This window comes from Pediculus humanus, genomic scaffold, assembly GCF_000006295.1.
Source record: "Pediculus humanus corporis 1103172108302 genomic scaffold, whole genome shotgun sequence".
Lineage (NCBI taxonomy): Eukaryota > Metazoa > Arthropoda > Insecta > Psocodea > Pediculidae > Pediculus > Pediculus humanus.
The window spans coordinates 355356-427444 of record NW_002987871.1 but is presented as its reverse complement, the minus strand read 5'-3'; the positions used below and the strand labels follow the sequence as shown (position 1 = coordinate 427444).

At 29.3% G+C, this 72089-nt stretch overlaps 6 protein-coding genes across 6 annotated transcripts in view; all 6 read right to left on the bottom strand.

The window, feature by feature from the left end:
• Positions 1 to 9871: 9871 nt before the first annotated feature.
• Positions 9872 to 11718, bottom strand: Phum_PHUM569790 (Vesicular acetylcholine transporter, putative; the record flags this gene model as incomplete). The annotated part of the gene is made up of 2 exons (XM_002432060.1): positions 9872 to 11675; positions 11708 to 11718. The coding sequence occupies 2 exons, from the start codon at positions 11716 to 11718 to the stop codon at positions 9872 to 9874; spliced, it is 1815 nt and encodes a 604-aa protein (XP_002432105.1).
• A 13987-nt stretch (positions 11719 to 25705) lies between these two features.
• On the bottom strand, positions 25706 to 29550 carry Phum_PHUM569780 (High-affinity choline transporter, putative; the record flags this gene model as incomplete). The annotated part of the gene is made up of 9 exons (XM_002432059.1): positions 25706 to 26066; positions 26168 to 26440; positions 26538 to 26641; positions 26721 to 26938; positions 27026 to 27155; positions 28556 to 28705; positions 28797 to 28945; positions 29032 to 29295; positions 29385 to 29550. 9 exons carry the CDS (start codon positions 29548 to 29550, stop codon positions 25706 to 25708), a joined length of 1815 nt encoding a protein of 604 aa, XP_002432104.1.
• Positions 29551 to 32709: 3159 nt separating this feature from the next.
• On the bottom strand, positions 32710 to 36904 carry Phum_PHUM569770 (uncharacterized protein; the record flags this gene model as incomplete). The annotated part of the gene is made up of 13 exons (XM_002432058.1): positions 32710 to 32724; positions 32944 to 33153; positions 33254 to 33488; positions 33585 to 33844; positions 33978 to 34152; positions 34241 to 34451; positions 34529 to 34712; positions 34807 to 35028; positions 35113 to 35319; positions 35412 to 35590; positions 35690 to 35836; positions 36673 to 36796; positions 36893 to 36904. 13 exons carry the CDS (start codon positions 36902 to 36904, stop codon positions 32710 to 32712), a joined length of 2181 nt encoding a protein of 726 aa, XP_002432103.1.
• A 6430-nt stretch (positions 36905 to 43334) lies between these two features.
• Positions 43335 to 46666, bottom strand: Phum_PHUM569760 (neural stem cell-derived dendrite regulator, putative; the record flags this gene model as incomplete). Its single annotated transcript, XM_002432057.1, has 12 exons — positions 43335 to 43503; positions 43592 to 43615; positions 43721 to 43953; positions 44038 to 44179; positions 44267 to 44490; positions 44567 to 44644; positions 44725 to 44959; positions 45085 to 45287; positions 45438 to 45657; positions 45936 to 46113; positions 46255 to 46356; positions 46534 to 46666. The coding sequence occupies 12 exons, from the start codon at positions 46664 to 46666 to the stop codon at positions 43335 to 43337; spliced, it is 1941 nt and encodes a 646-aa protein (XP_002432102.1).
• A 16481-nt stretch (positions 46667 to 63147) lies between these two features.
• On the bottom strand, positions 63148 to 64483 carry Phum_PHUM569750 (GDP-L-fucose synthetase, putative; the record flags this gene model as incomplete). The annotated part of the gene is made up of 6 exons (XM_002432056.1): positions 63148 to 63383; positions 63466 to 63594; positions 63676 to 63889; positions 63963 to 64091; positions 64166 to 64280; positions 64356 to 64483. The coding sequence occupies 6 exons, from the start codon at positions 64481 to 64483 to the stop codon at positions 63148 to 63150; spliced, it is 951 nt and encodes a 316-aa protein (XP_002432101.1).
• Positions 64484 to 65574: 1091 nt separating this feature from the next.
• Positions 65575 to 72089, bottom strand: part of Phum_PHUM569740 (uncharacterized protein) — a gene marked incomplete at both ends in the record, with an annotated part of 6981 nt that continues 466 nt past the window's right edge. Inside the window, 14 exons of the mRNA XM_002432055.1 lie at positions 65575 to 66642; positions 66722 to 66889; positions 67042 to 67217; positions 67311 to 67563; positions 67641 to 67957; positions 68039 to 68200; positions 68279 to 68520; positions 68600 to 68734; positions 68816 to 68974; positions 69284 to 69418; positions 69829 to 70030; positions 70403 to 70628; positions 71039 to 71295; positions 71413 to 71971. Coding sequence (XP_002432100.1) covers positions 65575 to 66642; positions 66722 to 66889; positions 67042 to 67217; positions 67311 to 67563; positions 67641 to 67957; positions 68039 to 68200; positions 68279 to 68520; positions 68600 to 68734; positions 68816 to 68974; positions 69284 to 69418; positions 69829 to 70030; positions 70403 to 70628; positions 71039 to 71295; positions 71413 to 71971 — 4059 coding nt within the window. The remainder of the gene's footprint in view (positions 66643 to 66721; positions 66890 to 67041; positions 67218 to 67310; positions 67564 to 67640; positions 67958 to 68038; positions 68201 to 68278; positions 68521 to 68599; positions 68735 to 68815; positions 68975 to 69283; positions 69419 to 69828; positions 70031 to 70402; positions 70629 to 71038; positions 71296 to 71412; positions 71972 to 72089) is intronic.

Sequence of the window (72089 nt, the reverse complement as noted above, 5' to 3'; positions counted from 1 at the left end):
TTAATTATTTTCGAAACGATTGATAAATTTTCAAACTCGTTTATTAATTCCCACCCTCCCCCCCCATTTTCCTCCACCTTCTCCCCTTTTTTTTTTAATTTTTATTTTTCCAGAACGATCTAAACCGAATACGACGGGGAGAGGGGGAAAAAAATAAAATAAAACACGTGAGAGAGAGAGAGAGAGAAAATATTTTTTTATATAAAAAAAAATTTGTTTCGTTTCTCTCGTATTTTCTTTGTTTATTTTTTTTTCCTGGAAAAATTTCTCCAAAAAAAAACAAAATTTTCTCTCCAGTTTTTTCCCTTTTTCTCCAAAAAGTTATTTAACATAATACATTTATTTCGTAACTTTTTATATTTTTTTAAACGAAAAAAAAAAAAAAAAAACGAGGAAAATTCTACGCGAGGAAAATAATCGATGGATTATATCTCACCCATTTTCCATTAACTATATATAACGTATAAACCAAATCTCAAGTTTATTTACTCTATGACTACGATATGAAATGATAAACATAATCAAATTAAGTTGGCAATACTCGTATTTGACGATTTCGTCACGATTGTTTTGTTTTGATTATTTCCGTTTGACCTATATAATAATACAAAATTGTTTTTTTTTTTCGGGAAAAAAAGCAGAAGACGGTTTTGGAATCATTGCAGATCGTTAAAAAATTACTTTTAAACTTAATATTTATATTTTACGTATGATAAAAACCTTTTTTAAACAGTTTAACGTTATTATTTCCACAAAAAATAAACGTATACGAATCGTTATTGTGAGAAAACCGTTATTTTCTTTATTTTCATATAACCTTTTGACTAAAAAAAAACAATATTATCCACCATTTATAAATGTTTACAGACAATCATTTACGGATAAGAAGAAGAACAACAACCGGATTGTTCCCTCTGTTTCTTTTTTTTTTTTTAAAAAAAATTTAAAAAAAAAATAACGAGTGTGAAAATCTCATGGGAAACCATTTGTAGCGTAACAACAAAGGGAAATACATTAATCGAATAAGAGTGAGAGAGAGAGAGAGAGAGTAGAATATCGATTATAAAACATGGATGGATAGAAGGAATCCCTCAACGTTTTTTTTTCTTAGTCTTTTGAGAATTCTTATTTATATACGAAGCTACTTTTCCCTTTTCCACCCTTCCCCCCATTTTTCGAACCTGATTAAACGTTTTTTTTTTTTTTTATACCCTTATAAATGTTTTTATTACGACAGTTTTGATATTTATTTAAACTTCTCTCTCTCTCTTTAATTTTTTTTTTTTTATGTAAAATTTCAGTTATGGGTGGAAGGTTGTTGGTCCTTTGATGTTTTTTTGAACGGTTTCATAGGTACGACGTATTTACTTCGTCTGCTTTTTAACAACAACAACAACAACAGCAAAAAAAAAGGCAAAAAGGATAATTATTTCATGAGAATAATTTTGTTTAATAATGATGACAATATTAAAATTGATGAAGCAGATAGAGAGAGAGAGAAAGGACAATGGTAAATGGTTAACCATGAATAATTCAGACAAGAATCCCTTCCGACAGCCACCACAAAGGGTGACAACCAAGGGTCGTTTCGTAATTAACTATAATCCAATCTCTATCCCTATTTTTACATTTAAATTTTTCTTTTTTCTTTTTCCCGATTAATTCCTAAAAAAATTTTTAATTTTTATAAATAAACTAACAAAAAAAATTCCAGACAATTTAAATGAAATGGAGAAAAATTTTTTTTTAAAAACAAATGTTAACGAAAAAAAAAAAAAAAAGAGAGAAACAATTGTAAAAGTTTATATATATATATAAAACAACGTAATAAATTATTTTTAACTGGTGAGAGAGAGAGAGAGAGAACCGCCTTTACAGTATTACCACCCTAACAATTTTAACATCCGGTTTTTAAAAATCTCGTTTTTTTTCTTTTATTGTTATTCGTTTCCGGTTTTTTAAAAACTTTCACTTCCTTTTTCCTTTCTACGTTTCAACAAACTGAATAAAGAGAGAGAAAAAGAAAATTTTTTTTTTGTGGAAAATCCCATTTGTTTGTCTGTTTGTTTATTCCAAAAGAGTCCAGAAATGTCCAGAAAAAAAAAAAAAATTTTTATTATTTGTAATACAATCTTATGATGACGATTCAATCGAGAGGGAAAACATAAAATTTATATCAAATATCGAAAACTCAAAAGAAAATGTGAAGAGTTTTGAGAAAAAGAAAATTCTTTTTCTTTTTTTTTTTATTATCAGGATGTCAAACATTTGAAAAATAAAATAAAAAAAAAAGAGGGTAAAGTTTAGAGGGGGAAAAAAAAGAAAACACGAGAGAATATCAAGTGTTCTTGACTAGTACTACTACTGATGACTGGAAAACTTTTTTTTTTTAGTTTTAAATTAAAATTTTCTTTTTTTTTCTTACCTGTTCGACATCTTCTGATTCGACGTTTAACGAAACTCCTGTCCATATTTTTTTCGAAAGGGATGTTAGCATCACTCGCCATCCTATAATTTAAAAAGAAAAAAAAATTATTTATTTATATGTGTCCGCCATTTTGTTTTTTTTTTTTTTAATTTACCCACAAACACACAACCGGAAACGATTTGAAAATTTTCTCTTTTAATTAAAATTTTTTTTTGTTGGAAGAAAATAAAAAGTTTTTCGGGGAGTCGTAGGAAGGGAAAAGAGGGGAAAAAAAAGAGGCAAAATCCGATAAGACGTACGATTTTTCTAATGGATATAACACATGAAATAAGAAAAAAAAAAGGAAAAAAAGGAAAATTTCGAAGTGAGATAAAATCTAAGAATTTTCTTCTCCCCAAAACCTTCTGTATACTTTTTTTAGGCGTCATCAAATAAAATTTTTATCTCGAGAAGAAGGAGGAGGGGGAGGAGAGTAGTTTGTAAGAAAAATTAGTCGTCTACCAGTTTGGTTGATTAAACTTTTGGATAAAAAAAAAATTTTTTTTTTTGAGGGAAAGAAAATTTAACGGTTTTTCTTTCTTTTATTTATTTCCCATATGATGACGTTTCACCTTTTTTTCTTTTTCCCTCTTTTTTTTTTTTTCGAAAAGGGGGAAAATGACGATAAGGCGTGAGGAGACACACGTTCAGAAAAATCATTTTGTCAACTTAGTAATCATTATTATTATTATACTCGATTCGATCAATAAAAAAAAAAAAAAATTTAAGGGGATGGGGAAAATATAATGACCCGAGTTATCAGATAAGATATTTAACATCGTTTTTCCCAATTTGACCCTTATAGAAAATTTTAACCGAAAATAATTCGTTTAATTATCCGAAAAACTAAAAATTTATTTTTTTTTCCGTCATAGGAAAATTGCATGGAAAATTTATAAATAATTGTTTGTTTATTATCGTACCGGAAATGAATTTTTTTTTATTCAACGGAAATAATAATTCCAGTCAGTTTTTGAATGTGTGTGTGTGTGAATGACTTAAAATCGATGAAAGGCGATTTCTGGAGCGAAAAATCAAATTGAGAAAATTCTCAAAGGAATTTAATACACGAAATACTGGAATGATTGATCCGTTTTTTAAATTTCGAAAAAAATTCTGGAACTATGAAATTTTTATACTGGAATACATTGTGGTGAATTATTATTATTATTATTTAAAAATAAATAAATAATGTCGTAGTTTCTACAAACAAAAAATTTTACTGGAGAATGTAAAAATTTTGTCGTTGATTTGGATGAAGACATTCCAAAAAAAAATTTTTTTTTCTTTTTTTTTACGGTTTTCTTTTCTTTTCCTTTTTTCCTTTTTTCCTTTTTTTTTTTTTTAATAAATTTTCCATTAAGTTTAATGGAATCGAGTAAAAGTAATTTAATTCTCCAGAAAGTTCTTTTTTTTTTTTTTTCATTATTTTGTTTCCCTCAGAATTTTTTCTTTCTTTTTTTTAGTTTCTTTTTGTACTTTTTGTTGTTTGTTTGTTTGTTAAATAATAATAATAATAATGGTTAAGATTATCAATAAAAAATTTAAAAAATTTACCGTGATAATAATAATAATAATTTCAGAATTTTCTTCAAAAATTTTAACAAAAAAAAAAAAAAAAATTCAAAAGGGGTAAAAAAAAAAGTAAATCTCGATAATGTCGAATAATAGGTCGAAGTTATAAATTTTCATATTTTCTTTCTCTCTCTTCCCTCCCCTTCCCTCTTCCCTCCTGTCTCTTACCCACCTCCACGCCCTCGATATTAAATATTCAAAAAAAAAAAAAAATCCGCCATTTTTCTCCAGACGAAGGTTGAAAAATATTATTTACGACGACGTTTTTCTTTTTTTAACCGATTTGTTTGATTTTACCTTCGTTTTTCACGTTTTTCTCGTTTTTTTTTTTTTTTTATTAAAATTTTAACTTTCTGGAAATTTCTGGAAATTTTTTTTTTCTAGAACACTTGACCTTGAAAATCCAGCGCGGGACGAAAAGAAAAAAAAAAAAAATTTTTTTTGAAACGATTTTTCAATTTTTTTTTTTTTTTATACAAATAAAACTTAAGTAAAATTTTCAAATATTTTTCATTATTATTATTATTGGAGCGCGTTTAATCAATCAAATATGGCGGTTTTGTGACGTAATAAATCGACAAATTATTATTATTATTATTGTTATCGCTTATTTTTTTCCGACTCACGATCGATATGTAATTTTAAAATTTTTAAAAAGTCTATTTTCAAAATTTTATCCAATTTTATTATTATTATTATTATTATGAATTTTTAACCGGAACTTTTGGATTTTTTATATTGATATCAACCGGAAGTTATTTGTTGGGATTTTCCCATTGTTTCCCTTACGAATTATTAATTTTCAAAGCAAAAACCGGTAAAAAAAAAAAAAACGATAATACTACGAACGTTTTTTTGTTTCTCCAGCAAATCACGAAAATATTTTTTTTTAAACGACCGATAAAAAACGTTATCAGAAAGATTAATAAAAACAAGAAGAAGAAGAAGAAAAAACTGGAAAGTTCTCCAGAGAAACCTAAAAAACATTTTCCAAAACGAAAAAAAAAAAAACAGAAAAATTTAAAACATTTTAAATAAGTCATAAAAAAAAAAATTTATTTATTTTGAAAATTTATTAATGCGACTCTTTCCCTGGAGTCTTATTATTATTAATATCATTATCATTATGACTACTACTGGAAACTTTTTTTCTTTGGAATAAAAAAAAAAAAAAAAACGTTCCCTTTTTTTTTTTAAATTAAACGATTTTATTTAACTTTTATCACTGTGGTAAAAAAAAATAAAAATAAAAAACCACGATAATTAAATTTTTCCATTTTTTTTTCTCCAGGAACCGCCGGCCCGTGTGCAAACAATTAAATTTATTATTATTATTATTATTATTATTATTATTATCATCATCGTAATCGTTTTATGCAACTATTAAATTAAATTTTCATTATGTTATTTTTAAATTTAATTTATAAAAAAAAAAAAAAAGGAAAAAAAAGTTTATATAAATCATTTTCTTTAATTAAGTAAAAAAAAAAAAAAAAATTTTCTCCAGCTCCAGAGTGTTAAAAGATTATATAAATCAAAATGGCGGATCGTCGTCTTAAACTTCGTCCTTTTTCTTTTTTTTTTTTGTTTAAATAAAATTAACCGAACGAATCGGATAACAAAGAAAAAAAACCGGAAAGAATTAAATCTTCGATAAAAATTCCAGATGAAAGAAAAATTCCAGAAAGAATAATAAAAAAAAAAAAAAGAAAAATTTCCAGTTTAAATTCCAGTTTGCTTAATTAAACTAATTTGCAAAGAAAAGGGGGGGAAAAAAAAATTACAAGAGATGGAAGGAAAAAAGAAAACTTCGAAGGGTAGTTATTACGTCACCCTAACATTCACTCACTCACAGCCTTCTAAAAAAAAATTTAAATTTTTAAAAACGTTCTGGAACGCGTAACCGTTGGCACGCACACACAAACGTAAATTTTAAATAAATAAATAAATTAATAATAATAATAATAATAATAATTAAATTTGATACGTTCAATTGAAAAATGAGTAAAACATTTTCCAGTCGAGTATTAAATTCCAGTCGAATTAAAACAACAAAAAAAGGTTTCCGTCGGTTTTCTCTCCCCCCTCCCCTTTTCTCAAAAGTTTTATATTACAAACGAAAATTTTCCTTTTATTATTATTATTATTATTATTATTAAATTTCTTTAAATTGTCTAGAAAATTAAAAAAAATTTCCCACCTTCTCCCTTTCCCTCCCCCTCCCATCACATTAACTCCCTAATCATTACGTTTAATTAATAATAATAATAATCACTTTTTTTTTCTTTTCTATTAAATTTATACGTACTGGAAAATGCAAAAAAAAAAAAAATTATTTATTTATTTTCTCTCTCTCTCTCTCTCTCTCCCCTCCTGTCTATCCTTTTTCAAATAATAATAATGATAATAAAAAGAAAGGAAAATTAAATTCCATAATTTTTTAATTGTTTTGTTTTTTTTTTGTTTAGTCTTTTCCAGACGTCGTCATCACCCTTTCCTCAATTTAATTTTTTTTTTTTATTCCCTTTAATCATTGAAAATGATAATAATAATAATAATAATGATAATAATTTGGCTTTTATTCCAGTTTTTTTATCCATAAATTTCTCATTTTTCGCTCAATTAAACATTTTATTATAATGAAAAAAAAGAGGGAAAACAAAATTACGACGATAAACTGGAGAAGAAAAATTTTTCTTTTGTATTGTTTACCTTACACGTGAGAAAAAGAAAAGAAAAGTTTTCCAATGGATCGATAAAATCATTATTATTAATTTTTTTTTTTTGGAAAAATTTCTCCAGGTTACACAAAAATCATTTCCAAAAAACAAAACAAAACGAACATTGGAAAAATGTTTAAATACAAAACAACACCTAGAGCATTTCTATAAATTTCCCTCCCCATCTTCCCTCCCCCCAGTTCCACCCGTCCCACCCCTCCCCTCTCATCCCCCCGCCATCAAATCGAAATAAAAAGATCAAAGGGCACATTCGTGAAGGTAAAAATTAAAAGGATGGAAATGATAAGACGGAGCGACAAAAATTTTCCGTCCCGCGTATCCGATTCGGAGGAAAGGAAGGATTCGGATACGTTTTGAAAATCGGTCACACACACTTCCGGTCGAACGATATATCGCGTTTGAATTTTTTTTTTTAAATAATAAGAATCGTTTTATTAAATTTTATCGAATTAATTTTTGTTTATATTTTTTTTGTTTATATTTTTTTTTTTTTTGTTAAATGAAACACATCAACAATTTTACATTTAAATAATAATAACATTTTTTTATATTTAACATATGCAAAAGCATATGAAAAAACACTCATCATTATCATTATTATTATTATTATTATTAAAATACACGAGTTAATTATTTATATATTTATATTTATTTCATTCGTCTTAATAACAATTAATAATAATAATAATAATAATACATAAAATTTTTTCAAATAAATAAATAAAAATAAAAATAAAAATGGAGGAGAAAACATCTAGAAAGTTTTTTTTTTTTTTTTTTTTTTACATAAGTGAGCAATTTATTTAGCATCTAAATTATTACAAATAATAATAATAATAATAATAATGATGATGATAAATTAAAACGTACAAAAATTGCAAACGATTACCTAATTATTACCCTAACTACCTAACTACCGTCGATCGTTTAAAAAATGGCGGAAAATAAAAATTTTCCCTGTGGAAAAATGGGCATAAGGCATGATTAAAAAAAAAAAAAAAAAAAAAACGATAACAACTCATAATAACTGATAATTTTTTTGACTTTTCTTTCTCGTTTTCCTTTTATTTACTTATCATTATTATTATTATTATTATTAATAACAATTTTCCTACCGCTTAATCTAAAAAATTTCGACGGGTAAAGTTTTATTTTTACTTTTTTAAATAATTTTTCACCTACGTTAATTATTATTTAATTAATTTATTGATTGATTGATTTAATCGATCCATCGATCCATCGATCGATCGATTTATTATCATCATTATTATTTTCCTTTTTTTTTAAATTCGCGATTTCCAACCCGGTACTCATTTATTACTATCATCACGTGCGCTTTCCAAAAAAAAAAAAATTAAAAATATTATTATTATTATTATTATTTCATGCCTTGCCTACACCGACTCCGATGATAATATTAATAATAATAATAATAATAATAATAATAATAATTAAACATAATAATAATAATAATTTATTTTATTCGTTTTCAATTTAATTACGTAATTAAATTAACGGAAATGAAAAAAAGTAAAAAAAAAAAAAAGGAAAATTTATTATCACCTTTACAATTTTTTCACTTTCATTCTTTTTTTTTTGTGTATTTTCTTTTATTCGATTGTAAAAGGAAACGATATCGAAAATATTATTATTATTATTATTATTATTATCATTATTATTATTATTATTAATTAATTAAATTAAATTTTTCATTTTCCGATTCAATTTTCTTTCTTTTTATTACAACCCCGGGTAAAGAAAAGAAAAAAAAAAATTCATTCCCGTTTAACAAACATTTTTATTTATTTATTTATTATTATTAATAATACGCACGAATGCTAATCACCGATGATGATAATAATAATAATAATAATAATAATAATAATAATAATAATAATAATAATAATAATAAACAACAACAACAACAACAACAACAAACGCGATTCGTCATAACAAAAAAAAAAAAAAAACGAAAAAAACGAATAACGATCATAAACGAAAAAAAAGAAAATTATTATTATTATTTCCCATTACGTAATTATCAATATTATTATTATTATTATTACTTATTGAATCACGTGATAAATAAATAAATAAATAATAATAATAATAATAATTATAAGCGATGCTATTTAATTTAAAAAAAAAAAAAAAGCAAAAAAAAAATTGAAAAAATAAAAGCACTATTATTATATCCCCTTATAATCCGAATCCATTTTTTTAATTTTTTTTAGTAAATTATATTTATTTATTTATTTAATTATGTATAATGTTATTAACTAATATAATATCATATTTAATAAATATACAATTTTTATATAATAATAATAATAATATATATGTATATATGCGAGAGCGTGAAAGCATCTCTTTTTTAATATCACATTTTAGGTTACAAGTAATGAATATGCATCAATGATATGTATATGTTCCTTGGTTGGCCAAAATTTTGACTTTAACCTTAAAGCTAATTAATTAATTAATTAATCATATTGGTTGTCTTTGTTTGTTTTAATAACTTCTCCCATACGCAAGAGAGAGAGAGTGAGAGAGAGAGAGAGAGATAAATTCATTAACCGTAACAAACATTTACGATTCCGAATAATAAACAAAAAATAAAAAACGTTTATTAACGTTTTATATGTTTAGCAAATGGGAGGAAAATTAAAAATAATAAAAAAAAATTTTCTTTGCAATGTTGCGACAAAATTCTCATAAAAATAAATAATTTTTTTTTTTTATTTCGGTGGTTTTTAATAAATAATTAATTAATTAATTATCGTTAATAATTTAATAATAATTATTTATTTATTTATTTATTTTATCGTAATTGACTTTTCCGTTATGATAATAATAATAATAATTATTATTATTATTTATTGCTTTTTTTTTAATAATTGATTTTTAAATTTTCTCGTCGTGGCTTTTCCGACTTTTCCGGATTTTTTTTTTTTTTTTTTTTTTTTAGTAAACCACCGGATAATTAAAATAATAATTTATGTATGTATTCGTTTAAATGATGAAATAAACAAAATGGCGACGGGAAATCAAAAAAAGAAAAAGAGAAAATATAGAATGAATAATCATTTTAATATCCCGTTCCTCCTCTAAAGGGATTTTTATTTTCGTTACTCCCGGCGGCGTTTGATATCCCTTCGGTTTGCCTAAAGGGATTTACTGGACCCCTTGCAGAGGGTGCTTGAGAATCTTGTTGGTAGTATTGCTGATAAGATTGATATTGATTTTGACCCTCTTGGGTCGAAAGTTGCGATGAGTAATTTTGTTGTTGTTGTTGTTGATAACCGGTTTGATGTTGGTAGCCTTGAGAATATTGGGAATTGTAGGATCCCTCATCGTATCCCCCGGTATGTTCACCATCGAGTGTCGTTTCCGCATAATTCCCTTCCGTGTCTTGCATTCTACCATAGTCTAAATGATTTTTATAATTTTGATCGAGCGGTTTTTGATCTTGCATGGAATACGTTTGATATTCTTTCGCCGGAGGATCCGACATGAGTATGTTGGCTTCGTTTTGAAACGGTTTGAAATCGTAGATGTTTTTTATATACATTAAAACCGGAGCGTAGAGCAAATTTGAGAAGGCTATGAGAAAATTTAACGCCGTGAACCCGATGGCTTCGACAACGCCTCCGGCTATTATGGGCCCCACGGCATAGGCTATGGAATATGATATATCAGCGATTGCGTAAATGCTTCCGTACACGGAAACGTATCTAACGTCGACGAGGTATCCGAGAGTAGGCAAAAGTGCGGTATCTATAAGTGCTATCCCGAAACAAATTCCGCATATTGGTAACATGAGCATTTTGTACGAACCCGAAAATGGTATTATGAAGCAACACATTCCTTCGAAGGCTAAACCGCCAGCAGCCATCGCCCATTGCCATTGAGGATATTTTTTTGCCATTTTAACCGTCACAACGACACCTATGACGTGTGGGAAAAATGCCGGAAGCCAAATCATTCCAATTTTCCAATTATCCGTCGTCAAATTATCTTCCATCCACAGGGATATGGTCGGTTCTAAAAATGCCAACGCCACGTTCGACATCATCAATGCTCCCGCGCACACGGCTATATACGGATCCATCAATAGTCTCCATATTGGTATCGTATCCGGCGATTCGGCTTTGGCTTCTTTTATGATCGTTTTCAACGGTTTCATCACGAGCAAAAGCATGAAACCATCCGCTAGGGAAATGAATGCCAAAATTAAAAACGGTACTTCTTTTCCGGCAAACTGATATAACGCTCCGCCGAAAGGAGGTGCCACCAGACAACCGAACGATATGAAAGCAAGTGCTATTCCCAAAGCCTTCGATCTTTCTGCTTCTTCTGTGAATCTATCGGCTATCATAGCCAAACCGCTCGTGTCGGCAAATGCGCTTCCCACTCCTTGCAAACTCCTTGCAAAAAACAACAGGCCGTAACTTCTACCGCATGCGAAAACGGCCGTGCTTAAAAACATTATCGTCAAACCTATCATCATGGGTATATCGTATCCGATTCTATCGATTAATGCTCCGCTAAATGGATTTATCATTAGTTGAACGATGGCTTTGGAAGCGAATAAAACTCCCGTCGACGTATCCTGACCGTGATGATCGTGTTTGACGGGTCCTTGGGTACCGTTCGGCGGTAGAATGACATCGATTTGTTCGTATGCTCCTATGTACCTCAAATAATCCGGTATTATGGGTACGATGACCATATACAACATGTTATCCAATAGCAGGGCAATGGATACGATGATCAAAACGAGCCTTCTTTGATAGTGTGGCTCCTGTAGTTTTGCCCATATTATATCCTTGAGTTCGCCAACCTCAAGGTTGATAACCGGTATATTAAATGTCATTTTTTCTTTTTTTTCCCTTCGTATAAAATATATATATATTCAGGTTACCTTTTTTTCATCGCGATTTTCTACTACAAAATGATATGTTTGAAGCAAAAAAAAAGGCATTAATATGATATGTTATCTTCATAATAATTTTCTTCGACTGTCATCAAAGGTCACTTTATCACACGTTGTTTGTTGTTGTTGTTGTTGTTGTTTGTCGAGTGGTTTTTTCCGACACTCTCTTAGAATCCCAAAGTAGCCGTGCGGGTTGGACAGGTCACAAGGCAACCTTGAACAACAGAGATAAGAAACCAATTAGTATTATGATGATAACATTGATATAACAATGGATGAAGAATAGTAAGAAGGAAAGGAGGCTACTTTGAGACACTATAAGTTTCACTCGACCTACAAAATAAATTTAATATACAAACCAAAATAGAAACACGCAAAAAAAAAAAAAGCAACCGAGAACAGGAGCGGTACTAGGAAAATCAAAATATAAAAGGAAATAGAGAGTGAAAAGTTTTATAATGACAACTGGACAAAAATCTACAACTGGATAAAAATTTAACAAACGTTTCTCCAGTTTATATTTTTAAACATTTTACGCGATTGTTCATAATACAAACAAACAAACAAACAAAAAAAAAAAACGGAAAAAAATCCTGGAGAAAAAAAAAAAAAAATGAAAAATTACGAGACGTTACGAGAGCCCACTTGACTTTAAAAAAAAAAATATTTACAACGTTTTAAAACGACATATTTTACACGTAAGATAAACATAAGTTACACGTAATTTATTAATAAAACGTAATTCCAAAAACAAAAATGGCGATTTCTCATAGAAAATGTAAATGGCACAAAAAACAAAAAAAAAAAACAAAAATAAATAAATAATAAAAATAAAAAAAATTAAACGAGATCGTTAAGAATCTTTCTCTCTCTCTCTCTCTCTCTCTCTCTCTCTCTTTCTCTTTAAAAATAAAAAATTTTCATTTTAATAACAGCGGGGGGTGGGGGCGGGAGTGGGGAAGCTTTCGTTTTGAATGCGTGAGGGTGCGCGGGGGGGGGAGGGGGGAGGAAAGGAAAGAATAAGAAAATTTCTTTAAGGAAAAATGTGGTGGTGGTGGTTAAAAATTAAAAAGAAAAATGTGCATTTTTTTTTTTTTTTTTTTTTTTGAAAAATTACAATTTAAAATTATTTTTTTTATTAAAAACTTTTCTTTTCTTTTCTTTTCCAGCAACAGCAAACACTATATAAAACTTTTTACAAAAAAGTTTCGAAACAAAAAAATTTCCCAAACGCCCGCCCCCCGCCCAAACTTTATTATTTTGTTTCTAAAAAAAAAATTTTTCCTTCTCTCTCCTTATAATTTCAAGGTTGTTAAAAATAAAAAAAAATTTTGTCATCGATTTTTTTTTATAGAGCAAAATATAGCTTATAGAACAAAATTTTATAGTAGTTTATAGAGCGATATAATAATTGCTTCTGCCACTATAATAAAATTATAGTAAAAGAATTACGTAGAGAAAACCAAAAATCAATCAACGGAAAACTATAAACTTATTTTTATTTCACGTTCGAATTTTTTTATAGCGCTTTAATAGTCTTTACGTAAAACATTAATTTATCATCATCATCATCATCATCATCATCATCATCATCATCATCATCATCATTATCATTATCATTATTATTATTATTATTATTATTATTATTTGAAACGAAAATTTATAGACTATATTTTATTTAAATATAAACAACAACCCTACAACTTAATGTTTTTGAACTATATATATTATTAACTATAAAAATTATTTATTGTTCAAAATAATATCATCGAATGATTTATAGCGCGCTATTTTTATACGAGAGAGAGAGAGAGAGAGAGAGAGAGATTGAGAGAAAGGGGGGAGAGAGAGAGAGAGAGAGAGAATATAAATGATAATTAAGAAAAAATACCATCGCTATATTAAGACAACAAAACTCGTTTTTTTTTTTAATGAGTAAAAATTATAAACTATATAAAATAGTTTTATAGTTTATTATAGCTTTCGTAACGCCGAGGGAAAATGGCGGTCGGAAGTTGGGGGGGAGGGAGGGAAACGGAATGGGGGAGGGGAAAAGTTTTTTTTTTTTTTTTTTTACGGTATATAAAAAAAGGAAAAATTAAACCATTTATTCGTATAAACTAAAGGTTTTAGTGACGTCGAAACCTTTTGAGACTTGATGGAAATGTTTGTTCGTGGCGATGACGATAATGATGATGAAATTGTTATGCATTTGGTCCTTGTTAAATTCTCTAGGGGGAAGGGGGGGGAGAAAGTTTGACGTATGACGTCACGTCAGTACGGTTGATTTTACGCATTAATCTTTTAACGTGTATTTTAATATTAAAAAAAAAAAAAAATGTTACTCGTAGAATCCCTTTCGATCCCCTTCCCTTCCCTCCCCCCCCAAAAAAAAAAGGATAACGGTTTTATTCCCGGGAGATTTAAAAGTTTTCAAAAAGGGGAAAACAAACGGAGGGAGGGAGGGCAGAAGAATAAGGGTTGACAAAGAAAAAAAAAAGAAAATTTTACTAGTTGTTGAAAAAAACGTGCCAGGGCGGGGGGGGGAGAAGAAAACAAATTAATTTTTTTTAGTTTTTACAAAATAATAATAATATTATTATTATTATTTTTTCTCCAAACGATTCCAGCGGTTTAAACTGGAGAAAAAAAAATATTCACACGTGTATCGGATATTTTTTATATGATACGTCAAAAATAAAAGAAAAGCTTTCGCATTTTTTTTTCCCATTGATTTCCCTTTTAATGATTCTTCCCCGCTCGCCCCTCCCCCGTTCCCCAATCTTCCAGTATTATTTCCAGTAAAAAAAAAAAAAAACTGGAAAATTAAACGTTTGTGTCCTTTTTTTTTTTTTGCTTACGATGAATTTTCATAACAAAGCCTGTAATTTAACGTCGATTCATGTGAAAAAAATTAATTTTCTTTTTTTTTTCACTCCTCTCCCCTCTACCTTTCCTCCATCATTTTCCCTTTTCTCTCTCTCTCTCTACCCTCTCTTTCTCTCTCTTTTGTTTTCTACCTCACTCTCTCTCTCTCTCTCTCTCTCTTTATTTCTTTAGCTTCCTACCTCTCTCTCTTTCGTTTGCTCCCTACTTCCCTCCCTTTTACTTCCTATCTCTCTCTCGCTCTTTCTTTTACTTCCTACCTCTCTCCCTCTCTCTTTTGTCTCCTACCTCTCTCTCTCTTTCTCTCACACTTTCTTTAAAACTTTCCACGCTTTCGAAAATTATAAAAATCTTATTTGAAAATTACATTTTAAGTTAATAACACGTTCCAAAATTTTCTTATTATCATCATCATCATCATCATCATTATTATTATTATCATTATTATTATTATTATTATTATTATTATCGTAAATTCCAGAAAAAAAAAACAATTTTTTTCCAGAGTTGATATAAAGTTTACTTACAATTTTTTTTAATCATCAGAAAAAAAAAATGAAAAAAAGAAGACGTTAAAAATGTCAAAGGGATCCCTTTCCCGTTATCCTGCTTCCCTCCCTCTCTCCCCCTTCCTTCCCCGTCCCGTTTCCCTCCCGCAAAAAAAAATATTAAATTATTTTCACGATAACCCGATTTTTCCAGAAAATAAAAAAAAAAATTTATTTATATATATATATATTTTTCAGGTTTTTTTTTATTTTTTTATTTCATTTGATTTTTAATATTGAAAAAAAAAAAAACGATGACGTAATAAACGTCGATGATGATGATGATGATGATAATGATAACGTCAGCATCAATATCGTTAATGTTGTTATTTGTCGAGTTTTTCGTAAAGCTTCTAATAATATGAAAATAAAAGGTAATTTCCTGTTGCTATAGTAATAAATTTTTCTTTTTTTTTTTTTTTTTTTTTTTTTTCTGTCGTCAATGAGAACTTTTAGCCCACTTCCTTTTTTTTCTACGGGGGGAGGTGGAGGAGGAGGAGGAGGAAAAGAATGGAAAAAGAGGGAAAAACGAAAGGTAGGGTTTGAAAAAAAATTTTTTTTTCTTTTGCGAGGGGGGGGTGGTTTACGGGCACGTACGAGGTATGAATTTTTTTTTTAAAGAAATAATTAATTTGTGCGGTACGTGTGGGGAGGGGGATGACGGAGGGATAGGATAGGGAAGAAGAACAAGGAGAGGGGAGAAGGAGTGAGAAAAAGAGGGGAAAAAAAAGTTGTAAAATCAAAATTTTCCGTGACGAGAAAAAATTAAAACGAAAAAAAAAAAAATTTTTTTTTTAGGAGGCAGGAGGGGGAGGACAAACGGTTTCGGGGGTGTGACAAACGTGAGAGAAATGCTGGTGAGGGAGGAGGGGGAGTGGAGAGATCGAAAAATTTCAAGTGACGGAAAATTATTATTATTTTTTTATTTGATGAAAGAAACGAGAAAATTTTTTTTTAAATTTCTTACAAAAAGGAGAAAAGGTTCAAAGGTCACGGAGGGGGGAACACGAGGGGGCGGAGAGGGGGAGGGCAGAAAAGAAAATACGAAAAGAAAATTTCAAAGTTAATAAATTTTAAATTTTTTTATAGAAAAATTCATTAAATATTTATTCGATCCTCGCCTATCAAAAAAAATTTCTTTTTTTTTTTTTTTTTTAATATTTGCACGTAATTAACGTTAACCCGAACGCGTCATTTTCTCCAGGGAGGGAGGGAGGGGAGAGGGGAGCTGGAGAGCTGGAGGGGAGAATCGATTTTTTCCAAAAACGTACCAGACGACCAGAAAACAAAAAAGAAAATTTTTTTTTTTGTTTCACTTCTTCCACGTTCATTGATAAATGTGCGTATCTATCGTTTGTTAAACCAGGTGTAGACGCATCCAACATTTCGCACGTTTATTTAAATAATTCATTTTATTTTCAAACTTGTAAATTATTTTCTCTCTTTCTCTCTCTCCCTCCCTCTCTCTCCCTGTCTCTCTCTCTCTCTCTTTCTCTTTCTCTCTCACTCGCACACTTTTCCTTCTGCTTTTCTCTTTTATCGATCGTTTTACAAAAATAACTGTTTTGTTTTGTTTGAATATATATATTTTCCAGTTGCGGTTTGTGCGGACGGACTCTTTCTTTTCTTTTTTACAAAATCATCGATTGTTTATTATTATTATTATTTTTTTTTTTAATTGTATATTTTCAACGAATCACAATAAAGATTTTCCCATTATTATTATTACAAAAATTCCTGGAGAAACTTTATAATTTTTCTTTTTTTTATTCCCTTCCCCAACTCTCTCTCTCTCTCTCTCTCTCTCTTTTCTCCCGGTTATATAAAACGAGTTTCGTATACGGTGATAATAATAATACTAATAATAAATATTATGACGTCATAAGGTATAAAATTTACCGCTGGAGAAAAGAAAAAAAAAATTTTTTTTTAAAAGAAACGCGTATGACGACGACGAAAAAAAAATATAAATGGAAACAAACAAACGAACAAACAGAAAACTTTTTTTTTTTTTTTTTACTACAAAAGGGACTAATTCCAGGAGTGCGTAGTTAGTGTCTAGAAAAAAAGGAAAAAGAAAGAAAAAGGGGGAGAAAAAAAAAGGAAAACAAATCCAGGGAAACTGTAAAAAAAAAAAAAAAAACATTAATTGAGTTTCTGGAAACGAGTCATCATACAAACGGGAATGAACACAAACAACCTCGGACTCTCCCTCATCGTTTTCCATCACATTAACATTTTAAAAGACGTGTTAGTTCATATTCCAGGATTTGTGTGTCGGGAGGGGGGGTGTGCGCGTGCAAAAGACTTTTTGAAAATGTGCGTATATGTATGCGTACGTGCGTTCGTGTTTGGATTATTTATTAAAGTCTTTTTAAATAAATAATATTATTATAATGGAGGAAAGAAAAGAGAGAGAGAGAGAGAGAAAGAGGAAGGATGATGAAAAAGAAAAGGAGGGAAGAAAATTTTTTTGAAAATTAAAGATGGCGGCGAGGGATGACCCAATTTTCAATAAAAATTTAAATGTTGTTTCCTTAATCGAACAATGACAACCCCCTCGACATATATTTATTTATTTTTAATTATCTTTATAACGCGTGTGTTTCACTACCCCCTCGACCCCATCACCAACAACCACCACCACCACCACCATCCCCATTTCTCTCTCCCTCCCTCCCTCCTACCCCGATGAGTTCATCAATTAAATTACCATCCTCCCCTTTTGTTTGCATTTTGATTAGATGGGAGTGGAAGAGAGAGAGCACAAAAAAAAACATGGATGCAATTATGTTTTATGTTTTAAACTTACCGGTATCCGGTATCACGTTTTCTAACTTGGTAGCAAAATAACCTTTTATGTTGTTTGCCACCTTGTGGGGCGAAGGGGGTGCTACACTTGTAAGTGCTTCAAGGCGCGGTAACCGACCCAGCAATCCACGTGATTCCCCTTCCGACGGATTTTTTTCCGTCGGTGATTCTTTTTCGGTATCCGTGATTGTTCCGGTACTTCCGAGATGACGAGGAACGCTAATGCTACGACAAAAAACAAAAAAAAAAACGTTAAAATCAAATTGAAAGGAAATTATAAAACGAAAATGGGAAAAAAAAAAAAAATGAAAAAATTTTGGAAATCGATAAACTAACGGAAACCTCCCCCACCCTGACCCTCTTCCTCCTCCTCCTCCCCCCCGATTTTGCGACACAATCATAATAATCACCTGAGAAAATATTATCGGTTTTACACAGAAAAAAACAAAAAAATTCGATTTCCGGTACGTGTATCAAAAAAAAAAAAAAAAAAAATCGTGGTATTAGATTCGAAAAGAAAATTTCCTTTAAAAAAAAAAAAAAAAAAATTTTCCAGGAAAATTGGTAAGAAACTTACCTTTTTATTAGAACGGTAAAGCTGGAACCGTCCAGTTATAGTTAGAGACCCACTGTGTGTGTGTAAAACTCAAAATTTTTGGAGGGGAAATTTTTTTTTTTTTTTTTTTTTCCAAACAAATTTCAGGGAATGAAAATTAAAATAGGAGAAATGATGAGAAGTGGGGAGAGGGGAGGGGAGGGGAGGGATACGAAATTCAAAAAAGTAAAATTCAACCGGAAAAACCTAAGCTAAACGTGAGAAAGTTTTATTAATCCTGGAGAAAGCTTTCTCCAGGCGAATATTACTGAGTTTGCGCTCAACATCCACGTTATTTGATTCGATAAAATTTCTATTACGTCATCAATATCAGTTTTATACTTTACAATTTTCCTTTTTTTTTTTCCTTTTTTTTCCTTTTTTCCTTTTTTTTTTCCTTTTTTTTTTGGCATAATTTCTTTTTAGTTTTTCATTTTGACATTTGAATTCTTTTTTTTTTTTTTTTTTTTATTTCTTTCCAAAAAAAAAAAAAAAAAAGAAATTTTCTCCATGACGATATTGATGGAAAGCCAAAAAGGAAAAAAAAAAAGAAAAACCCTTAAAACCAATAAAAAATAAAAAAGTTATAACATCTATTCGATTATTATTATTATTATTTGACGCGTATTTTTTTTCCCCCAAATAAATTTTAGCAGACGAAATCACATTACGTTCGAATACGTTTTATTAATAAATAAATAAATAATAATAATAATAATTTTTAAAAGAAAAAAATAAATTTTTTTTTTTTCATCACCAACACCAACACCGGTACGACTTTGGTCGTTATGGTAACCATTTTACCCATTTTTAACCTTCCTTCCTTCCCCTCCGAAAAAGAAAAAGGGTCCCCCCCCCTTTTTTTGCATGTTTGTTATAATAACATTTACCGACGTAAGTGAGGTCACAGGTAAAAAGAAACGACGGCAACGTAAATGTTTCCCTTTTTTCCCTTTTTTCCCTTTTTTTTTTGAATATTTATCAAATTAAAATCGTTTTTAATTTTAATTACTTTAATTGATAAATTCGATAACGACGTATCTCTCTTCTTTCACCCCCCCCCCTTTAACCAAGGGGTTAAATAAAAAAAAAAAATTTTATTTTTCTAACGCCACGACAATAAAGAAAAAATTTCCGTCGTTAACCCTCCCTCCTGTTCGAATATTATAACGGACGTATATTATCAGGTTTCGAATTTATAGATCGTCATAGAGTAAATAAACAAAAATTAAATTTTTTTTTTTTTTTTCAAAAGTTTTCAACCCTGTCTGATTTGATTATTTTTAAATTTGTAAATAGAACGTTAAAATAATCGTCAATTCGTTCTCACGTCATTTTTTTAATCATTTTCTAACCCCGATTTTCCCGCGTTTTTAAATTTTCCACGACAACGAAAAAAAATTAATAATAATAATAATAATAATAATAATTAATTACGTCATATAAAAAAATTTCGGGCGGGGAAAATAATTATTTAAAAAAATTCGATTTTTTAAAATAAAATTCGTTACAAAACATTTACGTCATCATTTTTTTTTTTTTTAAACGGATTTTTAATTTGCGGTTTTCGGGTTTATTTTTTTGACGTATTTTAAAAAAAAAAAAAAAAAAAAAAAATTATTTATAAACCAGACTAAAAAAAAAAAAAAAACGGAAGAAAATAATAATAATAATAATAATAATAATAATAATAATAATAATAATAATAATAATAATAATAATAATAAAACGAATTCGCACGATTTATGTATAAAAACATGCAATTATTATTATTATTATTATTATTATTATTATTACTTGCCTTATAATAATAATAAATTCGTTTTAAAAACGTTTTCCTTCGTTTAGCTTATCGAAAATACAAAAAAAAAAAAAAAAAATTTTTTTTCATTTTGACATTTAAAAACAAAATCTCACTGGAATTTTCTTTCTTATCATGAAAATTGTTATCAGTACTACTCCTTATTTGACAAGAATAAATAATAATAATAATAATAATAATAATAATAAAAGTAATAATAATAATAATTTTTGCAAGAAAAAAGGGTAAAAAAAAATTTTTTTTTTGTGTTTTTTTCTCGCGTTTTTCATTCTCGCCGACATTTTTGTTTTCTCTCTCTCTCTCTCTCTCTCTCTCTCTCTCTCTCTCTCTCTCTCTCTTTCTCTCTCATCATAAATATTAAAATGTCGGAACGTAATGTAAATATAATTTTACAAAAATAGTTTTGTTTTCGTTTTGTTTGTACATGGAAAAAAATGGAAAAAAATAGAGAAAAAAGAAAACCATTAACCATTAATTAAACCGTCGTCGTCGTCGTCGTTACGTTTAAAAAAAAAAAAGAAAAACCATGAAAAGAATTTATTTATTTATTTGTCCTGGAAAAACTATATATATATATGACAATGGAAAATGATAATAATAATAATAATAATAATAATAATAATAATAATTTTTCTTTCCCCCCCTAACAACAACAACAAAGAGCTGTCGGATTTCGGTTAATTTTTTTTTTTCTTTCCACCTTTGTATCGTTTAACATTCAAGTAGGGTATTGCATTAGGTTATCATCTGTTATTTCCCTCGAGGTTTCTTTCCTTTTTTTTTTTTTTTTTTTTTTTTTTTTTTTTTATTTTACTCCATTTACCTTACATCCTTTTAAAATTATCCATTGTCACTTTTATCTTTCTTTTTAACCCCCCTCACCCTCTCACCACTCAACCTTTCACCCGATTCTTTTGTCATTTTTTTTTTTTTTTTTTTTTGTAACAAAAGGAAAAAGATACTAAAAAAATTAACAATGTAATGTATTAAAAAAATAATTGTAAAAAAAAAAAAAAATTTTTATCGAAATTGGGTTGGCAAAACTGGGAATGGGGGAAAGTTGGCAAAACTGAAGTGTTGGGTGATCGATGAAACGTTAACTTACGAAAACGAAAAATTTCAGAGAATTTTAATTTTTCAAAATGTTAAACGCCCCAAAAAAAAAAAAATTTTTTTAAATTTAAAAAGTTTGACCTTCGACCTATCGAAACATTGATGCCAACATTTAAAAAAAAAAAAAAAAAAAAAAAAAACAACGGTTTTTTTTTAACATTATTAATTTTTCTTCTTCTTCTTCTTTGTTTTTGAAAACTTTCGAGTGTCTAATTAGAAAAGTTTTTCCCGTCCCCTCCCCCCACAATTCCCACCCCTTTTTGTCTTGTTACCCTTGTTAAATTTTAATTCAAAACAAAACAAAACAAAAAAATTAAAAATTAAAAATATTTTTTACGTCAGACAAAATAATTTTTTTACGTCTTTTAACATTTCATAAGATTTTCCTTCCTTTATCATCATCGTCATCATTATTATTATTATTATTATTATTATTAGTAGTAGTAGTGGTAGTAGTACTATTATTATTATCATTGGGCTTATATTTTCTTTAAACATGAGATTTTTTAAAAAGTATTCGAAATGAAAAAAAAATTTTTTTTTTTTTTTTGAAATTTATGAAATCAAAATGAAAAATGATGATTTTGTTGTTGTTTGTTGTATCGAAAAATCCTTTTTAGTATATTTGGGGGGCACGTATTTATAGAATCGAAAATTTTATATCGAAAAAAATAAAACAAAAAAGTAGCCCGAAGGGAACAGTTTTCAATATATATATATATATATAGATATTCACTCACGCCCGGGGAATAGAAACACGCCCTATGCACCGCCTCGGACACTTTTCCATTTCCCCTACGTCTGTTCGATAAAAACAAAAAAAGCGCGGTTCGGTTTTCATTTAAAATTTTCCCTTTTCCGGATTTTCCAAAAAAAAAAAAAATTAACATTTGCGAATTAATTAATCGCCATTGATAATTACGTGGAAAAACAACAACAAACAACAAACAACAAGAAGAAAAATAAAATAAATAATAATAATTATTTTGACTTACCCCTCTCTCTCTCTACTGTCTTGTATCCTTTTCCATCCCCCCCTCTCTATCGTCTTGTATCCTTTTCCATCCCTCTCTCTCTCTCTTTAACGTCTTCGTGTTTTTATATCCCTCTCTCTCTCTCTTTAACGTCTTCGTGTTTTTATATCCCTCTCTCTCTCTCTCTACTGCCTTCGTATCCCTTTGCATCCTTCCCTCTCTCTCTAGTGTATTTGCATTACTTCTAATATCTGCCCCCTCTGTTTCTTTCTCTCTCTCTCTCCCTCTCTCCTTGCATTTCTTCTTATTTCTGTCCCCTTCTCTCTCTCTCTCTCTTTTTCTTCTCCTATTATAAAAACTCATCAATTAATTTACTACACAAATTTTGATCACATCATCAAACATCGTAAACCTTACGCACACACACACACACACACACATTTAATTTTCTTTTTTTTAACGATTTTAATTTAGAAATTTTCAAAATGACGTCAATATCAGAAAAAGGGAAAAGAAAAAAAAATGTCAAAAGGCAAACAAAATCAAAGGGGGCGAAAAAAAAAAAAAATCGTTAAATTCTTTATTCGCGTTTGTTATTCGTCCCTTGGCAACCTTAAATTTTTTTTTTTTTTTTTTTTTTTTTAGAAAAATACGCCCCGTTGATATTTATAATCGATTTTATTATTAACCTTAAAAAAAGCGTTCGAATCCGAACGGATTAAAATTTATTTATATAAAAAGAAAAAAGAATAGAATAGAAAAGGATAGAAATAGAATAGAATAGAATATAATAGAAAAAAAAAACGCGTATTTAAATTTTTATATTTACCATGTAAATGATTTTTTTCTCCCTCTCTCTCCCTTTCTCTCTATCCCTATCCCTTTCTCTATCTCTATCCTTTTCTTATTTTTTCAACCCTTGGTTTTTTTTCTAACAAGCAGAAGACAAAAATTTTTCTTTATTTAAAATGTCGTCGTCGTCGTCGTCGTAGTACGGATTTTCAAAGTTACTAAAAAAAAAAAAATAAATAATTTTATTAATATTTTTAAAATAAAATAATTATATTTTATTTATTTATTTATTTATATTATTTTAATAATTTATTAATTGATAACGGTTCGTAAAAACTCTCAAATTTTAGAATTTACACACACATAAATTTTTATTTATTTATTTATTTTTAATAAAATTAATCAATCATGGTATTTTATCACGGAGAAATTTTTTCTTTTTTTTATTTATTTATCTTCCGCCACGTTTTTTCCTTTTTTTTTATTAAATTACTGCCACGTTATTTTCTTTACTATTTATAAAAAAAAAAAAAAACGTGGGGAGCTAAAAAAAAAAAATAAAAAATAAATTTATTTATTTATTGCGTGAAATTTCATCTGTGTTTTCCCTTCCCTCCCACCGCCCTCTTCTTACTTTCTCCCCGCCCCCGCCCCCGCCTCTTCCCTCCCACTAATTCTCGTACATCATCTTCATTTCCACGCACACGCACGCACTCACCCACTCACAATCCATTTACATAAATATAGATATATATATTTATTAAATAAATAATTAATAACTCTTTCCTAATAATAATAATAATAATTATTATTATTCGTCGTGTGCGTCCGTTAACAATTAAAAAAAAAAAAATAATAATAATAATAATAATAATAATAATAATTTTCAATTTTTTTTTTTCTTAACACGATGAAAATTTTCCGGAAAATAATTAATTTGAGCAAAAATTTTTCCCTCTCCGAAAATAAACTACCATGATATACAAATATATATATATAGACGATATAACAACACACATTTATTTATTAATAAAATTTTATGTATGCATTTTATATTTTTTATTATTTATACTCCGCCTCTCCCCCCCCCTTCGACCCCTCCTCCCCTCCCCCCGAAAAAAAATAAATAAATAAATAAATTCAAATTAAAAAAAAAATAAATAAATAAATAATTTTCAAACATACTCTCTTCTTTCAATCTTACATAAATATTTTACATAAATAAATAAAAAAATAACAATAATAATAATAATAATAATAATAATAATAATAATAATAATAATAATAATAAAGCAAACAAACGATTCGATTCCAATAATATTTTAAATGATATGCATACGAATTTATTATTATTATTATTATCATTATTACTTTTTTTTTTTTTTTGCTCGATAAACATATAAATTTATTAACATTAAATTTTATTAATATTTGACATCTATCTATAAAGCCCAACAAGTGATTATTATTATCATCATTATTATTATCATTATTAATAATTTTTTATGTATCCACGTTATATATATTTATGTTTAAGTACACTAAAATTCTAATAAACACATTAATAATAGTAATAATAATAATTTCTACGCCTGCGCATCGTACATAAATATTTATTTATTTATTTATTAACAACGAATTATAACGGTGATAATAATAATAATAATAATTTTCTTCTTTTTTTCCTTTTTATTTAAACAACACATATAAATATACATATGTAAATTTATCTCCCGCGGATTTATTATTATTATTATTATTATTATTATTATTATTATTATTATTATTAATTAATTGATTAATTAATTAATTAATTAATTAATTAATTTCTTCTTCCTCTTCCCCCCTTTTTTAATTTTTTGAACAGAACGATATTGTTTTTAGACAAAAAAAAAAAGGATTTAAGGTGAGTCAGTTAAGTATAAGGATAGTTAAAAAAAAAAAAATAGGGAAAGTGGTAGCAGAATGAAGGGGGGTAGCAGAAGAAAAAATGGCGGGAATCTAACGTTTTTTAACGGTTTTACATACGTTTACGATTATTGTTGGTAAAAGGGTTAACCGTTTTAAATTGAATTCTACGCTCTACAATATTTACTACATAATTACAAGTCGCTACAATTTATTTACTCTATGCATTGATATGTATTTAATTGCTTATTATTTATCCGTTACATTTTTTTAAATTCCTTTCGATTAATCCCCGATTTTATTTTATTATTATTATTATTAATAATTTAAAAAATGGTGGCCACGACACGATATGTAATTATTTTTATATCCGAGTGTGTATACCCTGAATAATTTTTTTTATTTTTTTTATTTTAAATAAATTTTTGAATATTATCGATTTAATTGACGAGTATTTAAATTTTGATGACGTCATAAAATTATTACGAAAGGTATGACCCGACGGGGGAAAAAAAAAAAAAAAAAAAAAAAAAAAATTTAAAAAGCCGTATTGCATTCTTTTGCATTTGACGTTTCCGTGACGTTGTCGGGAAACGTGTTCATTCTTATCCCCGTACCTGATGAATCATTTTTATTACTTCCTATATCCGCTTTTAATTTTTCAACTTCGGCCGGATCTAAATCGTCGTCTGGTTCCAAACCCGGATTTATCCTTCCGTTCATTTCGTCTTTTCCAACGAGTCCCGTCGCACCGTATAATTTTCCCATCGCACCGGATGTCATCATTGATAATTCCCCTTCTATCGGTTCATCCACGCGTAAAACATCTTCTGGGATGTTGACGACGCAACGGAAGAAATCATAACCGGGAGCTAATTTTCCGCTTTCGAATATGTATCTAAAAAGAGAAAAAGTTTTGAATTTTTAATCGTGACGTCATTGTTTTTTTTTTTTTTTTTTTTTCATTCTAATAAATATATGTAATTGGATGATGCGTACTTCGTGAACCAAGACACGCCAATTAGAGTGCATAAACTCATGACCATGGCTAATGTTCGAAATGGAAACAATTGCATTTCGTTTTCTTCATCGTATCCTGGATATTTGATTAACGTGGGAAGTCCTAAAAGGGGTTCGCCACCGCTCAAACGTATGAAAAAAGCCATAATGTACGCTGCTAAACTTCCATAAGTGTTGCAATGATCTTTAAAGTGAACAACCATCAAAAGTTGCGGGAAAAGAATGCAGTAAACCAAATCCGAACACATTGACCTGTTTAAAAAAAAAAAAAAAAAAAAAACAAAAACCAAAAATTACAATAGCCAACAAAAAAGGAAAAAAGGAAAAATTCCATTTCCTTTGTACTCACCACAAACCGTATATAGAAGGTATCGTAAGAGCCATAACGGTGGATAGTATACCAACCACGATGATGGACACTCTCATGACCCAAATGATTTCCATTTCCGAAGCCTGACATATATTTATTTATATTATTATTAAATATATATTTAACATAATTTGATGTTAATAAAAACGGTTTAAAACTCACGTTTTGCCTGAATATCAATTTGTAAACGTTTCTTGCAAACATGGAACTTGCCGATAAAACGCTGGAATCGGCCGAAGACATGACGGCTGCGGACACGGCACCCAAACCGAAGAAGGATACGAAATCGGGAGTTAAGTATTGTAAAACCATCGGTAATATCATGCTCGTTTCTTGCACGGTTAAAGGATATGGACCCTTGTAATCCGTTTCGTTCCAGGCTTTAAATGAAAACGTCATTAAATCCTAATATAAACGAATAGGATTCAAAAAGTAAAAAAAAAAAAAAAAAAAAAAAAACAACTCACGGGTTGCTTTGGCTATGGCTCCAATCAAAACAGGTGGTATCGCCATTAATATACAACCGGCTGCGGCAACATACGATAGTACTTGAGCTCTACCTGCCGTTTTACTTGAAAGTACCCGTTGAAAATACACCTGTTAACAAAAATTTAAATAAACGTCATTAAAAACTTTTCCACACTTTAAAGCAGACGAACACGTTCCTAACGTCCATTTAAAAAAAAATTTCTTTATATATTTAAAAATAATAATAATAATAATAGAAAAAACAAAAACAATAATGTAAACAATGTTAAAGTAAATAGTAGTTTCATGTAATGTACAAAATTTTTACGTGATATATTAATTAGTATAATAATACGTTGATCAAAATCATTAGTGATGAGGAAAGACATAAAAAGGCGACTGGAAAAAGCGTTAATTAATTTACAAGAACCAGGTGGGTCGACGATACGTTCGATAATTAAAGTTATTAACAAAGAGTCTCCCATATTGAGTTTGAGAAAGGTTTTGGAAGCTTTGCAAGAAGGTATTAGCGAAGGTTTCCTATGCATGTACAACGGACGATTTAAATTAAGACAACATTTAGCATCTAGAAAAGATTTCCGGGAAACGCATTATTACGACGAAGATGATCGTTTGGCACGTGCAATCGACGAAGAGGATCGTCTCCGAAATTTTTCCGAAAAAAATTTCCACGACGACGACAGTCTCGGATCGGGAAGTAGGGATGATATGAATAGCGCGGAAGAAGAACTCATTGATGAGGATTTGAATGGGAATCGAGGTGAAGAATTTACTAGGAGAAAAAAAAAAATAAATAATAATAATAATAATAATAATAATAATAATCGTAAAAAATATAAAAGTTCGTTAGATTACGATATCGAATCGAATACTAATTTCGAGTGTTACGACCACGTTTTCGATGGGAAAAAAAAACGTTTTAATTTTAAAACTCATCGTTGCTCGTACGAACCTGATAAAAATAGTAGCGTCGATTCTTTTCTGGACGCGGATGGTAATCACGAGAATGCTCAACCCCCTCACAGACCCGGACCCGATGCTAAAAAACAAAGGGGTCCCAGGTGCACGAGTATGAAAAAAGATGTTAAAATGCCTAGCAAAGTACAAATACCGTTCATACCTCCTACGATACCTCAAAAGAGCAACACGTTTAACGACCTCCTAAGGCGAAGTCCGGAACCTGTTAACGGCCCACTTTACGACGGTTACAACGATTTTTCATTTACACCTGATAAGTTAGAATTTTTCGGTGCTTATTCTTAATCGTTTTCTTCTTTTTCTTTTTTTTATAATTATTAATACGTCTCTCTCAAAATTAGTCATCGTCTACGCAATTTTAAAATGTTACAATAATAAATGTAAAAAAAAAAGTGTTTTTCATTTCATTTTTTCTTTTCATTTTTTTGCCGTTAAGAATATTAATAATAATATTTTTACAATGTAACGATTCGAAATGAAAAAAATATAAGAATTTTGATGATGGAGAGAAAACAAATGAAATCACTTACCTGCCAAGGTATTCCGCCTAAAATAAGTAACAATCCGTAATCGATGTAGTAAAATATTTGCGATGATGGTACGACACCGATCCAATCGACGTCCTGGGAAGACAATGGTTGAACTTTTTCATTCAACCACGCAAACGGAATGCACATCCACTAAAAACCACATGATATTATTATTATTATTATTATAATTATTATTTATTAATTAACGTGATCCGATACAGAGAGAGAAATTTTTATTTACCAGGCCCACGAATATGCAGAAAAGTTGTATGACGTCAGTGTAGGCAACACTGTAAAGACCTCCGAAAAGGGTGTAGAAAACAGCAATGCAAGAACTTAGTATGACGCTCGTTTGATGATCCATATCGATGATGACGCTCAACGTGGCACCTGATACCGGAGAAAATGGGAAAAACGTTTTTTTTTTTTAAAAAAATTAATTTTCCGACGCGTGATTTCCAACAGTTGAAACTTACCGAGTGCTGCTAATATTCCAGCTGCCCAAAACACTTCGCCGCATAAAGCGGGTAAAAATAATAGTCCTCCCATTCTCGAACCGAATAAATCTTGAAGGGGATCCAACATTGTTATGTATCCCTGTTTTCTCATGGGATTGGCGAAAAACACACCGCCGAAAACCAAACTCAATGCGTATCCGAAAGGTGCCTGACACCATATCAAACCGGATGTGTAAATTATTTCCGCTGTTCCGTTTATATAACCTCCACCGACCCAAGTTGCTGCAAAACAAAAAAATTATTATTATTATTATTATTATCACGTAAAATTGCTATTTTATTATTATTATTATCACATCGCATCCTATTACCCGTCATCGTGAATATTCCGACAAAGAGTCCGATATTCCTTCCGGCGAGCATGACTTCCTCTTCCGAATCATTTCCGCTTTCTTTTTTAGCACCTGCCCATATTCCGACGGCTAATATTAATACGTAAAATAATATGATTGATATGACTCCCGCTATGTTAATCATATTGATATGTATTTATTAATTAACAATAATAATAATAATAGTAATATTCACTCTTATTAATGATATGTATCTTTTAATATTATCAGACTTATTAACTGATATGTTATTTATTAATAATAATATTAATTAATTCTCGAATCTACTTTTTTTCCATTTCCATTTATATATATATGTATATATATATAAATATATAATTTTTTTTTCCTTTTCAATAAATAACAATTAATAAATAATAGGTAACATTAATTAATTAATAAATTTTCTTATTACATTTAGCACATTCATTCAAGTGTGTCGTCGTTGTTATCGTTTCCTTTTTTTAAATTTTATATTATTTTTCGCGCCTTTTTTTGTTTTAAATTCATAAAATTTTATATATATGTATTTCCGGTTTAACAGCAGTCGCCCCAGCGTAACGATGTCTTCTGAGACGGACTGTTCCTTGTTTTAAATCCTAATCCGCACATGTGAATTGTTTAAATTCATTCAATTAATTTTTTTTTTTTCTTTCTCCTTATTTATTTATTTAATTATTAAAAATAATTATTTATTTTTGTCATATTGGCATCATTGAAAACACGGCTTGTTTTTATGTGATCCTGAAAAATGGAAAAAAAAAAAAAAAACAATCGTAATATTATAAAATTCGTTAGTGACACGTAACAGTCCTACGGTTAAAAACCGGAAATGAAAATATTATTATTTGTTTTTATTATCATTATCATTATCATTATTTTTTAAATTTAACCTTTGACATGAAAATTAAAAAATTTCTTTTCATTTTTCGTCGGTTAAAATTAAATTGAATCAAATAAAAAAATTAAAAAAAAAAAAAAAAAAAAACGGACGTTAAATTAAATTTTTTTTTTGTTTTTTTTTTTGTTTTTTTTTTTAATTTAAGTTGGTAATATTGACTTTTAAACTAATTTTATTACGGGGTCGAAGTAATTAAATATTAATCAATTTTTTTTTTTTTTTTTTGTTTTCATTCGAATAACAACAGAACAGAAAAAACAGCAAAAAAAAAACAAAAAGGGGGGGGCGGGAAATTGTGGAAAATCACGTGACTTTTCCCCGTAAGGTAAAATCAATTTCGATATATATATATATATATATACATAAATAAATATTTCATTCGGGTTGAATAAATTCGTTACGAATGAGGAAATAATAATAATATTTTTCTAACCTTTTACCTTTAACGGTTTTACCCTTCAATCCTCATTTTTTTTTTAAAATTAATTTCACCCCTCCTCTTCCCTTCCCTCCCACCGCCTCCGCCGCACCCCAGCCTTATTCTTTATCCCGAAAAAAAAAAAATTTTTTTTTTTTGAATAAAAATATTATTATCGATTCCCGAAATGTTATGTGTGTGTACGTAAATGAATCAGGGGGGGAGAGGGAGGGGCAAAACCGGAACCGGAAAATAAACGAATTTAAAAAAAAATTCGATTTCGGTTTTTTTCATAGATTGAATTATAAATGGGAAAATTTTTTTTCATTTTCCCGTCGGAAAATCTGTTTATCCTACGACAAAAAGAGGAAATATACAATTTATGCGTGGAAGTAGTAACGGAAAACAAAATAAATAAATTATTGCGTGACATTGACATTAAATAATAATACACGATCGCAACTTTTTCCTTTTTTTCTTTCACGTATCCATTCCGAAAAGATAATTTTTTTTTTTTTTTTTTTTAAATTTAAATACTCGAAACGTACGATTTATCGATTTGTTCGATTAATTAATCATCGATTATCGATTTCGTTCGAGAATTTTTCATTTTATTTTTTCCCCCAAAACTTTTGTCAAAAATTGATTTTTTTACGCGGTTAACGTGCCTTAAATTACCCATCAATTCAACAAATTTTTTACTTTTTGTGCGTACGTGTGTGTGTGTGTGCGTGTGAGTGCGTGCGACCGAAAGTGCGTGTATTAAGCTTATCCAACAATTAAATGAATGAATAATTTACAAAATGAGAGAGAGAGAGAGAAGATTCTTTCGTGTGCCATTTTAACTAAACTAAGTGCAAAGATGAAGAATGAACGAATTTAATTTAAATAATAATAATAATAAAAATAATAAATAATGATAATGATGATGTTTGTGATGATGACGATTCGACGACTACGATAGTGATGATAATGATAATGATGATGATGATGATGATGATGATGACGTAAAACAAACAAATAAAAATAAATTTAAAAAAAAAAACAAAAAAAAAAAAAACATTTTAACTCGTTTTTTTTTTTTTTTTTAATTGACGGATACCTTTTTCTAATGCCACGACGCCGTTGAAAATCATCCAAAAAAAAAAAAAAAAATTATTTTTTTATTTATTTAAAAAATTTAAATTCACACGTTGTTTTGAATAATTACGAGTAATTTTTTTCAAATATACATTTTAAAAAAAAAAATTATTTAATTATTTTTTATTATTTATAATAATAATAATAATAATAAAAAATAAAAAAATGAAAATAAATAAAAAAAGAAAACCCCGTTTCGAACAAATTTGATTTCGTATTTAGAATTTATTTGTGAATTTTCCCAGTTTTCCAGGACTACTTTAAAAAAAAAATTTTTTATTGATTTTTTTTCTCTCCGCTAAAGAGAAAAATCAACGGCGGCGCTCTCTAAAAACCGTGACGTCAGATTCAGATATGAAACGTAAATCGGTCGCGAGACCCTATACGAATACAACGGAATGGATATGTCTTTTTAAATTGCGATCGCGTGGGAGAGAAAGAGTAGGGATGATTATTCAACGTACGGGGATGACATTTAATAAAGAGTGAGAAAAGTTCAAAATTTCTCCTTTGATGACCTTTTAAGAAATTTTAAATCCCTTTAAAGTTGCTCTCGTTTAACGTGAGCTTTCCCTTCCCTACGATATCATTTAATAATATTATTTAAATAACTACCAAGGTCTTATTAATAAATACCTGTATAAAATTTCGATGTGTTGACCAGCGCAATGAGCAATCCTCCCTTTGAAACTTTAAAATTTCCTTTCCTTGTCCTCTCAATTTCTCTTCCTTTCATTTCCTCTGCCTCCTACACATTTATGATTTTTCATAAGTTTAACAACAACAACAACAACAACTTTAATATCGACTTTTTTTACGATTTGTATACTCATAGTTTTATTGGCTTAACTATTCCAAGTCTAAAATTAAATTAAACTTAAATTAATTTAATAATAATAATAATAATAATAATAATCGAGAAAAAAAAATTGTGATTTAAAATATTTATTTACATTTTTTACTTATTTACACCAGACGAAATAATTGTACATATGTATATATTTTAGAATAAATATTTTTGATATATATATGTTAATTTCAATTGAAAATTTTTTCAGTTTTTTTTTTTTTTTTTATACGGGTTTCCTTTTTCGGTTCACTATTAATATTTCTAATGCTTTTAAAAATGCTCTGTAATCGACTTCGTCTCTTCTTCCCTTGTAATAACTGAAAGCTTTTGCGAGAGAATCAACCTCGGGTGTTGATAATAAATAAAGCATCTTACGAATTGATAAAACGCTTATAAGTTGAGTTTTCGTGATGGTTCCAAATTTTTGCTTGTCGTAATCCTAAAACGAAAAAAAAAAATTCCTTATTCAATGACTTTATCATTATTATTTTTAAAAAAAGGAGTTTGAAAAAAAAAAAATAAAAAAAGGAAAAGCTCACGGAAAAGAGCTCTTCGAGATTTCTATCTCCGACCGATGCGAGTTTTTCAAGAGCAACAGCAACTTTATGCCTTTCTTCAAAATTTAAGAAACTCCTAGGATTTGCTTCGCTTGGATAATGTGGAATTGGAATTATTAAAGGAGCTCTTTCCAATTCGGCTTGTGTAAATGCTTCGTCTATGGTTCTTACAAATGTAACATAATCGACGAAACCAGATCTCATGGGAGCTGCAAATCTGTTTTAAACAAACAAATATTACAATTACTTCGTTCGAAATCCATGTAACGTTGACATCATGACGTCATCATCACGCATATGATGAGTTATTTACGTGTTAGTAATCGTTTCCAGTTCCGTTGGCGTCAGGACAAAACCAGCAGTAGACAAACCGCGTATAAAATTTTCTTTCGATATAAATTTTTCATTGCACAAATCATATTCTTTCAAAAATGGATAAACGTCTAATCTTTCTCTCACGAGTTTTGCTTTTATTTTTCCAAGTACCATAACAATATCTCTTTCGCATATTGATACATCTTCTTTAACTTCTCCCTTATTGACTTTTACTAATTTTTTAACGTAATCGTTGTACTAAAGTAAAAATAATAATGTAAAAGTTATCCTTCAAGTCAAACGTAAAGAAAATTCAATTTACAAATGGCTCACATCCATCCATCAATTTCAAAAAAAAATTGAAAAAAAAAAAAAAAAAAAAAAAACTTACGAGAGGCTCTTCAATCATCGCGGATTCAACTTCCGACAAAAACCGGAAATAGTTAAAACCGTTTTCATCATTATATCTACATTCTAAAGACGTCATTTCTTCTTCGGCTAACAATATGTTATTCGACGAAAGAACTTGTCTGTATTGCGTACGTGTAACGTATCCTGTATTGAGCCTGAAAATTCAGGTAAAAATTTTGAGGTGATGACCACCCATAAAATTGTTTATTTTTCCAATTTTGATTTGATTACAACGTTACTTACTTATCATACATTCTAAATTCGGTTTTTAAATTTAATCGTCTTCTAGCAGCTCTGTTTCTTATTTTTTCAAGAGTTTCTTCGCAAAGATCTCGAAATTTAGAATCGACATTAATCCATTCTTCCTGTCCTCGTTGTCTTAATTCTTTAACGTCATACGGAAATGGTTCAACTATCAATTCGGGCCATTTTTCCAATTCTTTTGTCGTGAACACTGAAAATGATGATGATGATGATTATTTTAATAAACCGATAATATAAAAAATAGTAATTAAAAAGTTGAAACAAAACCTTGATCTACGTCATCGGCAAAAGTTCTCCAGCAAACTCTATCGCTATCGTTTGGATCTCTGTAACAGACAATTATTTGCCAAACTTCAAAATCGGAAAGGTACAAATGAGGGGTCGACAATAAATTAATTCCTCTTTGAAATTGATTAATGGTCACTTTTCCACTGTTCAATTGATCAAAACACTAATGAAAAAAATTAAATAAAATTTTTCAATTAAATGAAATTAACAGATTGTAAACGTTTGATTGTCTCACCTGAAAAATAAATTATAACAACCTGAAAAAAATCGGTCGTTCGTAGTCTGTTAACAAAAACGTGTCTTTGTATTCTTTTCATAACCGTTATTAAATCGTCCGGAGGTGGAGGTTTGTCCATGACCGGATGAAAATTCTTTTGCGCACCAAATATTTCTTTATTTGATTTGACGTTTATTTCCGGACGGGGTAATTTTGGTAATTCGGCATTTATTAATCTTCCAGGGAACTGTTGAAGGAGATCCTACAAAAATATTGTTTTTTATCATCTCTTATCTCGGTGGTAATCATTAAATTACAAATATAAATTCTTATTATCCCCCCTTACTCCTCCCATATCGGTGAATCCAAATTTTTCCCAATATCGCGTGATTTCATTTAATTTTGCAAGAAATGCATTGTAACTTAGGGTATAAGAATCTTTAACGTATTTTTTAACCAAAAGATTAAATTCATCAGCACAAAGATGAATTCCTAAAAAATAAAGAATCCTTCCAAAATGTGCAATCGTTATCGATCCGCAGCTTTTTGAAATCTAAAATTAATAAATTATCCACACGATTATATACATAAATGGAAATAATGAAATTGTAAATCGTCACGAACAGATTTATACGATTTATTTACCAATTCGTAATCTTGAAAATAAGGACGTAATATTAATTGTTTTACATTAACGAGTGATGCAATTTTCGCCATTATTATTTCAATTTTTCTCTCTTCAGCGGGCCCTAAAAAATTCTCGTGTAACGGATCTTCCCATTCTAATCCCGTTGTGAATGGTTGATTTTGTGAAAAATCAGGTACTGAAAATTATACAAAAAGAAAATATAGACTTTTCTGTTTCACATCATCGTCCCATATATATATATATATAAAAATCAATTAAATAATATGATAAAAACCGCTTTTGTGTATGACTTCACATAGTTGTGTGTAAAAAATTCGGCCATCTTGAACTCTAAAATAATCAGCCAATTCTGATATTTCTTGATCTGATAATCCTATTTGATTACGGATTTGTCTTCCCAAAACCGTTATAAATTGCCTTTCTAAAACAAACAACAACAAACAAAGGTTAATGGAAAACATAAAAATCAATATTTAAAATCAATACTTGCTAATGTAAAATGTTTTGTGCTAATGAACAAATTTTCTTATATTTCATTATGAAATAAATTTTTTGTATGATTTGTCACTTTTTATCAAGACACATAAATAAAATAATAATTTGCCACATCATTTTATTATCAAGACACACAAATAAAATCAAATTTTAAAAAAAAGTAATAAAATTTTAATTTGGCTTTTAACCAGGTGAAAAATTTCAAATCCAAAAAAAAGTTGGAAAAACTTAACTGTAAGATATTTAATTAAAAAAGAAAGAAAATATATGTATATAAATACTATTTCTCTCGCCATTTTTACAAAAAAAAGTAATTTAATTAATAATAAAAATGAATTCTCATGTTTTACTCTTTTCAATAATGGAAGCCATTAAAATTTTCAAGCGTTTCATTAATTAATACAAAAAAAAAAATTATTACGAATAAAATTATTTAAATGAAATTAATTATTATTATTATTATTACCGAATATTATTAATGTTACCGAAGAAAAAACGATGAGTTTATTCAATCATTTATAAATAAAATAAAATAAAAAATAAAACAAAGGTTTTCATTATTGTTCTAACTCGTTTAGTACCGAAAAAATTCAAAATGGCGGAGATAAAAGTAAGCGTTGGCTATAAAATGAGAGAGAGAGAGATAGATAGAGAAATATTTAATTTCATTCACAGCACAGCGTTTAATTTTTTTTTTTTTTTTTTTTCCCCCACGCAAGCAAAAGAAATATTTGATTAAATAAACAAAAAATAAAAACTCACCAGAGATTAATGAATTATTATTTGGATCCAACGGTTTGAAATAATCATAAAGATTTAATCCGGTACGAAAAATGGCAGCACGGATCTTATTACAAACTCTCCAAATGTCCGGTAATGCAACATGCTTGAAAAATTTTTTTTTTTTTTTGTTAAAATTTGTGATTATTAATTAAAAATTATTAGTTATTATTATTATTTAATCAAAAACCTATTATCGTACCTTTATCTTCATGGTGAACCTTTTAATTTAGATGAGTAAAATCAAAATTAAAATCTAACTTTAACGTATGTGTGTTTATACCTGAACTGTTTTATGTATGACTGACTATTGCATCATTATTTATTATTATTATTATTATTATTTTTGCGACAAAAATATTCGAAAGCAAATTTTTTTGCGTTCTCGAACGAAAATTCAAAAATTTTAACGGTCGAAAATTTCATTTTATTTTATTTGAAATTTAAAATTCGTTTTTTATCATTATTAAATAACGTAATTAGGTTTTTTTGTGCGCGTTTTAAACTGATAATAATAATAACTTTATTTTGATTATTGTTTGCGATTATAATAACCGTTGATATTCAAAAAAAAAAAAAAGAAAAAACTTGAGTGCGCCATTTTTATTTGTCTCCTATCTTTTTTAATGGAAGGAATAATGAATCAAATTAAAATTTCAAAAAAAATTAATGAAAAAACAATTTTATATATTTTTTAATTATTCATTACATTTAAAATAATATAAAAAATTTTAATTTCATTATTATCATCATTTTTTTTGCATTTCTAATAATAATAATAATAATAATCTAATAATTATTCTAACCGTTATATAATTTCTAACGTTTTAAATAATTTTTTTATTTTATTTTCAATCAATCAATCAAATAAATAAATTAAATTAAATTAAATTAATTGCACTCAACCCAAATAATAATAATAATAACAAAACATTTTCCACATAAATTAATAAATAATTAATTTTTATTAATTAATAAATGAATTTTATAATAATAATTGAGATCTTACGAAGCAAGGAAGGAAATGACGTAATTATAAAAATTTTCCTTTTTTATTTTATTTATTTACTCTATGAATATTAACATCATCGTCCATCATCAATTGTTGTCGTTATTAATTTTTTTTAAATAAATAAATAAATTTTCGTTGGCACGCATTAATTATTTAAAAAAAAAAAACGAACGAACGAACGATTGAATAAATAAATAAATAAATAAATAAATAAATAAATAATTAATTAATTAATTTATGTATTTTTTTTCTCTTGTCGTCGAAAATTTGAGGAAGACAAAAAAAATTTATTATTATTATTATTATTTTATTTTTTACTCATACATTATTAATAAAATTTAACAATTACGAATGATAACATAATTATATATATATATTTAATTATATATATTAAGTATTTATATAAATAATATTAATATTATTGATACATAAAAAAAAAGAAAAATCGTATCAAATAATAATAATAATAATAATAATAATATTTCGACGTGTAAAAAAAAAAAAAATTGAATGAAAATTAAATTAAAACGACTAGAATAATAAAGAACACATTATGGGCGGGGGGAGGGAGGGAGGGGGCGAGAATGGGGGGGAAGCCAAAAGGCGACAGCGTAATTAATTTAAGTTTTTTTTTTTTTTTTTTTTTTTTTCACCGGAACCCGTTTAATAAGTATTAATTATAAATATAATAATAATAATAATAATAATAAGTTAATCATTTTACTATCGGGTCAAAAGAAAATGCAATTTTTCTAGTGACACTGCAAAAAAAAAAAAAAAAAAAATCGATAAAATCTCATCGTTGTAAATGGAGCGACGAACGACGTTGTATTCTTAATAATGAAATTTTAAATTTATCGATCGAGATTCGTTAGGGGGGAAGGGGAGGGAAAGGGGAGGAGGAAATCGCAAAACCGGAAGTGAATACGATAGATCAATAAATTTTCGACGGTTTCGTTTGACGTAATAATACTGATTCGGCGAAAACGATTTATAATTTTCTTTTTTTTCCCAATTTCGCTTTGCTTTCGATATCTCGATCGTACGTACTCGCGACACAAATTAATAAAATAATAATATCGATAATAATAATAATAATAATAATGGGAGAGAAAGAGAAAGAGAGAGAGAGAGAGAGAGAAAAAAAAATTTCATTTTTAAAAATGAACGAACGAATGACTGAGATTAAAAAAAAAAATTTTTCGTGGCATTAGATTATCATTTGTCCCTCTCGCGAATAAACTTTGATTTTAATTTCGATTCGAAAATCAAACGATCGATTCGCCTTTGTTAATCGCGAGAAATGAAAAACTGTATTTTCTTTTTTTTTCGGGTTGACCTATGTTGGCGAGTAGGGGCAAAGCCTCGGCGGATTTCGAATTGTAAACGCTTAAATTTTTGCTGTCGTTCACCTTAAGTAAATCCTGACTAGATATCGTTTCATCACCATCACCATCATAGATACCTGATCGATCCTTTGAGATGACGTCATTTTTGGCAATTGTTGTATTACACGTCGTCGTGGAATCGATTAATCGAACGCTTTCCCTCGTTTCGACGTCGAATTCGTAGTCTTGAATCGATAATCTCGATTCGCTTTCGATATTTTCATCGAAATGTATTCTTCGATTTTTTTCCTTTAACGTTTTGCACACCGTCAAATCCGGATCCGACAGCGAGAAATCCGTTTCGAAATATGGATACCTCAACTGAGACGCGTTCCTGTCGGAAAACAAAGACGGAAAGTTTTCGTCCGTTGGAAATATCACGACCGTCGGCTTATGATAATTTATGTCTTCTTCTCCTTCCACGTCGTGTAATGATTTTCCACGACCGGAGTCTTTTTCGTTATTCGCGTCATAAAATATCGCATCATCTAAAACTTTTTCCGGAGTCGAATAACTTCGAAGTTTGGACGAGTCTCCGCAACTCGACATCGGCGTCATGTATAAATCCGTGCTCGATTTTTCCAATTCTTGACTTTTCGCCGACGTGTAACTATTCGTTTCGTTTTCTGTCGTCGACGTGCTGTCGTATCTATCGAAACGTAATTTCATCATTTCTTCGAATCTTTTATTGCTGTTGAAATCTTCGTAAGCCGTCGACAAATCTTTGGTTATTTTAAGCGTTCGTCTGAGCATTCTGGGAGATCTTTGCACGTTGATATGTGATGTTTGATGAACGTTCCGCTCTGGTGAACATATTCCGTAATTTAAAAAATTCGATTCTCCCGACGAACTTTTCCTGCTGTCGTCGATGGATTGTATCGTTTTCAAATGAGCAAAACCCCGATTTAAAGGCGGCGAATCCAAATAAGAATCGCTGCTGTCGGAATTTTCAAAATTTTTACATTTCGTTCCGAGTGGATTTCTAAGTGTTCTCTCTTGACTTTCGCAAACGTTTCGCATAAATCCGTTCGCATATTTTTTTTTATGACTCAATGACGACGAATGAATCCATCTATCTTTTTGTAAACTATTGACACGTTCGTGATGTATAATGACGCTGCTCGCTCTCGAACTTATGCTCGATACTTCGGAAAGACTTTCCGGAGTCGCGAGCGGAGCCAAACCGAACCAATCGTCGTGTAAAAGATCGACTTTTCCGTATTCGATTTCGTTTCGACATTTTCCGAGTCTATCGAAATTTTGATCGTCTAGCATGGATTGATATTCCCACGGTATTATGATTTTCGCGGACGGATAATTAACGTCTGTTTTCATATCTTTTAATAATATTCTACTATCGTTTTTCAATATCGAATTCGTTGTTATCGTGTTGTTTGTCGTGTTGTTCGACGAACTCTGACTGCAAAAACTCTGCAACGATATTTTACAATTCGATTTATCGTTCGGCGATATCAAACTCGTAAAACTCGTTTCCAATTGTATTCTGTGGGCCGGAGTCGTCGTTTTCGGCGAGTGACAGGGAAACGTTGACAAAAGACGACAACTTTCCGAATCTATTTGATATTGATATTCGGGTTCTATTGCGTTATTTGTAAAACCACCCGCGGACGTTCTTTGAGGTTTTCTCGGTCCGACCGTTGTTATCACCTGTAATAATAAAAATTTTCATTACGGTAAATTGAGCAATGGGGGAAGAAAGGAAGGGAGGGAGGGAGGAAAAGCTGTGAAACATTTTCCAAGGCACAATACTACAATAACGTAAAACAGCCAATTTACAAGCTTTTGTGATAAAAAAAAATCTTTAATGCAAATAAATAAATCTACATACAAAAAAAAAATCATTAACATATCATCATGCAAATAATAATAATAATAATTAACGTGGCACTTTTATTTATTTATTTATTTATTTTTTACGTGGTTGTAGTTTATTTTAAGTGGCGGTGCTGTTGTTAATACGAAAATAATTTTAATAATAATTAATTAAAGGTAATTAATTTTATTACTTTATCATTTCGGTTATATTATTTTAACAACAATAATTTATTACGTGTGAGAAAGAGAGAGAGCGAAAGAGAGAGAGAGAAGAGGAAAAAAAAAAAAAAAAGAAAGACCTGCCTTTTTTTTTTTTCTGAAATTGAATTTACAATTCGATATCTGTCGTGGTGGAGTCCTTTTGGGTCACACACGAATAAGACAGAGTACATTTCAAAGATAGACCTCTGGAAAAAATTTTAAAAATGGTCAAAAAGACAAAAAAAGGCCATCATCAATTTTTTTTTCTATTCCGAACCAGTTTTTTTTTCTTTCTGGAAATAAATTTACCTTTTATCATCAATTCCGACATTATTATTACCACCATTATTATTATTCCTAATTGGTGCACTAACATTTTTTTCTTCTCTTTCTTTTTCAATAAATATTTCATTTAAACGTTCTTTACTTTCTTCGTTGTCATCATCATCACCACCACCACCACCACCACCATCATCATCATTACCAACGTTCTCTTCGTTATTATTATGGCGAACATCATCATCATCATCATCCCTAATACCATCGACTAATGCATCCAATTCTTTGAAATTATATCTCACCATAATATTTGACGTTTGGCTAGAGGTCAATCCATTTTTCGACGACGGTTTGACGACGACGAGTTTCGTCGTCAACTCGTCGTTGAAAAATAATTTTTCGTATTCGATAACGTATTCGGGTATCTTGACGTTTCCACACGGTGGTCTTGTCGGGTTGACGGGTACCGCGACACCCATTTGCTTGTTATGATCCGTAGATCTTTCGTTATAGTATTCGACAACCTAATTATTGAAAAAAGAAGCAAACAAACGGGATTCAAGACAGTTTTATGCGTCGGGTTTTTTAAGGTTTTGTAAGGGTTAAAGGTCACAAATCTTATTCCACGATTATTACTATATTATATCGTAACATTACGTCACCTATTCGATCATTATAAAACCACTTCACTTCACTCCTCTACTAATCTACTAATTTTTTTTTTTTTTTTTTTTTTACTACTACTCACATATGTGCTAACGCTATTTTTTAACACAACAAGCTAATTTTTTTATTAATGAACTACTACTAAGCTTTTTTTCATTTTATTTTTTAATGACGTCATATTTTCTACCTTAACAGAAAAAAAAAATCCTATTGAAACGGTTACTAAAGTTGTTGTTGTTGTTTTTTTTAAAAAATAAAATAAAACCGACAAAAACCATAAAAAAAATAAATTTCATTCAACGTACAGTGGCAGCAGCAACAGCAGCAGCAAACTCCCACGCGCTTTCCTCCCCCCACCTCTCCCTTTCCCCCCCCAGTCATTAATTAACCTCTTTTATATAAATTAATTAAATTCACGTCGAGTTTTTTCCCTTTTCACTTTATTTTATTTTATTTTAATAAAGTTATTCAATTAAATTATTTAAAAAAAAAAAAAAAGTCTTTTGGTAAAAAACTTTATTTTTTTAAAAAACTACAGAGAAAATTTTCCATAGCGTCTTCTGCTGTTATAAAATATATATAAAATAAACATTTGTTTAAAAACCTCAAAGCAAACTTACTACGTAGACTCTTTTAAAAATTCTTCATTTAAAGTTTTACCAAATAAATAAATATTTATATTAATAATAATAATATTAATAATAATAATAATAATATCTTTCGTTTGCCGTTTAATTTACGGGGGTTTCAAGAAAATTAATAAATAGTCACGTGACTGACGTGTAAATCCACAAACATGTAAATATATGTGAAGTTTAAGAAAATCCATGATATTATTTTACCTTATTATTATTATTATTATTATTATTATTATTATTCGTCGGTTTTGTGAGCGTAAAAAGGGTGGAGGGAGGGGGGGTTAATTAAAAATTCGCGTCTGCTTTTTCCTTTTTAACGTCTTTTTTTTTTTTGTTTTAATTAATAAATTTTTCCGTTTTCAAACAACAACTTCAGTATCCGATTTCAATCGAAAAAAAAAACAAAAAATAAAATATTAATAATAATAAAAAGCTCAACTAAGCCCATCAAAAACATGCAAAAACGACTGAAAATGAAATGTGAGAGAGAGAGAGAGAGAGAAAAGCTAACTAATTGTACTACGATTCCTTTTCTTTCTTTTTCCTCTTTGTAATTATTTAATTTTTTTTTTTGTTGTTTTCATCCAGAATTTTATTATTTGAAATTATTATTAGCAAGAGAAATTAGGAGGAGACATTTTTTTTTTTTTTGTAATTTACCTTATTAAGAGCGTCCAAAACGTTTTCAGGCATGTGATCTTGTATCATGACGGGTGATATTAGAACCTCATCGAAATCTGTGTTGTTGGCCCAGAGTGCCTGATAAACAGGTTTTCGCTTACGAATAACTTGCCTAAAATATATATAAAAATAAATTTAATGAGACAATAAGTGGTCGTAAAAGCGCACAATAAAATCTCGATCCGAGTTCGTCAACGTACCGCCATTTTGTTTCGTATCTTTGCCTGGGAAAAGAATAAAAAAAAAAAAAAAACAACAAAAAATCACCAACTTTTCTTCTTTTTTACTTTTTTATTTTCAGATTTTTAAAAAATTCGTGACACACTTACTCTTGTCTCGTCGTGTGATGTCGAACGACGTGGATAATTCTACCGGGAGGATATAAAGGTTGATGACTTGTTAATGCCACGTTGCTCGTTTGTGAATGGTACACAAATTCCCGCGCTTTATTTTTTTCTTTCTTGTATTCCAATTGCATGGAATCATCGGCTTTGAGTTCTTGCGCGGACGTTGGTAATCCGGCACAACCGCAGCAAATGAAAGAACAAGAAATCGTTTTCCACTAAAAACAAAATAAAATTTAATTAATGGGGGGGGGTGGGGGGGGAAAAAAGAAAAAACCTACGGGGAATCCCCGTTCACTCACCTTGGGATCTTTGCTTCTTTTTATCGCGTGCATCAAATCGGCTCGGAGTGATTCCATTTGATGAAGACCTATTCTAGGCACGACATCTTTTCCAACCACGACGGAAGTTATGAATGATTTCGTATACTCGGCAGCTGGCATGCTGTGGAGACAATTAACACGTTCGTTTCAATCATCATTACAACCCCCTTATTTTCAAGCTAAAAAATTAATTTAAAAAAAAAAAAACCTTAAAGTGCCGCCGGGCGGTGAGTAACTAAAACAAATAACGTCGGGATAATGCTGACGAAGTAATATTGATAATATGGCGGCGGATCCGGCTCCTAAACTGTGTCCGACAATTACCAACTTAAAATCTTGTGTACCTCGTTGTATGTTGAAATTAAATGCTTGACTAAGAATAGATTCTTCAATAAGTTTTTTTTGAATATGTACAGCAACTTGAATCATACCCTAAAAATTATTATTATTATTAATAAATAAACTATTTTTTTTTTTTTTTAATAACAAAAAAAAAAAAAAAATCTACCTTATGTGCCAGCCAGTCTTCTTTGGGCGGATTGATTGGAATGGGCTCACCTTCTGCATTTAAATCCGTTATTACATCCTATCAATGAATAATTTTTTTTTTCGAAATTAAAAACGAACCTTTTATTTGAAAAAATAATAATGATAAATGTACGGTACCTGCAAACTGAGCGTTCCTCGAATGCTAACAATAATTTTTTTCCTAGAATAATCTACGGCTACGAAAAAAGGCGTTATGCCAACATCGACGTGAAACGTCGCATACACTATTTCCACGTCGTTTTTTTCAATCTGTTGTTTGAGTGCAACGTAATTACACTGACAACAATTATCTTTTATTATCGTGGCGGAATTATCATCGGAAGGCCGACGACAGCAGGGAAAACAAGAACACCTGAGGAATGAACGGAGAAAAAAAAACCATTCGGAAACGTTTATATGGCAACCTTCACGTTGGAAAGTTTAAAAAAAAAAAAAAAAAAATAATAATAATAATAATGATGAATGGAAGAAAAATACCTTAAACTAGTACAAAGTCGGCAAACTGTCGCCGATGGATTATTCATTACGTACATGGGCCAACCGTAGGCGCCCAATGCAAATGTCATATAGTGTATAACATCTTGAAAAAATCCGTAGTACACGGGATCGTTTAAGGGCAAAAATTGAGTACCCGATGTAACGGCCACTCCCGATAGATATTCGTAAGTATTGTTTAAGCGCTGTTAATATAAAAATTAGTGTAGCGTTCCAGAAAAAGGGAGAGAGAGAGAGAGAGAGAGAGAGAGGGGGGGGAGGAAAAAAAGGTGAATCGCAAGTTATAAAGCATTGATATTACTTAAAATAACGACAAGCGCCATGTTTAAGCGTACCTGTTTAACAATGGACTCCCTTTCGATTTTCTGATATTTTCTTAAAAGTATTAAACCCGCGACTACGTCCGAAGGCACTACGTCGATGTCTCTAAAAAAATCCGATAAAAGTCTTGCTATATCTCCAAATGAATTTTGACTCCTGTCTGAATGGCGCATGCAACAAAATAAAAGGCGGCATCTTTGGTCCCAGCTGTTTTGATAAGCTCGCAAAACTTTCCTGCGTGCGGAGAAAAACAAACAAGAAAACAAACAAAAAATTATTATTATTATTATTATTAATTAATAAACTGATTAAGTTAATACTTATTAAGTTTCGACAAAAAAAAACAAATTTTTCCCCCGTTTGAAATTTAATTTAAATTTACAAAACTAAAACTTTAACTTTATTTTAACCGTTAAAAGTTTTGATTGATTAGTCGTTGTTCTCAAATTCAAAATCCCAATAATAATAATAATAATAATAATAATATTTTCTCACGTCGAAAAAGGACATACCTTTGCCTCCACGTTCTCGTGCAACTTCCGCTTCTCCTGTATTGAAATCTCGATTCGGATGCTTTCATGCTTCGCTGGTAATTCATCATTTTTACCCAAGAACGACCGGCAGGATCGAAAGTACACCATAGTGTGATGAAAAAGCAAAGTATTACGAATACGCTACAAGTCACCAAACCTAATAATAATAATAATAATAATAATAATAAATCTTTCTCTCTACCTCTTTCATGAAAAAAGAACATTTGATAAGATAAAATGTCGGAATCAATGATGATAAGAATTGAAAATAAAAGGAAAATTAATAAATCAATCGTACCTAAAAGGGCGTCTTTGGCAATTAGTAAAGTACACTGGGTGAAATATTGAGCTATCCACGTTCCGCAAAAGATGAGCCATAGAATTTCCGTAAATAAAATAACTGAAAGAAAAAAAAGGAAAAGTTTTCCGGGTGGTAAGTAAGTAAGATGGAGGGGACATTTTTTTTTTTTAATTCGTCTCAATCTATACCTTTTAAACCTGAAATGTTTTTTGTCTTTCTCCCCACACGCACGCACACACACACACACACACACACGGAGACAAACAAAGGACTTACATAAACGAACGTAAAGAAGATTCGGAATTGCTTTCCTTTGTTCCGTGTCCAAAATGCTTCCACGCAATGCCGTGAGGGATATCAATAATTCTAAAAGGAGAGATGCTGTTATGATAACGAGATATCCGACCATGTTTTGCCACAAAATTGATACATAATCGATTTTTATGTCGAAATCAACAAGGATTAAAATGGCCGACAGTATGACGAACCTAAAATGAAAAATACATAAATAATAAAATAATTTTAAAAGGAAATTTTTTTCTTTCTGTTTTCCGCCATTTTGTTTTTGTACGAACTTTCCTTCCTTCTGAAATAATAATAATAATAATAATAATAATAATAATAATAATAATAATAATAATAATCGAAATTCCTTTTCGTAACAACAACCGAACAGGACATCAAATCGAACGTTCGCACATTTTTTCGACGAATTCCACACATTTTTAAAAAAACGCCATTAAAGAAAAAACAAATAAATAAATAAATAAAAGGGAGCATTTAATAAATAAATAAATAAATAAAAAGGAGCATTAATTAATAAATAAATAACTAAATAAATTAAGCGAAAAGGTTAAAAGGTCATTCATTAATAACCCAAGTTTACAATTTTATTTTTTTTTGGGTGGTTTTGCGTTTTTTTTTTTTTCCTCCGAAATTCCACCAAGTGTTTTTCAATTGAATTAAATAATAATGATGATAATGATAATAATAATAATAATAATGATAATAACGGAAACGAAACGATGTGGAACTCGTTAAAATTAAACGAAACTCCTTTTAAGGAGGCGGGGAGAGGAATAGGGGGGCGGTGGTCGAGAGAAAACAAATCCTATTTCTCTCTCTCTCTCTCTCTCTCTCTTTCTATCCCCTCCCCATCCCTCCCCCTTTGTGACTTTCTACGAAAAAAAAAAAGCAATAAATTTTAATTCGAGAGTCAAACACGGCGGCTGACATTTTGATTTACTAATTCGTCGTTCTATCGATCCCAAAAGTTTGTTTTTTTTTCTCTCTCTCTCTCTCTCTCTTTACATTTTGCAATAGGTGACAAAGACAAAAAAAGAAAACCTCACACATTTTACTTTAAATTTTCCCCATTTTTTTGGCGTTCTGTAAAAAAAATTTCCCTTTTTCGTTATTCATAAGAAAAAGGTTAACAATTTTCTTTCCGCAAGTGAGCATTAATTATTAGAGCGTGAAATATCCATCCTCACGTTCTTTTAAATATGAAATATCGGTGTCTCCCCACTTTATTATAAATGTTTTCCTTTTTTCTTTTTACAAATTAAAAAAAATTTACACATTATTTAACTTTTCCAAGTGTTTGTTTTTTTTTTTTTTTTTAAACACACTACAACAACAACAAACAACAACGACAAACGAAAATTTTCACATCTTTAACCTCATTAACAAAAAAAAAAATTTGACGTCACAAAACAATTAACCGTTTTACATACGCTCCGTTCGCTTTCACAAAAACGTTTCCAATAAGAAAAAAAAAAAAAAAAAAAAAACAAATCAATTGTTTAAACAATTTAAAACAATTATAAACAACCAATTTAAAAAAAAAAAAAAAAAAATTTTAATTTATTATTATTAATTTTTTTTCCGTTCGATTTATTTCGTTTTACGTCGTAAATCATCATGCGATTAACAAACAACGATTTAAAAAAAAAACGTGGCGTTAGAAAAACAACAAATATCCTTTTTGCAGAAGAGTAAAAAACGAAAGAAAAGAAAAATAAATTCGAATTCGAAATTGCCAGATTTAAGTTTTTTTTATAGAAATCGTAAACGGTTTGCATTCATAATCAATCAATCAATCATTCAACGAGCATTTAATGGAAAAAAAAATGGAGACTCTCGTACGTAATAAACTTAATAAAAAAACAAACACCAGATCCCCCACCACCACCACCTCCCCTATCTCATCCACAAAATATTATACTTTAATTAATGCATTTGTTTTCTTTTCTTTTCATCCAATTTTTTTTTCATAAATCCATCTTTTTTCTACAATTTCCAAGGGTTCATCGGAATGAATTCGACGACACGAAAATTCATTTTGAATAAAAAAAAAAGGGGGGGATGCAGGGAAAGAAAACCTTTTCCCCCATTTTAAAACTTCATAAACCATTTTTTCTCTCTCTCTCTCTCTCTCCTCTTCCTCCATTAAAAAAATTTAAAGATACAAAACGTTTCGCTCTATCGTCTGCTTCGTATTAATTGGGTCATCATCAATCGATGAATCGATTTTAAATCGATTGATAAATGAAAAAAAAATTTTCTTTTTTTTGTTTTAGAAATTCGCTAAAATGTTACTCGTTGTTTCGAAACTTTTTTTTTGTCTTCTCATTCATTCATTGAACGAGAAGAAAACCATCAACAAACGCGTTAAGGGGGAGGGAGAAAAGGTTTTAACCAACCCTTCGATACGCAATCCATAAAAAACATTTTCACCGTCTCTCTCTCTCTCTCTCTCTCTCTCTCTCTCTCTCTCTTTTAAAAGAAAAGGAAAGAAAATAGGGTAGGCAGGTTAAATTATTAAAGAGCGTCGTTTGGGGTGTTCGAAAATGATAATAATAATAATAACACGAGACTTGCTTACGTAAAAAATAAAAAAAAAAACAATACGTACGTGCTCGCACATATCATCTCGTTAGTTTTTGTTTAAAATGGTAATAATAATAATAATAATAATAATAATAATTGTTTTTTTTCGTTATTCAAACTGATGATTAAGCATACATGCAAAATAAAAATAAAAATAATAATAATAATACAACTTATTGGAAAAATCGTTAAATTTACCGTTAAACAAAACAAATCGTTTAATTAAAAATTTATCACGGACACGTTGTGGGAAATCAATTTTGCCAAAAAAAATTTTTTTTTTTTTTTTTTTCGGTCGCCACCACGAAAACCACGTTCGCGAACGCAAATCGAAATTAAAAAAAAAAAAAATAAATAACGATTTAATTACCGTAACGAATTTATTATGGCTAAGATCGACGCGTAATAATAATAATAATAAAAAAATGCTGTCGTCCTGTGGTCGAAACCGCCATTTTTGAAACGACTTCACGAACTAAACGACAGCAAAACAGACTAAAAAAAAAAAAAAAATGGAAAAAGGAAAATTTGCTACGAATCGTCACAATTACGAAACCTGCTCTTTTGCATTCGTCACGAACGGAAAATGATGAAATTTTTCCAACCTTTTCCAACAGATAAGGAAAGGAGAGGGAAAGGGGGGGGTGAAATAAAAGATATACAAACACATGACGTAAGTTGATACCGAAAAAAAGAATTTCTATAAAATTTTTAAGGGTAGTTTTTAAATTCACCCTTAATTCCTTTCCACTCTCTCTCGTTTTTCATTCTTCGAATGAGTCATGCATTTCAATAAATGGAAATAATAATGCATATAAGGAGCAGAAGACAAAAAATAAAAAGAGGGAAACATGGATGATGCTCTTGGTGAATCAAATAAGGCGATGACTTTTTGGACAAAAGAATAATAATAATAATAATAATAAATCCGAGGATTTTAAATGACTTATACGAAGTAAAAAAAAAAAAAAAAAAAAACGCCTTTCCAATTTTCCTTTCTATCCAGTTTTGTTTTCCCTAATATTTGGCGGGAAGAAAAAGAGGAAACGTTTGTAATTATATTTTCCCTTTAGGTCATACGCAAAAAAAAGAAAAACAAATTTTCGTAAACATTTTCAAAATTTTTCCATTTCCGTTTCCATCCGTCATCTTTTTCTCCTTTTTCAAAAACGTCAATAAGTTAAATAAAAAAACTTTTCGTTAAAATAATAATAATAATAATAATAAAAAGTTTCAGATTGACAGAAAACAAGACACGCCTGTCAAGGGTAAAGGAAAAATCTGTGAAAAGTCAAAACGCAGCTTCCGATTTTCATTTTCCATTAAAAAAAAAAAACTTTACGCGCGCGTTTTTTTTTTTTTTATATAAATAAATTACTTCGTATCGTTTTGACAATATGAACCCGTGTTAAACTTTAACCTTTAGAATTTAATAATAATAATAATAATAATAACATTTTTTTTTTTTAAAGCCAAACTCGGAAAATATTGATTAAAAAAAAAAAAGAAAAACAAAAAACAAAATGTCGTCGTTTTAACATTTTTTTTTTTTTTTTCAAAAAACAACAAATTCAAAACTCATAATTTTTTACCAAAAATAAAATAATCGTTAGGTAATTCCAAAAAACATTTTTAAGCCTTTCCAAAACCTTTTTTAAAGAACCTTCATTAAACCCTCAGCAAATAATTAATCCTTTCAACCGTTTTAACCTTTTTTATACTTTTTTTATTTTGAAATTTTCTGTTAGAATAATGTTATATCGTTTACAAATAAAAAATAAAAACAATAACAAAAAAAATTGTAATGATGATAATAATAATAATAATAATATTTCGAAATCGAAAATTTTCCCTTTTCGAAAAAAAAAAAAAAAAAATTAGCTGCGACATCAAACATGATTGCATTCACGTCTTCGGTTTTTCCCCAAACGAAATATTTTCCCTCTTTTTCTTTTTTTTTTCTCCTTCTAGCACCCCCTACAAACGTCGTTTCGTTTTTCACTCAAATTACGTAATAATTTCCAAAATAAAAAAAGGGAAAAAAAAAAAATTTTCTAAAGCCACGATTTTTTTTTTTTTTTTTTAATCCTTCCGGCAACGAGTCAATCGAAAATATTTTATTAATTTTTTTATTTTTTCGCATTACAACAACCTTCGAGGCAATAAAAGCCACGTTTAATTTTTCATCAAACATTTTTTTTTTTTTTCATCGATTCTTTTTTTCAGTGTGTGCTCATCATCATCATCATCATCCTATTTCCCTCCTCGTCCCCTCCCCCTCCCTCCCTTCTTCCCGTTTCTCTTTCTTTCTCTTGTTTCATCAAGTAGAAGCAAAAAAAAAAAAAAAAATCGTGTAAAAAAAAACCGCCAGGGAAATTATTTAAATTTTTTTCAACCCATCCTTCTCTCTCTCTCTCTCTCTCTCTCTTTTATTATGTTCATGCAAGACACAAAAACAAAAACAACAACAACAACAAAACAACAAAAAACAATAAAATCAATAATTTTTCTAATTGATATTGTTTCTAATTTATTCTCGATAACCGAACACCCCCCCGTCCCCCCGTTTCCCTACTCCTTTTTATCATCATCATTATCATCATTATCATCATCATCATCATCATCATCATCATCATCATCATCGTCATCATTATTATTATTATTTTAATAGTTAATTTTATGCATCAATTTATTAGAAAAAAAAAAAAATTAATTTTTTTTAAATTCGTTAAAAATAAATATTTAATTAACGGCGAACGGTTTATTATTATTATTACTATTATTATAAAAGAAAATGTGAAAACAATGCCAATCGATAATGATAATAATAATAATCGGTTTCGATGTCGATGGTGGATTCTAACTTTGCCAATTAAAAAATAATTAATGACCGGTATTATTATTATTATTATTATTATTATTATTATTATTATGAATCGACCATTTTTTTATCCATTGTTTAACGACTACAACGACGACGACGACGACGACGACCTATAACCTTTTGTAAAAATTATTATTATTATTTAAATAAGGCAACAAAACGGGAATTATTATTATTTTTTCAAATGATTTATTTTAATTAATTTTTTTTTTTTTTTCCCTCGTTCAAAATGTTTCGCGTTACCGTTTTTCATTTTCAAAACAATTTTATTTTTTTACGAACATCGTGGTTTTAAAGACGAATTTTTTGTAATTTAAATCTTTTAACAATTACTACTGCCACGTTGTCACTAATTTTTTTTTTTTTTTTTTTTAAATTCATCAAACGACGAAAATAATACAAAAAAAAAAAAACAAAAATCGAATCGAATCGAAAAGGAAATTTTTTTTTTAATTTGGCAGACTTAATTGACGTGTAAAAGACATAACAACAACGACAGCTACAAACAGACAAACAGAAAAGAAAAGAAAACAAATAGAGAGAAATAAAAATTACACAAAGAAAATAAAAACAAAAAAAGATTGCAAATTTGAATTTCGCGATGAGGTCAATTGAAGAAAAGGCTAAAACTTTAAATCTTTTTACCGAAGAATTTCCACGTGTGAAAATCAAAACCCACGGGAAACAAAACAGAACGAATGAGAGAGAGAGAGAGGGGGGGAGAGAGAGATAAAAAAATTGTAAAATTGATATAAAAAAAAAAAAAGCTCGGAATTATCCACAAATCGAGATTACACACGTTTTTATATTTACAAAAGAAAAAAAAATCCGTTTCCTTTTTTTCCACATCCGGGAAAAATTAAAATGAAAAGGATTTTTACACATTAATAAATAAATAAATAATACTCTAAACTTTGTTAAGCGGAGAGTGAGAGAGAAAGAGAAAGAGAGAGAGAGAGAAAAATTAAAATATGATTAAATACAATCGGCTTTTATGTAATAGCGCGAAAGCGTTTCATTTTTTTTGGCAAAAAACAAAAACAAGAATTTTTTTTTTTTTACCTCCACTCATTCCATTCACCATTCATTCATTCATTCATTCATCATTCATTCTCACACCTTTTTAACATCTTCGGCCAAAAAAAAAAAACGTTTTCCCCATTTTTTTTTTTTGATGACACGTTTTAATTTAAATTCGTGAAACAATTTTTCGAGAGAGAGAGAGAGAGAGAGAGAGAGAAAACATTTTTTCATTTTATTTCACTTTATCGAAGAACGTTATATTTTCTAACGCCTAGCAATTTTTTTTTTTTTTTTTTTTTTTGCTACGGATAAATGAAAAAAGAAAAAAAAAATTTTTTTGAAATATCGGAAAAACTTTTTCTGTGGAAATGTCAAGTAAATTACAAAAATACGATGATTGATTTCTCTTACGGGGAAAATCGATGACGTAACGACAAAATCAAAATAAGAAAAAAAAAAAACGTTTTCCAAAGTGTTCCAGAGAACAAAACGATTTTGAAAATGACAATTACAGAAATTACGATACGTGAGACCGCGTGTATAATATACGTATTTCGAATTAGTTTCGAATTCTAAAAGGAAATGCAAACGGAAAACGATTTTTCCTGTTTTCTGTTGTTTTGCAAACGCAAATTTACGCCTATTTTATTTATCTCACGGAATTAAACGGATTTCAAATTTCCTCTCTCTCTCTCTAGATCTTATAAAAATTTTCAGGATGTGTTGTTGTTCTATTATTATCATCATAATACGCCCGCGTTGGCCGACATGTTTAATTACTCCGTTTATATAAACAAACAAACAAACAAACAAAAAATTGCATCGCTTATCGATAGCAAAAAAAAAAAAAAAATTACGCAATGAACTGTACAGTTCATTACCTTTTTCTTCCGATCCATTTATTTTTTATTTTTATTTTTTTTTGTTTTCTACTTAAAATGAAAAAAAAAAAAAACGATCGCGAGTTTGGGTCGACGCCATTCAAAAAAAAACCACCCCGTTAACCAAAAACAAAAAAATTTACCCCCTTTTATTACACTTTTGCCATCGTCGATGATGACATTTTCTAGAAATTCGATTTTTTTCCCCCCTTCCCCGTGAAAAAAATTAACAAAGTTCAATAGTGCACGAATCGACATTACATAATAATTCCTTAACGGTGGGGGGGATAGACGGGAACGGGGAGAAGAGCAACAAAAAAAAATTTTTTCCCCCCCTTTTGTGAGTTGTTGTGTACGTACGACTGTTTGATAAGGTTTCGTTTATCGATTCACGAAATGTTAATAAGGTCTCAATTAAGAAACAAACAAACAAACAAACAAAAAAGTGGGGGGCGGAGAAAGACCAAAGAGGAGACACCCCTAACTAAAATAAAAAAACAATCGCTTCGAATTCAATTTACCGTGTAAAATATAACCGAATACAACAAAAAAAAGAGGAAAATTTCTTACGTTTTGTGTACACACACACACACACACACGTACACACACACACACACACGTGTACACGCACACACACACACGCACGAACCCTTATACGCTTATAAATAAACCTTTTTAAAAAGAATCGACCTATTTACTCGAGAGAACGTTTTCCGTTTTTCTCTATATATTCTCTCCCGCATTTTCACGGGTAAAAAAAAAATCTTTTTAAGAAAATCGTCTTGAAATATTTTATGTTTGAGCGTCGGCTGCTGTCGTTGTCATCGTCGTCGTCGCTGTCGCGTGTAAACACGGAAAATTTTTTTTTTTTATTGTGGAAAATCACAATAAATTCGTCAAACGCAAAGCTGTAAGTAACAACACACACGTAAGATTCCCCATGCATGACATTAAAAAAACATAAAAGTAATTTTTTTTCCGTCCTTTGATTTTCCTTTTTTTCCTTTTTTCCTTTTTTTTTAACCGCAAAAACTCGTTTCACGAACAAAACTGAACAAATAATAATAATAATAATAATAATTTTTAAAACGACAAAAAAAAAAAAAATTGAAAGAAAATTATTAAATTTTTTTTTCTTTTTTTTCGAAACGAAAAAAGCTTCCACCATCTTTGAAAAAAAAAAAAAAATGAAAAAAACTTTAATTTGATTTATTTAAAATCAATAAGAAAACGAAAAGATGAGGGATTTAATGTTTTTTTTTTTTTTTTCGTACCAAAAAAATTTCACATTTCAACTTCCTTTTTTCTATTTTTTCTCGCTGGAAAATTTTTTGCACCCACGCTTGATTTTATTTGAAATTAAAAAAAAAAAAAAAAAAAAAAAACGTTAAATTTTTCCACAGTTTTTTTCAATTTAATTTTCTCCTTCTCTCTCTCTCTTTCTCTCTTCATTTCAAAAGATTTTTTTTTCCAGGGGACATTTTTTTTTATAAACAAATCCTTTTAAAAAAAAATATAAAGTTTGTTTTTTTTTTTTCCTACGAGTTTTGATGAAATAATAAGTCAACCGACTAAAAAAGAGGAAAATGAGGAAAAAAAAGAAAAATGGCCGGGAGAAATAAAAGCGATAAAAAGAAATGAAATGAGAAAAGGTTTAAACCGTAACAACAATACCGAGATTATTTAATTTACTCCGAGTAAAAAAAAAAAAAAAAAAATTTTCTGGCTGTTGTGTCCTTCCTTTCTTCTTTGGTTCCCCAAAAAATTAAATGAAAATTTTTTTTTTCCAAAAAAAAAAAAAAAATGGCGGACTTCGTCTCCCCGACTCTACCGAATCTCATCATTCGATTGAAATAATTCAAAATTTTTAAACGAAAAGTTTTTCCATGGAAAAATATTTTCTTTGATTATAATTTTTTCTTCTTCTTCTTCTCCTTTTCCTCCTTAAATAATCCTGGAAAAATTTTAATTTCATCCGGGAATTAAAAATACAAAATCCTTTCTCATCTTTTTTCATTGTGTGTTAAAACATTTAAATAAAAAAATATTAAGAAAAATTTTTCATCATCTTTATACTTTTTCTCCACTTCTTTTGGTTTTCTTCTTCTCTCTCTCTTTTTCTTCCTTTGTAAAAGGAAAAAACCTTTTCGAGTCTAACAAAAATGACCTTTTTTTCCTTTTTTCACAACGGAAAAATTAATTAATTAATTTTTTCTCTTTTTCTTTTTTTTTTTTCTCTCTCTCTCTCGTCGAATTTTTCATTCAATAAAAAATTATACACTTTAAAAAATTTCAAAAGTAAATTATTATTATTAAATAATAATAATGATAATAATACTTTTTATTTTCGTTCCTTCGTTCGTTCTTTCCTTTCTCCCCACTTAATTTTCCAGGTTTTTCCAAAATCGATTCGCATAATTAATGAATGTATATATAAAATAAAAATTCATTAATTTTTAATGATACGATTAAAGTACTTTATTTATATTTACGTCATTATTATTATTATTTATTTAAAAAAATGGCGAAAAATTTCTTCTCCGTTCTTCTTCTTCCACTCTTTCACTCTCTCTCTCTCTCTCTTCCTTTAATCTTTTTTATTTTTATTTTTAAATTGCTGACGCGAAAGGAAAAAAAAAAAAGGAAAATTATTTCACGAACTGGAGCCAAAAGAAGGAAGGATTTTTTCCTCCTCCTTCTCTTCCATTTCCTCCTCCTCCTCCTCTTCCATTTCCTTCTCCTTCTCCTCCTCTTCCATTTCCTCCTCCTTCTCCTCCACTTCCATTTCCTCCTCCTCCTTCATCTTTTCCTCCTTCTCCTCCTCCTTCATCTTCTTTTCCTCCTCCTTTTCCATCTCCTCCTTTTTTTTTGCTGTTATGACAAGATGCGGAAATAAAATTTTTTTTTTAATTCTGTGACTCGAACAAACAGGTAAGTTGGTTAGGAAAGGAAAGAGAAAGAGGAAAAGAGCGAGAGAGAGAGAGAGAGAAAAACTTTTCTTTCCAGCAACAACATTTTATTGTTAAACTTTCTGCACTCCTTTTTTTAACACTTTTGTCAATTTTTTTTTTTAACTTGAATTACTCCATCAAACTTTTTTCTCTTTTCTTTTTCTTCTTATATTTTCTATATATATAGAAAATATATATACGTGAAATTCGAGTCGTAAATTTTTCCTTTTTTTTCAACGATATATTTATATATATTTACAGACATTTTTTTCTTTTTTTCTAACTTGAGGGTGAAAAACGAAAAGAGTCCTTTACCCTTCTCTCTCTCACTCACTCTCACCCTTTTTTACTTGCGTTTTATTCGTCACATAAAACGTGACACATAAAATTCTAATTTATTGCCAAAAGTTTTTCTTTTTTTCCCTTTCCAATTGTAAAAATAATTTTTAGAAATAAAAAAAAAAAACCTTTTAATGGTCGTCGTTTTAATTAATTGATTTTTAATTTTAACGATTCAATAAATAAATAAAAAGTTCTTACGGAAAAACTTCAGCACGTTTTTTTTTTCCCCACCATTTTAAATTTTATTAAACTTTGACCCCCCCCCCCGTTTACTTTTGCAAATTATCGAATGAATGACGTCATTTTTTATTAATGTGACGTGTGACGAATCGAACAAAAAGAAAATTTTTTTTTTTTTTTAATGCAAATTGCAAATGGCATAAACGGGTATAAAATTTTATTTAAAAACATTTATTGTACTTCGTAACATTAATTTGTAATTTCAACCGTTCGCGTTTTATAACATAATAATAACCGCCATTTTGTTGTGATTTCCCACCCGCCCCCCCTCCCCATTATAAATGATAATTTAATTTTTAAGGCATTAAAATCGAATTATCTCCCCCCCCCAAAAAAAAAAAAAATTAAAATAGAAAACCTCGAACAACACCTGAGCGCTAACACAAGATGACACTTTTCAAAAAGTTAATCAGAAAACTTTTTTTATTTGATATTTTTTAAATAATATCGAATAAAATTAACGATGGGGAGGAAGGGGAGAGAGGAAGGGAAGGAGGAGGGGGAAGGGAAATAAAAACCCCAAAAACTCAAAAAAAGTAATTTTACGAAAATGATGTGCAAAAGAAAAATAATAATAATAATGATTTTATTTTATTTTTTTTTTTGTCAATGTTAATCTTAGAAATCTCCCCGCCCCTTCCCCCTCCACGTATGTTATTATTACCGTCGTAACGTACGAAAAGAAAATACAATGGTCCCACTGTTGACAAATAATAATAATAATAATAAATAAATAAATAAATAAATAAGTAAACAAATGGTAATAACAAAGTGCGAATTTAAAATAACAAACGACGGTCGTAAAACAAAATGCGGACATTTTTTTTTTTTCACAGCATGAATTAATAAAGAAAACAACAACACAACAACCACAACAACAACAACAACAACCACAACAACAACAATAATAATAATAATAATACAGTCAAAAAGAACCAAATGCATACTCGTGTCACCTGATTTTTGAAAAATGCCAAAAAAAAAAAATTTTTGCTTGCTTGCTCGCTCGGTTGCTTGTTAGTTGTTCGTTTGTTTTGTTTTTTTTTTTTTTTTTTTTAATTAAAACCGGCAGTACAACATTTCTTTTTTTTCTGTTTTTTTTTGGTAAATTTCAAAATTTAATTTGAGAAAGAGAAAAAAATTTTTTTTTTTTTTTTTTTTTTTTTTTCGTAGAAAATCCCATTCGAAAAAGGTCATTTTCTAACGAGATTAAAAACAAAAAAAAATTCTCACAAGAGTTTTTCAAAAAAAAAAAAAAATTTTTTTTTAAGTGAAAATTTCGTTTCGGTTCATTTCATTTTATCATCATTATCATTATCATTATTTTTTTAAACACATTTTTCACTCGGAAAACACACGCACACACGCACACGAAAAAAAAAAAAAAAAAACTTTTTAATTACCAGCTATCAGGTTAAAATTTCAATTTATTAACCGAAATAAAAACAAAAAGAAAAAAAAGAAAAAAAGAAAATTGTTTATTTACTCTGTGAAAACTCTCTTCAGATACATTTTTTTTTATTATTAGGGAGATAGATATTTCGAAATCGATTTTAATAATAATAATAATAATAATAATAATAATAATAATCTCAACGATTCGTCGAAACGTTTTGAATATTAATAAAATTCGATAAATAATTTCCTTTTATTTTATTTATAATTATTGAAAAATTAATTTTTTATAATTAAAGTAAAGAAAAAAAAAAAAAAAAAAAAAAGAAAAAAAGTATTTTCACCCCGGAGGAAATTTATAAATTGTTTTTTTTTTTATAATAAAAAAAAACTTTTCCTATTAATTTTTCTTTTTGAATATTATTAATAATAATTTTTCTTTTCTTTTCCTTTAAAACAGAAATCAACAGAAACTTTCAGTAACCGGATATAAAACAAACACAAAAAAAAAAAGGAAAACGAAGGCCACGTGTAAAAAAAACAATTTAACGTCGCCATTTTGTTAAATTTTCATAAGAGAAAACAAAACAACAACAACAAGGCGGTGGAAACCACATTTTTAACGACTTATTATTATTATTATTATTATTATTATTAATAAAAAGGAAACAAATTGCAAAAGTTTGGTTGATAGTAAAAAAAAAAAAAAAAAAAAAATTTAATTTCCGGATTTAAACGATAAATAAACTCTTACGCCATTTTTTTTTTAATAATCATTCGCGTGCCCTTTTTTTTTTTTTTTTTGAATTATCATCGAAAACTATAATAATAATAAATTTTTCCGCCTTTTTTATTTCTTACCCCCCCCCCCTACCTCCCCAAACTTTCTTTCTTCGTTTCACTTTCCTTTTTCGTGAATAATTAATAATATGACCAAGTCGCCTTTAAAATTTATATATATGTGCGTTTCCTGAGGGTAAAATCCGACACAGGAGACTTTTTTTTCCTTTTTCTTCCTTCCTTCCTCTCCCTCTTCCCTTCCCCTCCCCTCCCTCCGGCAAGAAATGAAAAAAGTGAAAATGTTTTTTTTTTTTTTTTTTTTTTTGAAATTTCGTAGTAGTTTACTTTAACGATTAAATCAAAAAATCTGTTGCTTTGGCTAAAAAATTTTTTTCGGGATAAATTTTGGAAAATTCCGGAAAATTTCCCTCATTCCCAATCCCTTTTTATTAACGTTATGCAAAATTTAAAACGATTTTTTTTCTTTTAACTCCATCTACTTTTTTCCCCTTCTTCTTGTCGACGATACGTCATCAATACCCATCTTAATAATAATAATAATATTTTTTCGTCATTTAAATATCCGGATAATTTTTCATAACGTCAATTTTCTTTTACTTTTTAATTTATATCCTCGAACGCTTTATATCATCATTATTATTTTCATAAAAAATTTTCCCGAAATCGATCGATAATCCTTTCTTTTATATATATATATATTATGTAAATTGTTTATTTAACTTTTTTATTTATTTATTAGGTTATTATTAACAGATCTAAAAATAATTTTATCGTTATCGTTATTACTTCGATAGTGACGTCACACTATCAATGATTACGACTGACATAAACCACAACAATCAGCAAAATTTATGAAAAAAACGACGAATTATTTATAAAAAAAATTTTTTTCAACGTCTATGTTTATAAAACAAACAAACAAACAAACAAACGAAACAAACGGGCACAACAACCGCAAATCATCTGACAAGAAAAAAAAAAAAAAAAAAAAGTGACCTACGTATTACGTACGACCTTTTGTTTGTTTTTTTTTTTTTTTGTTCGTTAGCGACAATATAAAATTTATGGAAAATAATAATAATAATAATAATAATAATTTTTTCGGGGGCGAAAGTTCAATTTGATTTGTTTAAACGTTTTTTTTTGTTTTTTTAAAATTAAATTTCGTGTGTTAATAAATTGTTTTTTGTGACTTAAATGGCAGCTTACGAAAGGGGCGATAAAACAATAATTTAAACAAACGCAATTTTTTATAAAAATTCAACAAACACACGCACGCACGCACACACACACACACACACTTAAGTAGTAGTAATAATGATAATAAGTTAAAAAGAAAATAATTTTTTTTTTTTTTTTGCAAAAGAAATAAAAACGATTGGTTACAACCCCACAAAACAAATTAAAAACTTTTAAATTCATATTAATAAATATGAAATCGATTCGAATGACCGGCAATTAATTAAATGCAACAAACAACACATAAATAATTAATAACAAAAGATTAATAAATTTAAATTGAAATAAATTTTTGATTATAATAAAAAGTTTTCGACTTTAATCGTCGTTAATAACGGCGAATGAAATTGAAATGTGGTTAAATATTTCATTTGCAAAAAAAAAATTTATGTTTAAATAACCGAGACACACACATACATACATACATACACTAATATGATTTAAATCCTTGTTTATCACAATAAATAAAGTTAAAAGTAAAATTTGATTTTGTACATTACCATATTAAATGTATTGAGAAGAGAAATAATCCAGGTACAACCAAATCATCGCTTCCCACACTCCACCTTCTGCGAAAAGCTACTATCCCAGGCATTATATATTAAATATTATTGTTTCATTTTTTTTTGTCCACAGTCGCAAAGGAAGGTTTTTAATAACTGTAAATTAAAACAAAAAAAGGTTAAAGTTTTTCAAATTTAGGTAATGAATAAAATAAAAAGTGAGAGAATTCAAAAAAAAAAAAAAAAAAAAAAATTAATTTTTCATCTCAACACTTTACTCTTATATAATTGTTAATGATTATGATATGTCACTATCAGATTGTTTATGAAATTATTTATTTTTAATAACATGTAAAAGAATTCTTTGAAATACATAAAACAAACAAATAAACTATAAAAAAAAAAAAAAATTTGAAGTACAAATCACAAAAAAAAAAACATTTTTAAACATGTTTAACTAAAATCAATTTCAAATAAGCAAAGAAATTTTCCACAAAAAAAAAAAAGTAATAATTTTTAATCAAGAGGGGGGAAAATTTATGTTTCATATTCAATGATTTACATTAAAAAATAAAATTTTACAAAAAATATTTTTCAAATAATAAAATTTTGAAAAAAAAAAAAAATTTTTTAATTTTTTAATTTTTTAATGGTCAGCAAGTGAGAGTTCCAAGTCGGCATTGATAATTGCAATATTTTTAATTATTTATAAAAAATTTACGTTGAATAAGTATTTAATAAACTTACATCTTTTACCGAGAGTGAAAAGAATTATTTAAATCAGTTAAAAAAATTATTTTGTGATGAATTAACGTCGTTTTCATTCAACATAATCCGGAAGAAGAACTAGCGGGAAAACGTTGAAAACCTGCCATTTTGTTGTTATCAGATACCGAGTGTAACAAAAAAAAAAAAAAAATCAATTGAAAAATGTCAATTTTTATTTTGAAAAAACTTTATAATTACATTTTTATTTGAGAAACTCATTAGTTTTATAATATATTACCGAATAAATAATACCACATATGTCGACAAAAACATGTTAACTCGTGCATTTTTTTTTACAAACTAAAAAGTTAAAATTTGCTAAAAAATTACTTGACAAACCCGGCGGCCATCGAATTCGCGAACTGCTCGGTAGTGCAATTGTAAGCGAATCGAGAAAGCGTGTGTTCGTAAATTAACTACAATATTTCTAGTTACACGACATTATTGAATGCCGTCGTCTGCTGCCGTATAAAATTCGTTCACCGAATGAAATGCTAATTAAAATCAAACTTATTTTTGAACTTTTAAAGACGCTTTATTAAAAAATATATTTATACTCTATTTTATTGACAAAAATAAAAACTTTTCCAATCGTTACCAAATAAAATAAAATATTTTTTTAAAAAAAACATTATTGAAATAACAAATTTACATTTAAATGGTTACATATTTATAATAATCCTACAATTTTAGAATTAATTTAAAAATATATCCTTAACCAGAGAATTAAAAATTTTTAAACCATTTCAATTTGTATAAAATAAGAATTTTTGGATAATTAAAATGATTTCAACACTTTTCAACCTCTAGACTAATTTTTTTTTCTTTTTTTTTCGGAAGCAATGTATAATGTAAGGCCACTAATTTTAAGTATTCGACAAAAAAAAAAAAAAACAATAAAATGTGATATTTTTTTTAATATGTAAGTAAAATTGAATACCTGGTATGAGGCATCAAATTAGGTAATGTGACTATTTTCTTGCTCTCTCATAATTATTTTGAAACCATGTTACACTTTCTTTAATCGCTTTTGAAAATGGAGTAAATTCAAAATGAGGCAAATATTTTCTTAGCTTAGCATTGCTTGCGGTTTTTTTAAATTGACCATCTGCGGCTGATGTGTCGAATGTGATTTTTCCTTGAAAATTAAATGCTCTAGATATTTCTGTCGCAGCTTCAGCTATACTCACTTCATCTTTTTCATCGACTTCAATATATACAAAAAAAATATTTTAATTAAATTTGAACGAAAAAATTATTAAAGTTTAAAAAAAAGGAAAATAATTAACCTGATAAAATTATCGGTTCTACTTCATTGTACTCCCTCAAAACCCAAATCATTAGTTTAGCTAAATCTAATGAATAAATAAATTGCCTGAGAGGTTTTCCAGTTCCGTAAACACTAAAAGTATTTTCCCCTAAAAAAAAAATATATACAAAATAATTGGAATAAGAAAAAAAAAAATTTTAAACTTATTTTTGTAACTCTTTTTACAAACCTGACTTTATAGCTACATACATTCTTCTTATTAATCCTGGAATTACATGACTCGATTGCAAATTGTAATTATCGTGAGGACCGAAAACATTGCAAGGAATTACAGATGTAAAATTTGCATTATGTTGTTGATGGTAACCCTTATTTAGAATATCTACCATTCTTTTTGCATAGCTATAACCAAAGTTAGATGAGTGAGGAGGACCTTGATGTAACTAAAAATTAAATTAATTAGTTTATAAAAAGTTTTTCGCTTTTCGAAAGAAACATTAAAAAAAACCAAGCTACCATGGTTTCGTCAATCGGATATGTTGTTTTATCTGGAAATATACAAGTTGATAAACAAGAAACAACTTTTTTAACTTTGTATTCGAGACTAGTTGCTAAAACATTGTCATTTATTTGCATATTCTTTCTCTGAAACATAAAAAATTTATGTAAATTAATTACTTGTGTCACTCTGAAGATTAAAATATGATTTCGATACAAACGAAAAAATCCAAATTGTGAGCCATATTGTGAAAAAGTCCTCCGACCATGGCAGCTAAATGTATAACCTGTGTCGGTTTATACTTTTGAAAAATTTTTTTAGTTTCTTCCAAATTACTGTAAATATTAAAAAGAATATTGTGACATTCTATTGATACAAATAAAAATTATAATCAATAAATTAATAAATACCTAAGATCTCCATCTTTAGAACTTAAGAAAATCCAATTTTCATTTTCTTTTTTTTCTAATTTAATAATTTCAGCAATTGCTTGACCAACCAAACCTGTACCTCCAGTAACAATGATAACTTCAGACATTTTTTATTATAAAAAAAAATTAAATTTAAGCATAGGTTTTCTCTTAAATAAAAATTAATCACGTTTAAGTATTATTGCACTTCAAGTGTTTAAAAAATTTATTTTTAAAATCTTATATATATATTTTTATAAATCAATAAACTATAATTAAATTTCACCCTGGTACTGCAATTCACGTCTTTTTTTTTTTAATTCAAGTACATAATTATATTATTTTAATATAATATTCTGTAAAATATTGCAAATAAATGAACAAAATCAATCTTTATTTACAATTTTTTTATCATTATTATCTAATTCAAAATTAAAAACGTGTTTTTAGAATTAATGACACTTTAATCTTTTTTATGTACATTAATGTATTTTCGTTACAAATATTTCCTACATTTACACTAAACTCAATAATAAAAAACCCTCATTAAAATAAATAAAAATATTTCCGTTTAAAAATAAGTAACCATTTTGCTATTAAAATGGCTGTTGCAATTTGGCGGGAAAAAGAAATGATTTTTTAAATTGACACTTTTCAACATGGCGGAACGTGTTTTATAAAACTAATTTTTTGTTTCACAATTTTTATGAGTTTTAGTGTTTTCGATCAGACAAATCATATTAAAATTACTCGAATTTACAGTGTTAAGTTAATTAATTAATTATTTTACAAAAATATTATGTGTGCAACGTTTCTTTTTTCCCCTGGGATCAATAATTTCAGGTATGTCACTTACTTTTTGAACATTAGGATATGTATTATTTAAATTTTAAACCGTTTTTTCTTTTTTTATTTAATTGTTTTATTAACATTAAATAAATATAAATATACAAACAACTTCATCATTATTAAATACTGCATGTTGATAAATTTTTTTTTTTTTTTTCAAAATACTTCAATGGTATTTACTGTATTACTTTAAATATTATTATAATTTTATATGGAAAGAAAAAAACCTATAAAAAACAACAACGTTGATTATAGAAAAATTAATAATAATAATAATAATAAATCCAATAAGATTAATAAGAGATAAAAAAAAAAAACTGATTACAAAAATGTTGAAAAAAAAGGCACTTGTAAAAGGTTTTTTTGGGGTTTAGGAATCAAAATCTTCCGATATGTGTAAAGGTTGACTGTTTTTATTATTATTATTATTATTATTATTATTATTATTATTATTATTATTATTATTATTATTATTACTATAAGGCAAAAAACCTAAAGTGTTGTTTCGAAACAATGGCGGAGGACCCGATTTTAAACTTTTCAATTTCGTCGTACCGTTAAATGTAATTATGACGTCATTGGCCGAATCTAACGGATGTAGGTGATTATTTTCACTTTCTTCCCCATTATCATTATTATGATTTTCTTTCTGTTCGTTCGCACCGGATGTTCCGTTTGAAATGATGGGCAATGGTTTATCCGTCGATGACGCGTGTTCCCTACCTGATTTACACAGTCTTTCGTTTTTATGAGATGATCCGATTATAGATTTCTTAATGTTCAACGAACCTATATCGCTGGAAAAGTTATGCTGCCTCCCGTTGGAATTCCCTTCTGCGGATGCCTCAGTTGAAACGGAAACGTTCTTGTTATTTTTTAAAAAATTTTTACCGGCGGCGTTCGAACCACTACTTCCGTTCGAAGAATTGAAAAACGACGTCACTCCCGATGTTATCTTCGACGTTAAATTAGACGACGCGTGATTTTGATATTTTCCATCGTCTTGCAGTACTCTCAGCGGCACCCCTTTGAATTTTCCATCGGTTCCCTTTTCCCGATTTACGTTATCCGTTAATTTCGCACCGTTGGGTAAACTGTTCGCCGCGCAAAATTCACTAAAGTGAGGTTTCTCGTGAAAATCGATGCTCGATTGAATTTTCCGGAAAAATGTCGTTTTGTCGAAAGGATGCTTGTTGGGAGCCGCCGCCGCCGCCGCCGGTTTCGAATGTTCTTCGTGACTCCCTGGTAAATTCGCAATGATTCTACGAACGTCTCCCGGAATCTCGACGTCTTTGTATTCTTCCGTTATTTCCGTTATGAAATTCCCTAAAAATTCGACGGTCGTTTCCAACGTTTTGACTTTCGTTTCTAATTTTTTTATCGTGTCCTGTTGAGCGTGTCTGAGTTTTTCGAGTCTTCCGACGTTTCTCGAAATCGCCTAAAAAAATTATTTATTTTAAAGACGCTATATTCTTATACGCAAAGAAAATAATAATAATAATAATAATAATATGTACTTCAAGTTGGTCTTGATAGGCTAAATTTTGATTCGCCAGTTTTTCATTTTCCATTTCGACTTTTTTCAAACGATCCAATTCGGCTCGGGGTGTGGAAATCTCTTCTTGCAAAACGTGATATTCAACTTCGAATTCGTGAAGTTGTTTGGAAATATCCATAACGAGAACCTTAAAAAAAAGGAATGGAAATCAAAATATTATTATTATTATTTTCCAAGGGCATTACAACTTGTTGCCTTATTTCCTTATTTCAATCTGTATTAATCATTCGAATGTTTTGGCTTCGTTTAAATCTCGATTCGAATAAGCGATGACCTCACCTTTTTAATTATTTTATCGACGCAACCCGCGTCCATTTTGGTGGGAACCGTGACTTTTAAATAATCCATTATTTCTTCCAACGTTGTCAATTTCAATATCGAATCTTTGTGTTCTTCTAACAATGCCATTATCACGCGGAATATCACATCCGTCGTTTGTTCGGCAAGGAGTAAATCTATTATTAAAAAAAAAAAAAAAAAAATTTAAAAACGAAAACGCGCCAAATAAATAGCGTGCAGGCTGTGTGCAGTCGTGTGGTTCATCTCACCGAAAACTCTCGCAACGAAACCTAACGGAAATTGACTAGCGAATAATGTTAACATCCAGGGAGCTGCGTACAACGTGGGAGCGACTTCATTTTTATCGAAGTGAACGTACAACTTGGGAAAAAAATCGTGAATCAGTCTCGACAATTGATACAATTGAACTTGAAGAGCTGCCATGTCGGGTAGATATTGTTTTCTCAAACCCCTACGAAACATCAAATGTCTCAAAAGCAAAAAAGCCGCATCTTCCGGCATCTGAAATAATCACAAAGCAAACCGTTAAAAACCGGGGGAAAGAAAAAACTCGCACTCACGCACGCACGCACACTCACGTGAAGCAAAAGAACACCCGCGACGAAACACAATCCCTGACAGTATCCGACGACGGGATCGAGCAAAGAATACGCTTTAAGTAAATTAAATAGAGCCAATTGACCGGGACCCAGCGGTGATGAAAAATAAGGATGCTTCGGAAAAGTCCTTCCCAAATCGATTAGGATCGTGTGTTGAAAGGAAGTCAATTGTTTTAACAAATCTTCGTAAGAGACGTCGTAGTTGGGAAATTCGGAAGAATCGAATGGCGGTTGTTTCAAACCGTATTGAAGAGCCAGATAATACCAGACTTCGCCACGTTTGGCACGCGGTATACCTGAAAATTTTTTTTCTTAAATTTCGTTTCATCTCTTTTCCACTCATTGAAATCATCATTAAGGTTTTTTCGAAAGGTTACCCTGTCGAACGGCTTGCAACAAAACTTGACTGTCGCATTTAGATGATATTCTATTGTCTTTGGCAGAAATCATATCCCAAATTCCCATGGCATCTTTTAAACCGCTCCCCAATTCATCGTATTCCAATTTAATCCTTTTCACCGTCGCTTCTTCTTGGCTAGCTGAAAATATTACAAAAATTACCTTTTATTAAAGGTTCAAACCTGAATTCGTTTGAAAACCTGAATTTTTCCATTTACCCTTTAAACGAGCATTTTCCCTTTCCATTCTTATGAGTAATATCTGTTGATTGATGGCAGTTTTCCACAGTTCCCTATATTCTTCTTTGGTTTTCTTCACTCCCTTTTCTTCGGATTTCCCCGGCGTGACAACTCTGTTGAAAATAGCCTGCCTCCACGATCCCACGGGAGTTGAATTCGTTTCTTTTTTAATAACATTATCTTGAGGACTGATTTTTGGAGAACTGTTCACTTTTAAAAATCTTTAAATAAGAAAAAAAAAAAAGGGGATGAGTTGACCGTTCAGGAATCAAAACAAATTTAAAAGGAAAACACACTGACATGTTTCTAAGAGGAGTTTTCGAAGTATCCATTTCATCATCGGATTCCTTTGGCATAGAATGTAAAACTTCGGCTTTTTTATTGGTAGTGATGTCCGTTGGATGTGAATTTCCTCCTTCGTCCAAACTACTACCCCTGAAACAATCCGATCGATCGACGTTTATTTCAATTCAAATTTCAGGTATTATCCGACAGAAACAATCCAACAGCGCATACCTTTTATCCCTTTGGAATGATTTAAAGTTTTGCTTTTTATTTACAATTTGTTTTGATATTTCACGTTTCATAAATTCACCGTCGGAAGGACCCACGGTCAAGTAAGACCTGTGATAGTTTTCATGGTTCGCGAATTCGTTAATCGTCGAATCCGATCTTCTGCTAGCCGATTCCTGTATTAAACATAAACACGTGACGAAAAAAATGTAATTTAATAACTCTTACTTATGTTATGTTTTTTTTTGTTTTTTTTTGGGGGGGGCATTGATTTTCTACATTTCCTGTTGAAATATAATTTGTAAGAGACTTGAAACAGGAAGGAAGTTAATACGATTACAATCCGCGAATTGAATAATCTCTCTCTCTCTCTCTCTCTCTTTCGCAATATACATATTTATATACATCCAACGATCATTTCTCTTTTCAAGATGGCGGTGTTTGTTTTTCCTTCGTTATAATAAATCATACTTATCGACCTTGGTTTGATAAACTTCCGAATGAGATCCTTTTCTTTTGAGAAGTTGATCGAACGAACTCGTGAGCGATCTTTTAGCTTTCATGAAAATGGTGTTCCCTCCCAAAACTTGATTTAAAAATTCCGTTCTGAAAACCAAAATTATTATTATTATTATTATTACTATTTCATTCGAAAAAGATGACGAGTAATTGATACGCGACAAAAGCAGAATCACGTCAGATGAAATTAAAAAGATATTAATAATAATAATAATAATTAGTAATTCGGTACGAGGGCATATGGTTTTATAATGATACCCGCGTTGACAAACAACAGACGACGTTTAGAGAGAGAGAGAGAGAGAGAGAAAATTTCACCATTTTCCTTCTCTTTCTCCTTCTCCTTCTTTTTAATGACGATGTTTGTAATTAAAAATTTTTTTTTTTTTTGGTTGTTTTCGTAGGTGTCAAAAAAACCGAAATAAATTTTTCCTCTTGTACCAAACGATTGATTTATCGATTGATTGATTGATTGATTGATTGATTGATCATCTTACCTTGTTTCTTCCGTGTCGTGCACGTGTCTACTTTGCTTCCTCTCGCAGTGCGTCCTCAATAGTATCATTAAAAATTCATTTTGCTCTTTTATGTCCGATGATTCCGCTCCTAAAAATTTCGTGTGAATTTCCATTTGCTCGTGTTCCGGAAGCGTTTCTATCCTTTTCAATATCGTCAATTGTGTTTTTTTTTCATTTTGATCTTTAATAACAAAAAAAAAAAAAATAAACGATTTAAAACAAATTGGGGGGCGGGGCGGGGTGGGTGGGAGGATGGGAAAACAAACAATAAATTCGTTTTTTTTTTCCCGGCCAAGTTCAAGGGCGGTAATTTATTATTATTATTATTTTTTTTTTCTCTCTTTTCCATAATTTAATTACCACAATCGTCAAGGTTGAATTTATAATTTGTTTGTTTTATTTCATTTTCATGAGGGACGAGACTCCCGACCCCCCCCCCCCATCCATCGTCGATTACTCGATAATTAATCATAAAGTTTTTGTTGAATGGGGCTACATTGGATGAAATTGCGACAGAATTTTTTCGATTGCGACAAAATAAATATAACCTTACCTTCCACGTCGGTACATAATTTATGAAACCATATCATTGGACAATGTTCGCACGAGAGAACCGGTACTTTTGTTTTTTCTTTCACGTCTTTTAAAGCTTTTATGGTCGGTGATATGGCGGACACGATGTGATTTGCCACGTTGTTGGATTCGCATTTGAAAACGTATCCGACGTATCCGTCATTTTCACCACTTATGATTCCAAAGTGCTCGTTGTTTTGTATACCCTAAAATTTCACAAGAAACAAAAATTCAAAAACACAAACTCTCACATCTCCCGTCCCCTCCTCCTCCTCCTTCCCTCCCTCTCCCCTCAAAAAAAAAAGAAAAACATATTTTAAATCGGATAATAAATATTTCACGGGATTAAATTCTATTGTTTTCTTTTTCAGGTTTATTTACTTAATACGAAGCCTGACCTTGATAATTAACATTGAAGCCGTTTTTTCATTTTGTTTTCATTTGAGTCCCTATTACGTCATATATAAAAAAAAAAAACAAAAATTATTATTATTATTATTTTCTTCTCCGATGTAAAAATATTGAGAAAAATCCCAAAAAGTCTCGCCCCGCGCCCCCTCCCGCGTCCGCGTTTTTGTTTTGAAAGATTCGATTATCGATTAATTTTGGCACGTACCTGAATGCAACAATTAATTTCTTTCAGTGTTTTATTCAAGAGCACTTGTTTCCTATCGGGACTGATTAATCTCAGATCGGATTTCCCGATGTAAAATAACATTGTCCGATTTTGATTTCCACCGTCGACCTTTTTCCTATACGTTTCGATGACTCCCAATGAACCCGCTCTCGTTCTGCAATATCCTCCTCCTCCTCCCCCTCCTCCTACGCCATCGTTTTTACCGTCATCCGAGTGCGAATCCGCGTTGGTTTTACCTGCGGGAAAAAAAAAAAAAATTACAAAATATAATTAATTAATTTAAAGGAAACGGAAGTGTACTAATTTTATTATTATTATTATTATTATTTATACACATATTTATATTTACACACTTATTTCAGTCAAGGCTGTCGCGCGTTGACCATTTAACAAGTGATCTCCGCCGCCGCCGCCATCTTGATTTTTATTGTTTTCGTTTTGACAATTTGATTCTTTCGACCTCAACCCGTTGGCACGTTGTATTATTTTCGTTTCCGATTTTAAATTTTCTTCGTAATTTTTATTAATTGCATCCCTTTCCGCGTGACACCCGTTCGTTTGTTTCAAACCGTCGCCACCACCTCCTACCCCGTCACGAACGTTTTCTCCGTTCGAAGAAATATCACAGATTTTCCCGTTGTTCGCCACAATGGTCATCGCACATTGTTTTTTGGCTGTTTTTTCCATTTCGTACAATTGAATTTTAACCAATGCGTCATCTATAAAAGTTTCCGGAACTTTCCGATGTGACACTTTCATTTTACCCACGTAGAGCACTTCGAAAAATAACGAATTGGTCGGTGATATGTCGGGGCAGAGGGATGTGAGAGTGGCCGCGCTGCTGTGGGATTTTGTCATGTTGCTCTGTTGCTCCGTCATGCTTTCACGGAATGTTTGAAATATTTCCATGACCTGCACCAAAACAAAAAAAAAAAAAAATTCAAATTTTTTTTAAAAGGCTCAACAAAACAAGTCGTTAAGGGAGGACGACGATGACGACGACAACAACAACAACAACAACAACAAAAGC